The sequence below is a fragment of the Procambarus clarkii genome, chromosome 14 (genome assembly GCF_040958095.1).
Source record: "Procambarus clarkii isolate CNS0578487 chromosome 14, FALCON_Pclarkii_2.0, whole genome shotgun sequence".
Lineage (NCBI taxonomy): Eukaryota > Metazoa > Arthropoda > Malacostraca > Decapoda > Cambaridae > Procambarus > Procambarus clarkii.
Genome location: NC_091163.1, coordinates 40,125,075 through 40,197,163, shown reverse-complemented (window position 1 = coordinate 40,197,163; position 72,089 = coordinate 40,125,075). Strand labels below are relative to the sequence as shown.

General features: G+C 43.1%; 2 protein-coding genes across 2 annotated transcripts in view; one reads left to right on the top strand and one right to left on the bottom strand.

Moving 5' to 3' along the window:
• LOC138364610 (proton-coupled folate transporter-like) overlaps window positions 1-4,060 on the top strand; it is a 13,706-nt gene extending 9,646 nt beyond the window's left edge. The window contains exons 4-6 of the mRNA XM_069324526.1: window positions 1-101; window positions 986-1,142; window positions 2,924-4,060. The exon at window positions 1-101 is cut by the window's left edge and continues 130 nt beyond it. Coding sequence (XP_069180627.1) covers window positions 1-101; window positions 986-1,142; window positions 2,924-3,512 — 847 coding nt within the window. The 3' untranslated portion in view covers window positions 3,513-4,060. The remainder of the gene's footprint in view (window positions 102-985; window positions 1,143-2,923) is intronic.
• A 29,292-nt stretch (window positions 4,061-33,352) lies between these two features.
• Window positions 33,353-64,308, bottom strand: LOC123770886 (proton-coupled folate transporter). Its single transcript, XM_045763073.2, has 7 exons — window positions 61,941-64,308; window positions 52,298-52,450; window positions 42,025-42,607; window positions 41,756-41,851; window positions 37,287-37,517; window positions 34,903-35,059; window positions 33,353-34,115 (listed from the first exon to the last, which is right to left on the bottom strand). The coding sequence occupies exons 1-7, from the start codon at window positions 62,088-62,090 to the stop codon at window positions 33,695-33,697; spliced, it is 1,791 nt and encodes a 596-aa protein (XP_045619029.1). The 5' UTR covers window positions 62,091-64,308; the 3' UTR covers window positions 33,353-33,694.
• Between the last annotated feature and the right edge of the window lie 7,781 nt (window positions 64,309-72,089).

Below are 72,089 nucleotides of genomic sequence, written 5' to 3'. Positions count from 1 at the left end.
ATTCCTCATCTGGCTGGGACCGCCAGCAGGCCTAATCTCTAACGCAATTGTGATCGCATTCAAGTCCATGTCCACCAAACTTGTCACCACCGAGGAGAAAGGTTAGTTCACTTTCGTTCAGATTACAGCCAGTCTTCCTAAGGGTTCCCAAGGGTTGGTATCCTGGTCGGGGAAGATTGACTGGGCGCCAATCTTTAACTGTTGCCTCTGTTCACCCAGCAGTGAATGGGTACCTGGTTGTTAACGATTTGGAGAATGGTATTCTAGGGGGGAATTAGGATTAAGGACCCGAAACGATATGTGTGCTAATGGCTATACAAGAATAAAAGAACTCTTGTATATAAATAAATAAAAATAAATATATTTATTTTAGTATATGGGATACGACCTCTGGCTGGAAGAATACGACCCACAGCCTCGGAGAAAAGCACACACAAAGCATTAGAGGAGATTTTTAGGTCCCCTCGAAGGCAGTTTCCATGTTCTTTTTGTTCTACCAATCACCTTCCCATTTTAGTATACTCTTGTATACTCTATTTAAGTCTGCCCTAAATTACAGTTGGAGATCAAAGAGATTATGAACAGACTCTTCCATCGCATTTTCAAAACCTGATATGCAAAATATATGAATATAATCTATACAAAATTTGCTATTGTGAAAAGATTTTCTCTTATTTGAAAACAACTAACCCAATTATTATTTTTAAAATATTTAAATATTCACACACACTGTAGAATACACCAATAGCAAGAACTTTCCAAGGTATGACATAGTTGGTCAATATCGGACCTAATCTAAGCTAACCTTGCCAATGTAACCTTGTACATTTGTGTAGTAGTTCCCAAACCAAAGACTAGACAAATTCAACTAAAAAGAATGTGTATTATGTGGTACTTGCCTTCGTTATCTATACTAGCATTTAAACGCGTACTAACTAGGCAGATCCTCTTGTAAATATTTCAATTGATGATTGATGTTGATCAGGTCGCATCAACGCGGTGATGGCGGCCCTCAACGGTCTGATGCCCATGATGGGCTACGCCGTCTACTCTCCTCTCTACTACAACACTGTCGACACCTTCCCCGCTGCCCAGTTCTTCTTTGCTGCCAGTCTCAACGTCATCATCATGGTCACTTTCATGTAAGTCAATATTGTTGTCACTGTCGAGTATGTAAACCTTTATTGTCACTGTCGAGTATGTAAACCTTTATTGTCACTGTCGAGTATGTAAACCTTTTTGTCACTTTCATGTAAGTCATTATTGTTGTCACTGTCGAGTATGTAAACCTTTTTGTCACTTTCATGTAAGTCAATATTGTTGTCACTGTCGAGTATTTAAACCTTTTTGTCACTGTCGAGTATGTAAACCTTTATTGTCACTGTCGAGTATGTAAACCTTTATTGTCACTGTCGAGTATGTAAACCTTTATTGTCACTTTCATGTAAGTCAATATTGTTGTCACTGTCGTGTAAGTATATCCTTATAGTCACTCTTGTTTAAGTCAAAATTCATGGTCAATTGCATGGAATTCAATTTTCGTAATCACTTTCATCCAAGTCAAATTTCACATTTTATACATCCACTTCCAAACATTAATCTACCTCTAATATAAAACTTAACCCTTGGTTTGGTGTTGGGTTTAGGGCCTATCAACCTCTGGAGGGTTATTAAGACCACCACAACACCTTACTGACCAACCAGCAAGTATACTTTAGTCCTATCAACCTCTGGAGGGTTATTAAGACCACCACAACACCTTACTGACCAACCAGCAAGTATACTTCAGTCCTATCAACCTCTGGAGGGTTATTAAGGCCACCACAACACCTTACTGACCAACCAGCAAGTATACTTTAGTCCTATCAACCTCTGGAGGGTTATTAAGGCCACCACAACACCTTACTGACCAACCAGCAAGTATACTTTAGTCCTATCAACCTCTGGAGGGTTATTAAGGCCACCACAACACCTTACTGACCAACCAGCAAGTATACTTTAGTCCTACCAACCTCTGGAGGGTTATTAAGACCACCACAACACCTTACTGACCAACCAGCAAGTATACTTTAGTCCTATCAACCTCTGGAGGGTTATTAAGACCACCACAACACCTTACTGACCAACCAGCAAGTATACTTTAGTCCTATCAACCTCTGGAGGGTTATTAAGACCACCACAACACCTTACTGACCAACCAGCAAGTATACTTTAGTCCTATCAACCTCTGGAGGGTTATTAAGACCACCACAACACCTTACTGACCAACCAGCAAGTATACTTTAGTCCTGTATATAATCCAGGACAAAAAGTAACCTCAGTATATACTCACTTTATATAGTCCTTGTGTATGTCATAACCTTTAGATAACGGCTTAAATCATAACATTTGTCACTGTTGAGACTAATAAGAACTGAGCAATGATTATGGAACCCTATAACCCTCAAGATGAGGCATATCTCTGGCCATTGTTACCAGATAAAGAGATTATCCTGATATTGTGCAACATTAATTACTTGTAAAGAATGTTGGGGCATGTTGCAAGGTTGTGCACAAGTATATTTATACAATTAATTCCGTTTTCATTTATTTTTGATTGTTGTGTGAATACTCTGAGTTTACTTTTGTCTTGGACAATGTTGAGGACTAAAGTATGCTCGCTGGTTGGTCAGTAAACAATTGTGGTGACGTTAACCTACCAGTGGTTAATTGGCTCGTTAATTTGCCTAACACCACGCTAACACACAGATACGCACCTTGCTGGACCAACTGTGTCCATGAAGTTTTACGTCCACTTGTTGACTATTAGTCAATATGACTATCTCTGTCTATCTCTATCTGTCTGTCTCTATCTGTCTCTATCTCTATCTCTCTATCTCATATCTCTCTATGATATGAGTATGACTATCTCTCATTTTTTCAGCGTGGTGGAAGTGGTGCGTCATACGTCTTCCCACGACGCAGAGGACCTGGAAGCCGGAAGTAAGACGCATGGAGTTTGGATCACAGAGCTCTTCAAGAAGAGGCCGTCTGCCACTGTCAGTTCCGTTGCTAGAACTCTGAACAGTGTGAGAAAAAGACGCACATCCCAGAAATGCGAAGAGACGTCTACCCCAATCCCACGAGAGACGTCTACCTCATCCCCACAAGAGACGTCTACCTCAACCCCACAAGAGACGTCTACCTCGAGCCAACAGGAGACGACTCTTACTAACCTCCAATCATCCACCAGCCCCCTGGAGACATCCTCCGCGCTCCACGCCTCCATCGATGAAAACACTGAGGCAGCTGTTGCTTCAGGTGACAACAGGCCGCCAACAGTGGGAAGCAAGAGTCTGAAAAGTGAGGCAAATGAGGCAAGAGATACCACAAAGAAGCAAGAAGCACCCGGGTGCTACGCAAGCGGATTAAGCGACGCAGAGATCACAGCGTCGGAAAGGTTACCAGCGGAGAATATCGCCGAGAACGAGGCCGTTCGAGACTCATCACACAATAAACACAAAACCCAGTGACAAGCGAGCACAAACACACCAAAATGAGCAGCAGTATTTTTTTCCGTTGATTTAAGCAGGTACTTGTGCAAACAGTGGTTAGCAGAGGCGATTCATAACAGAATAGACCCGAGTTCGATTCCCGGGCAGGACGAGACATCTGCGCATATTTCCTTTGTTCACCTAGCAGTAAATACACATGAATTAGACAACTGTTGTGACTTATATCCTGAAGATAGTAAGTCCTTGGCCTAGGGGTACCTTACACCTGATGCCTTTGTTCACCTAGCAGTAAAAACAGGTACCCGGGAGTTAGTCAACTGTTGTGGATTGCATCTTCCTCTCCCCTGACAATGGGCAACTATACAGAGTTGGCCCATTTTGGTGAGTTACCCCTACATACAGTTCTCTTACCGTGACCAACACGGACCAGCCTCCAGGGGACTGAGGACAAATATTTATATCCTGTAGCTCATATGTAATTACAGTACATTATATATTTTATTTATTTTCTATTGTGTGACTAACTCTAACACACATTTGTATATATTTTATCAAAGATATTTTCCAAAGAAGCTGTCGAGTATTTTTTCTTCCTTATATTTTGGTGTTAATATATATATATATATATATATATATATATATATATATATATATATATATATATATAAGCCTATACTTGCATAAACCACAAGTGAAGATTAAATAATCTTTGGACAACACCCACCAGTGGGACTCGAACCCAGAAAGCACAACTACCTTCCAGTAGCAGGCATAACTAGTATGCTTTAACCCACTACACCATCAGACCTTTCAAAAGAAGTAGATAGTTCGAGATATATATATCTCAAACATCTCTACTTCCCGAAGGCACCAGATGAGTGTGGGGTCAGTCTGCATTTTCCATCAAGCCACTGTCAATGTGAGACACGAGTTCTCTCACATTGACAGTGGCTTGATGGAAAATGCAGACTGACCCCACACTCATCTGGTGCCTTCGGGAAGTAGAGATGTTTGAGATATATATATCTCGAACTATCTACTTCTTTTGAAAGGTCTGATGGTGTAGTGGGTTAAAGCATACTAGTTATGCCTGCTACTGGAAGGTAGTTGTGCTTTCTGGGTTCGAGTCCCACTGGTGGGTGTTGTCCAAAGATTATATATATATATATATATATATATATATATATATATATATATATATATATATATATATATATATATATATATATATATATATATATATATATATATATATATATATATTGCGTGTATAGGGACCCTCGGCTTTGAAGAAAACGATATGCAGCATCCGGGGGAGCTTTGTGGGGCACCACGCATATATTTTGAATACAATATATAATTAAAATAAAATAAAGCACATCGGGGCTGGAAGAGAACAGTCACTGGAAGCGTCACGAGTGGGAGCTACGGTAAAAAAAACCCACCAAACCCAAGCAATAGTAAGACGCAACTTTGATTTCAAGGAAAAGAAAGTAGTTATAGAACTACATAAATCTCTGGTGCGGCCCACTTGGCTTTTTGTATCCAGGCATGAAGACCTCATCTTCAGGAGGATAGCTGGTCTGGAGAAGGTGCAACACCGGGCAACAAAAGTCCTTCCAGGGCTAAGTCAGCTCTCGTATCAGGAACAGTTGAGGGGCCACAGCACTAACAACATTACAAACCAGACACGACAAGGCGGATCTCACAGAAACTTGAAATACTGAACAATTTGGATGATGTTGATCTAGACCTCTTCTTCATGAGGTCAGATGTAACACAAACAAGGAACAACAGTGACAAGCTCAACAAGCCACAATGTAACACAAACAAGGAACAACAGTGACAAGCTCAACAAGCCACAATGTAACACAAACAAGGAACAACAGTGACAAGCTCAACAAGCCACAATGTAACACAAACAAGGAACAACAGTGACAAGCTCAACAAGCCACAATGTAACACAAACAAGGAACAACAGTGACAAGCTCAACAAGCCACAATGTAACACAAACAAGGAACAACAGTGACAAGCTCAACAAGCCACAATGTAACACAAACAAGGAACAACAGTGACAAGCTCAACAAGCCACAATGTAACACAAACAAGGAACAACAGTGACAAGCTCAACAAGCCACAATGTAACACAAACAAGGAACAACAGTGACAAGCTCAACAAGCCACAATGTAACACAAACAAGGAACAACAGTGACAAGCTCAACAAGCCACAATGTAACACAAACAAGGAACAACAGTGTCAAGATCAACAAGCCACAATGTAACACAAACAAGGGACAACAGTGACAAGCTCAACAAGCCACAATGTAACACAAACAAGGAACAACAGTGACAAGCCACAATGTAACACAAACAAGGAACAACAGTGACAAGCCACAATGTAACACAAACAAGGAACAACAGTGACAAGCCACAATGTAACACAAACAAGGAACAACAGTGACAAGCTCAACAAGCCACAATGTAACACAAACAAGGAACAACAGTGACAAGCTCAACAAGCCACAATGTAACACAAACAAGGAACAACAGTGACAAGCTCAACAAGCCACAATGTAACACAAACAAGGAACAACAGTGACAAGCTCAACAAGCCACAATGTAACACAAACAAGGAACAACAGTGACAAGCTCAACAAGCCACAATGTAACACAAACAAGGAACAACAGTGACAAGCTCAACAAGCCACAATGTAACACAAACAAGGAACAACAGTGACAAGCTCAACAAGCCACAATGTAACACAAACAAGGAACAACAGTGACAAGCTCAACAAGCCACAATGTAACACAAACAAGGAACAACAGTGACAAGCTCAACAAGCCACAATGTAACACAAACAAGGAACAACAGTGACAAGCTCAACAAGCCACAATGTAACACAAACAAGGAACAACAGTGACAAGCTCAACAAGCCACAATGTAACACAAACAAGGAACAACAGTGACAAGCTCAACAAGCCACAATGTAACACAAACAAGGAACATTTATGTAAAAATAATTAATAATAAACAAAATACATATTTAATTATGTATTAATTATTATAAATTCAAAATATAAAATTAAAAGAGACTAGAAGAAGCAAAAATATTGATAAACGTATAAGTTTTAAGCCTTATTCAAAGCTAATGAAAGAGGAGAAACACCAGAGAAAACCAACCCACACCGTTGAGTTGAATAGAAGTAAAACCTATTTAGAAAATATGAAGAGATTCTATTAATCTAACGTCAAAGATACTAGTACAACTATTCACAATACTGAAGTCTAAACCTTGAATCAGGTTAAATATGGTAAGGAATAAATGTGTATATTTATTAGCCTAGATGTAAAATATATTCTTATGGGCTAAAGTAAACGGTATAATAAACTTTACATACAAGAGTTTTTACATTCTTGTAAAGCCACTATTACGCGTAGCGTTTCGGGCAAGGTCCTTAACCCTAATTTCCCCGGAATACGACCCCGCCGAATCGTTTAACAACCAGGTACCCATTCACTGCTGGGTGAACAGAGGCTACAGTTAAGGATTGGCGCCCGGTCAATCCTCCCCGGCCAGGATTCGAACCCAAGGCAAGGCGCTTGCGAAACGCCAGGCGAGTGTCTTACCACTGCGCCACGGGGACTGTTGACTCAACTCAAGAGTATATACAGTATACACCTAAAGTCCACTACGGGCCCGTGCTACTTGAAACTTCTGTTCCGAGTAGGTGAATCTATACAACAACAACGACAACAGCTTCCTAGATTATAGTTCAAGACTAAGGTATGCTTGCCGGATGGTCAGTAAGGTGTTGTGGTGGCCTTAATAACCCTCCAGAGGTTGATAGGACTAAAGTATACTCGCTGGTTGGTCAGTAAGGTGTTGTGGTGGTCTTAATAACCCTCCAGAGGTTGATAGGACTAAAGTATACTTGCTGGTTGGTCAGTAAGGTGTTGTGGTGGCCTTAATAACCCTCCAGAGGTTGATAGGACTAAAGTATACTTGCTGGTTGGTCAGTAAGGTGTTGTGGTGGCCTTAATAACCCTCCAGAGGTTGATAGGACTAAAGTATACTTGCTGGGTGGTCAGTAAGGTGTTGTGGTGGCCTTAATAACCCTCCAGAGGTTGATAGGACTAAAGTATACTTGCTGGTTGGTCAGTAAGGTGTTGTGGTGGTCTTAATAACCCTCCAGAGGTTGATAGGACTAAAGTATACTTGCTGGTTGGTCAGTAAGGTGTTGTGGTGGCCTTAATAACCCTCCAGAGGTTGATAGGACTACAGTATACTCGCTGGTTGGTCAGTAAGGTGTTGTGGTGGTCTTAATAACCCTCCAGAGGTTGATAGGACTAAAGTATACTTGCTGGTTGGTCAGTAAGGTGTTGTGGTGGCATTAATAACCCTCCAGAGGTTGATAGGACTAAAGTATACTTGCTGGTTGGTCAGTAAGGTGTTGTGGTGGTCTTAATAACCCTCCAGAGGTTGATAGGACTAAAGTATACTTGCTGGTGGGTCAGTAAGGTGTTGTGGTGGTCTTAATAACCCTCCAGGGGTTGATAGGACTAAAGTATACTTGCTGGTTGGTCAGTAAGGTGTTGTGGTGGTCTTAATAGCCCTCCAGAGGTTGATAGTACTAAAGTATACTTGCTGGTTGGTCAGTAAGGTGTTGTGGTGGTCTTAATAACCCTCCAGAGGTTGATAGGACTAAAGTATACTTGCTGGTTGGTCAGTAAGGTGTTGTGGTGGTCTTAATAACCCTCCAGAGGTTGATAGGACTAAAGTATACTTGCTGGTTGGTCAGTAAGGTGTTGTGGTGGTCTTAATAACCCTCCAGAGGTTGATAGGACTAAAGTATACTTGCTGGTGGGTCAGTAAAGTGTTGTGGTGGTCTTAATAACCCTCCAGAGGTTGATAGGACTAAAGTATACTTGCTGGTTGGTCAGTAAGGTGTTGTGGTGGTCTTAATAACCCTTCAGAGGTTGATAGGACTAAAGTTTACTTGCTGGTTGGTCAGTAAGGTGTTGTGGTGGTCTTAATAACCCTCCAGAGGTTGATAGGACTAAAGTATACTTGCTGGTTGGTCAGTAAGGTGTTGTGGTGGTCTTAATAACCCTCCAGAGGTTGATAGGACTAAAGTATACTTGGTGGTTGGTCAGTAAGGTGTTGTGGTGGTCTTAATAACCCTCCAGAGGTTGATAGGACTAAAGTATACTTGCTGGTTGGTCAGTAAGGTGTTGTGGTGGTCTTAATAATCCTCCAGAGATTGATAGGACTAAAGTATACTTGCTGGTTGGTCAGTAAGGTGTTGTGGTGGTCTTAATAACCCTCCAGGGGTTGATAGGACTAAAGTATACTTGCTGGTTGGTCAGTAAGATGTTGTGGTGGTCTTAATAACCCTCCAGAGGTTGATAGGACTAAAGTATACTTGCTGGTGGGTCAGTAAGGTGTTGTGGTGGTCTTAATAACCCTCCAGGGGTTGATAGAACTAAAGTATACCTGCTGGTTGGTCAGTAAGGTGTTGTGGTGGTCTTAATAGCCCTCCAGAGGTTGATAGGACTAAAGTATACTTGCTGGTTGGTCAGTAAGGTGTTGTGGTGGTCTTAATAACCCTCCAGAGGTTCATAGGACTAAAGTATACTTGCTGGTTGGTCAGTAAGGTGTTGTGGTGGTCTTAATAACCCTCCAGAGGGTGATAGGACTAAAGTATACTTGCTGGCTGGTCAGTAAGGTGTTGTGGTGGCCTTAATAACCCTCCAGAGGTTGATAGGACTAAAGTATACTTGCTGGTTGGTCAGTAAGGTGTTGTGGTGGTCTTAATAACCCTCCAGAGGTTGATAGGACTAAAGTATACTTGCTGGTTGGTCAGTAAGGTGTTGTGGTGGCCTTAATAACTCTCCAGAGGTTGATAGGACTAAAGTATACCTGCTGGTGGGTCAGTAAAGTGTTGTGGTGGTCTTAATAACCCTCCAGAGGTTGATAGGACTAAAGTATACTTGCTGGTTGGTCAGTAAGGTGTTGTGGTTGTCTTAATAACCCTTCAGAGGTTGATAGGACTAAAGTTTACTTGCTGGTTGGGCAGTAAGGTGTTGTGGTGGTCTTAATAACCCTCCAGAGGTTGATAGGACTAAAGTATACTTGCTGGTTGGTCAGTAAGGTGTTGTGGTGGTCTTAATAACCCTCCAGAGATTGATAGGACTAAAGTATACTTGCTGGTTGGTCAGTAAGGTGTTGTGGTGGTCTTAATAACCCTCCAGAGGTTGATAGACTAAAGTATACCTGCTGGTTGGTCAGTAAGGTGTTGTGGTGGTCTTAATAACCCTCCAGAGATTGATAGGACTAAAGTATACTTGCTGGTTGGTCAGTAAGGTGTTGTGGTGGTCTTAATAACCCTCCAGAGGTTGATAGACTAAAGTATACCTGCTGGTTGGTCAGTAAGGTGTTGTGGTGGTCTTAATAGCCCTCCAGAGGTTGATAGGACTAAAGTATACTTGCTGGGTGGTCAGTAAGGTGTTGTGGTGGTCTTAATAACCCTCCAGAGGTTGATAGGACTAAAGTATACTTGCTGGTTGGTCAGTAAGGTGTTGTGGTGGTCTTAATAACCCTCCAGAGGTTCATAGGACTAAAGTATACTTGCTGGTTGGTCAGTAAGGTGTTGTGGTGGTCTTAATAACCCTCCAGAGGGTGATAGGACTAAAGTATACTTGCTGGCTGGTCAGTAAGGTGTTGTGGTGGCCTTAATAACCCTCCAGAGGTTGATAGGACTAAAGTATACCTGCTGGCTGGTCAGTAAGGTGTTGTGGTGGTCTTAATAACCCTCCAGAGGTTGATAGGACTAAAGTATACTTGCTGGTTGGTCAGTAAGGTGTTGTGGTGGTCTTAATAACCCTCCAGAGGTTCATAGGACTAAAGTATACTTGCTGGTTGGTCAGTAAGGTGTTGTGGTGGCCTTAATAACCCTCCAGAGATTGATAGGACTAAAGTATACTTGCTGGTTGGTCAGTAAGGTGTTGTGGTGGTCTTAATAACCCTCCAGAGGTTGATAGGACTAAAGTATACTTGCTGGTTGGTCAGTAAGGTGTTGTGGTGGTCTTAATAACCCTCCAGAGATTGATAGGACTAAAGTATACTTGCTGGTTGGTCAGTAAGGTGTTGTGGTGGTCTTAATAACCCTCCAGAGGTTGATAGGTCTAAAGTATACTTGCTGGTTGGTCAGTAAGGTGTTGTGGTGGTCTTAATAACCCTCCAGAGGTTGATAGGCATTAAGCCCAACATTAAAGCAAGAATCGAACCAAACACCTTAAATTTAGCTTGCCCGTGATAAGGTTGTCGTCTATGTTAGCAATCTGTTTTTCCTGCACCCGCGGATCATTGGCTTTGTGGGACCTGTCATTAAGGGCTGCTCACACCTGCTCAAATAACACTGGTTTGGGATATTACAGCGAGCTACTCTTACGCGCAGACGTGCTTAGCAAAGTTCATAGTTTTTGCTTCGGACGGTCTGCTGAAGTATCCAGCCCATCCTTCGAATAGACAGTACATTTTAATACTAAATGTTATAAGTACAATCCTAACTATCGGCATAGTACATAAATACACTTAATCGCCATCATTGCACCAAAAAATTGTGAATATTAGAGTTTACCTGAAAAGCCATATAGAAAACCATGATCTAATCTAACCTTGCGAGTGAAGGAGAACAGGTATGTTAATCGCATTTATTGCTTCTTAACTACAATTAGTACTTAACCTATAGCTATATTAATATTACAATTTTATAAAACTAATAAAACAAAATTAAAATCTTTCAATAAATTGTAAAGTATCTTAGAATATTTTCAAATTTTGTATAAAATCTCTTTTGCCTAATAAAATTATAAAAGAAAATTTTTATATTTTAAAACTTCAATCTTTAGTTTAGAACAATGATTCCTGTTAATTATTCTAATGTACACCATACAGCATCTTTCAACTACACCAATCGACGAGAAGACATTAAAGATCGGCTCTTCTTATAATCTCATGACTGTGAGGAACTCAACTTTCTTGGGATCCTATTTCAAAACTTTCGTAGGTATACACCAAGGGAAAACCCTGATATTATACTGACTAATGTTGGATGCAATATCTTTCACAGTAGGTGTTGACCAGACCACACACTAGAAAGTGAAGGGACGATGACGTTGCGGACCGTCCTGGACCATTCTCAAGTTGATTGTGATGAGGGAAAGAGGCAAAGGAAGTTAAATATGCAAGAGAGAGGTGAGAAGAAATATTAGAAGAAGAAAAAGCAAGGCAAAAGGTAAGGTGTGATAAAGGTGATAGTAATAGGAATAAGAACATAAGAACAAAGGCATCCGCACCATCATCTTGAGGTTTTCTTGAGATGATTTCGGGGCTTTAGTGTCCCCGCGGCCCGGTCCTCGACCAGGCCAGACCCCCAGGAAGCAGCCCGTGACAGCTGACTAACTCCCAGGTACCTATTTACTGCTAGGTAACAGGGGCATTCAGGGTGAAAGAAACTTTGCCCATTTGTTTCTGCCTCGTGCGGGAATCGAACCCGCGCCACACAATTACGAGTCCTGCGCGCTATCCACCAGGCTACGAGGCCCATTGGCCCATATCATTGGTCCATACGAGGCAGCTCCTATTTATAACCTAGGTAGAATTCCCCCAAGTAATGATGTGGGTTCAGATCACATACCAGTTATTCTCCACCTCCAAACATCTCCCTTTAGAATTCTGGGACGCCCCAGACCGAATCTAAACACGCTTCAACTTCACTCATGTATGGAGTTCCTAGACAGTGATCCAACCTCTGATCTTGACAATCAACCGGTCCAGGACATTGACGCAGTAATTGCCACCATACATGCTCGCATCACTGAAGCATCTCTGGTCACTTGTGACCTAACTAACACTAGCATAATTCAGCATTATTATTAGATCAAGGATAAAATGAGGTATACAGTCCCGACCAGAGAGATCAAGGATAAAATGAGGCATTACCAACAAGAATGTGTGAGGCGCCTACACACAGGCCAGACATCCCTCCAAATCATTCAGACGTGAAGTCTTAGGCCTCATGCTCCTACTCAAACGTCATATTTGGTTTACACTAGTCAACCAAGCGAACCAGTACAAGAGAGAACCCTGCCAGAGTCTGGGGAAAGATCAGACAACTCCTAGGATCGTCAAAGACACCGCTGTCGCACCTCAGCTATACATATACTGATGACAACAACGAGGTACTAACCACCAGAGTGGAAGATGCACACCTGCAGGCTAATCTTATGGGATTAGTTTGGGAGGAAATCATTACAGAAAACAACAGCCAAATCAACAATGACAACCACCCTACTGTCGATCAATGGGTTGCTGAAAATGTGGAGAACCTGTCTAGCAGCAGGCCCCTAGTGGACACCGTACTCCCCGACCCGGACCACCTATCACCCGACCCGTCACCTTATGGCAGCTGATAGAAGTATTAAAGAAAACGAGGAACAAAGCGCCATGTTTGTCAGGAATAACAGTCAACCAACTGAAGTATCTACCTTTCAACTCCCTGCAGTCCCTGCTCAATGTCTTCAACGCCATCCTCGTTTCAGGCCATTTCCCGCAGGTATTTAAAACTGCTAAAGTGATCTTTATCCCGAAGCCAGTCAAAAGCAGACATGTCCCTGGAAACTATAGGCCTTTCTCCCTGTTGGAGTCGACAGGAAAAATTTTTGAGAAAATACTCTCAAATCGTATTCACTACTACATGGAGTACCTCCACCTGTATACTGAAAAACAGTTTGGTTTTAGGAACCACAGATCAATGCAACATGTCATCAATATTATTTATGATGCAGCAGACAGTATCAGGAAACAGCGCCAGACAACATTAATAGCAACCAGAGATGTCAACAAGGCCTTTGACAGTTTGTGATATAATGTCTGCTCTTCAAGCTGCAGTCCATTCCACACCACAACTGGACTCTCCTAAGACTAGTAACAAATTTCTTAGCAATAAAACAATAATTCCAATGTTTAACAACAAAGAAGCTGAAGCCTTTACCCCGACAGCAGGAGTTCCTCAGGGATCGTGCATCAGCCCACTCCTCTTTAATCTCTTTGTAAACAATTAACCACGCCCTATTTATAACACAATTATCACTCAATTCGCGGACGTTGTCATTCATGTAGTGTCCCCGATGCCTGCTGGCCGAGGAACTAAACACGATTCAGTCATAAGGAAGACCAAAGAGGAACTAGCAGCTACAGCAAGTTGAGAACAAGACTGGAAAATCGTGACAAACCCCAACACGCAACAATTGTGTTCGGTGGGCTGCTGGGCGAGTACACTCGGGGGCCATCAACATCGGTGGTACGTTAATACAGGTTCAGAACTCCACTACAATTCTGGGCTACGTAATATCGTTACTTTTGAATTCCACTGAGCATCTCAATAAGAAAATAGCCTTAGCCAAAGCACAACTAGCTCGGCTGTACCGATTCAGGCAAGCTCCACAACATGTGAAGCTACACCTTCACAGAATGCTTATTCGACCTATCCTGGAATACCCCATATACACTCCGCTTGCTCTTACTAAACAATCAAATATGTGGAAACTTCACAGGGTTCAAAATAGAGCACTCACCTTTGTAGCAGGAGTGACACTTGCCGACAAAGTTCGGACTGACAGCCGCCACACCCGATTAAAGATAGAACTGTTGAACAGACGCCTCCACAACCTCTTAGCAAAGCAGTTATACAAAATGAAGAACACCTACTCACCAAATCGTGACGATTCTTTAGGGTATATAACACTACCAACAATGAGATACAAGAACAGCCCCACAGAACAAGAAGGATTTCACTACAACAATAAGTCAGGCGGGACATCCACAACAGGAATTACCCACGACCCAGGACACTTAGTAACCTACCACGTGATGAAGAATACGATCCTCCTGATCCATTATACACTTAGCATGCACGAACTATCAACTAACAGGTCAACTTCTGACACCATTAATTCTACCAACCATGACAAAATCATTGTGTACATCAACTACAAGCTTCTCTAAAATCTACACATCTGTAAGTCACCACAGCGCTGCTCTCCCGGGGCGGCAGCAAGACTGGAACCCTGTCCTTGCATGGCAACTTCTCTCCTCCGGGGCGGCAGCAAGACTGGAACCCTGTCCTTGCATGGCAACTTCTCTCCTCCGGGGGTGCAGCAAGACTGGAACCCTGTCCTTGCATGGCAACTTCTCTCCTCCGGGGCGGCAGCAAGACTGGAACCCTGTCCTTGCATGGCAACTTCTCTCCTCCGGGGGTGCAGCAAGACTGGAACCCTGTCCTTGCATGGCAACTTCTCTCCTCCGGGGCGGCAGCAAGACTGGAACCCTGTCCTTGCATGGCAACTTCTCTCCTCCGGTGGTGCAGCAGCTACAGCTTCCAACTTCTCTCCTCCGGTGGTGCAGCAGCTACAGCTTCCAAAAACTCACCAACATCTTTGAGTGCAGTCTTGCCTCGCCATCAATTCATATATCAACTCATATCACTCCATAATCACTCACAAAGCCAAAGTGGTTGGGCCACTACCCTGTCCTCCCCACTCACCACCCAATCTCCTAATCCTCCTTCATGGTTTCCTAAATCCTTCCCTTGCCTCTTCCATCCCCTGCTTGCCCGCTCTTTGGACATTTTCAAGTTTCAAGAATTGAACACGAGAACTTCAACCTTAAAATTTTGAGTGTATTAACAGAAAATGAGGAGAATACATGGGGGGAGGAAAATGTAACAGCACAATTAAATATATTTATGTACTATGCAGACAGTCAGGAATGTACTTATTACATTTAGTATTAAAGGGTACTGTCTATACGGAGGAAGGGTTGCGGTGTCGGATAACCAGCTTGCCCTGGCGGTCGACGGCTGTGTGACTGGGTCACGGTGAGGATAGTCCTCTATCCCTGATGCTTCGTCGCTGCAACACGGGTGGATTGAAGTTTACAAGCGAGCCTTACTACGTCGTCGTCTCTGTAGAATGTTTCGCCGGAATCCTGTCCCCTCCGATGTTGGGCTAGTCGATGATGTGGTTGTGTGTAGAGTTATTTCCGTGCTGGGTGGTGATGGGGGAGGGTGAGTGTCCAGGACCTGGGGGCAGATTCACGAAGCAGTTACAGACGTACGTAGGAACATTTTTCTTCTTAGCATTTTCGTGGCGACTACGTCGGGATTCAGGTAGGCATTTTAGAACGAAAATCTTCTTAAGTGCACTGCCTTGTGCTACGACAACTCCAGACCAGTCGTAGCTTCACGTAAACGGGATATAACTCACTTTTTCTCTACTACACAAACCGGAGGATCAATTTTGATATAAACAAACAATTTTGCTGGCGAGTCTCATCAAGAAGGAGTCCTTAATATATATATATATACATATACATTCTCTGTATATATATATATATATATATATATATATATATATATATATATATATATATATATATATATATAATATATATATATATATATATATATATATATATATATATATATATATATATATATATATATATATATATTCTCTGCTTGAAACATGTAGTAAATATGTATTTTTTATATTATAGTTACATTTATAATAACAAGATATTATTCCAGTAGCTATTACGTAAATAAACACTGGTGAACTTGTGATATAAGAATAGGTGATGACAGGAATGCTTGGAAGCATTTACTATCACCTAATGCCTCTGTTCACCTAGCAGTAAGTACAGCTATTCAGGAGTTAGTCAGCTAGTTGTGGGGCTGCATCCTGTAGGGGGAGGGGGGGGGGGGGACCTCGTAACAGGTCTAACATGTATATAATTAATAATAATTCATTGTGTCGGGGACAGACAGCCATAGTGTATATATCCATGTTAGGGTTATATCAAGGTCCTCCCCTCTCAAAGGTCATATTACTGACCCTCCCAAGGATGGAACTCCACAACAAGCTGCCTAACCCTTGGGTTCCTACTTACTGCTAGGTGAACAGGTGTATTAGGTGATAAAAAATGCACCCAACCATTTCTGTTCTGTTTCGAACCCGGAATTCACAATTGTGAGTCAAGAACGAACCCGACTCAATGTCAAGTACTAACCTATCCCAACTCATCCCAAACATCCCAGCCAAACCGTACCCATCCCAACCTAGCCCAACTCATCCCAAACATCCCAGCCAAACCGTACCCATCCCAACCTAGCCCAACTCATCCCAAACATCCCAGCCAAACCGTACCCATCCCAACCTAGCCCAACTCAACCCAAACATCCCAGCCAAACCGTACCCATCCCAACCTAGCCCAACTCAACCCAAACATCCCAGCCAAACCGTACCCATCCCAACCTAGCCCAACTCATTCCAAACATCCCAGCCAAACCGTACCCATCCCAACCTAGCCCAACTCATCCCAAACATCCCAGCCAAACCGTACCCATCCCAACCTAGCCCAACTCATCCCAAACATCCCAGCCAAACCGTACCCATCCCAACCTAGCCCAACTCATCCTAACCTAACCCAACCGAGCCCAATACAGCCAAACCTAAGCTGCTGCAGCCTAGCATAATAATATATAAATACAATTTTAGAAAACAGAAAACAAGCTTCATCAAGTCGTCTTGTGTCCGAAACGCCTCAGTCAGGCACCTTAAAATTTATACGCCTTCATATTCCATTAATTACAAAAGTTTGTTCAGTTATTATTCAATTTTAACTAGGGACAAACCCTTACCTAACATAATTTTCCTGCAATTTTTACTCAACACTTATAGTGCTGCATGTCCTACAGTACTGTTTTGTTATCTGTATGCACACTACATACTGAAGATCGTAAGTCAATCTTCAGTATGTAGTGTGCATCCAGCTTCAAAGAAGAAAGAAGACTTCAGCTTCAAAGAAGAAAGAAGACTTCAACTCCTAAGAAGAAAGAAAACTCCACACATCATGAGGAAAGAAGACCTCACACCGCCGCCCCTCCCTCGGGACCCTGCCCGCCAAGCCTAAGCCGACCAGGTGTTCAAGTAGCCTCATATTCAGCCGCGCAGCTGGGTCTAGCCCTGGCTCTATCTCTACAACTCCGACGCTTCCTCTCACCCAAGCTATTCTTCACCTATACCCACTTCAAAGCTCACCCGAAGGGTATCTTGTCCTATATTTAATTCGATTCGATTCGACTGAAGATCCTTCTTCCTATAATTAATCATGGCCTAACAACGATGGTTTAAATTGATCATTATGTGATGAGTTAGATCGCTCGGCTGAGTCCTCGACATGTACCAGTGAACACATTCGTGTCCAAGACCTCTTCCTCTGTTACAAAATTTGGCTGTGTAACAACTAACCCAAAAAAGTAAGTGCACCTGTGAGTAAAATAAATCCTGCCAGCTGTAAAAGTATTGATGCAGTTATTTAAATCTATATACATAAAAATGTAAATGTTCGTTTGTTCAAAATCGCTAATCTCCGAAAGTTCTCCGCCGCTTGCTTTGAAATTTTGACACAACGTTCCATTTCTATACAAGCGTGATTTTACATACCTACTATGCCACACCTGTGACAGGTAAAAACATGTTTTTTTTTTAAACGGCGCTATCTGTTCCACGTAAAAGTAACACACGCTATACTAAATATGTTATGATTCCATTTCAATGTTTCCGATTGCATTGATAAATTGAGTTTGCATAGATTTCGATTTATTTTCATTTTGATTTATTTATTTTGTGTGACATTGTGTTGGAATTGAGCTGTGTTGTTTACTATAGCGTTCATTTCGTGAGAATAGTTTATTTATTTATTTTTTCATTGATTTTCATTTAGATTTTTTAAATGTGCTGTTTATTGTTCAGTGATGGCAACCTCAGATCATTTACTGTTGCCATTTTTCTGATGGGAACATCAGATCATTTGGGAATGCATTGGACGAGGGAGTGGGGAGGATGGTGGGGGGGACGAGGGGGATGAGGGAGGGGTAATGCAGGGGGAGGACGAGGGGATGAGGGGAGTAGGGGATGGTGGGAAGGACGAGGGGATGGGGAGTGAAGAATGGTGGGGAAGACAAGGGGACAGGGGAAGTGGGGGATGGTGGGGAGGACGAGGGGATAGGGGATGGTGGGGAGGACGAGGGGAACAGGGGAGGGTTGCTGTGGCTGAGCAAGGCGTTGGTGAGCCACAGCAACGCGTGGCCGGGTACAGATAGTAAAATATGTACAATCACAGATATACTGTTGGAGAGTATGTCCTTTCAAATAGGAATGAAAACAGATTTTGTTCACCCAGAGGGTTATACACCCATGAAACCGCCTACCCGCTGAAGCGGTAAATGCTAAAATCCAGCTAAAAAATGTCATTACGACAAGAAAATGTCATTAGGACAATTGGCTGGACCTGTAACAAGCCGCCGACTTTCTGTTCTCGTCGAGGCCACCAGATAGTTAGTGGCCCTTGGGTAAATTTAGGTAAATATATATGTAAATAAATAGTATCACTTCTCACTCTTCAGAGCGACAAGGAAAGCCACATAGTATCTAAGAATTACGAAGGTAAACAAAATGTAACATATTTGTTTACTACAATGTCGGTGCTGGCTGTACAAGTTGAAAAAAGAAAAGTTTTACTTCGAAATATACTAATTTTATAAGAAAATTCGACGTAAATAGGTGGCAAGTGACCACGAATGAGCTCGAATATGCTAGCGTCGTGATTGGCTACAGCTGTATGATGAAAAATGTTACCTTCTCTCTGATTGGCCAAACGATCAGCCCTAGTGACATCTAGCGAGACTTGAGTGAAGTTGCTAAAATCTTCGCAATAACATCTTCCTGAATCGTACGTAGGAACTTTCTTAGGGAATACTTTAGAACCTTCGTAGCACGCCTACTAACTAAGAAATACATGGAGCTTCGTGGATCTAGGTCCTGGTGTGGACAGCACCAGTGCTCCTGGGGTCCATGGACATGAGGTTCGTGGTGGCGGGGCATGATGTCGTAGCCCTGGAAACACAAACCGAAACTGTCTCTATTTTCCGCTTGTTACAACTTGTAATAAAGTTGTTACATCTTGGCTTAACGTGTTTATGATGTATTAGAACGTTGTTACAACTTGCTATATTGGTTGTTATAACTGGTTAGGTGGTGTTAAAACTTGTTCGAACGTTGTAGTAACGTTGTAGTTTCGGTGTGTGTGTTTGGCGCGAGCTCTTACAAAGAACTTCGCTTTTCGCTCATACGCATTACATAAGGTCAAAAAATTGTCGTATTAGAAAAATGGAAGCGGCTGGCGAAAGTGACGTACTGTTCCCATTTTCTGTTTTGGGTCCTCTGGTAGGTTAGGAGAGACCACTTTAAATTGACCGATTTCTTGACGTTGGGGTATCGGACTTGTCCTCTTAAAAAGAACGTCGCTTTTGGCCGTTTGCCCGTATGGCCGAATATGGACGTAATTTGAAAATTAAAATAAATTGAAAATAAATTTGGGATTTTTTTTTTCAACAAGAGTAAGTTAAGGGTCCTCTGATAGGTTAGGTGGGCAGGAAATTCTCATAAATTTTCAAAACGTTATGAAAAACGTAAATTGAAAGTTCCTCTTCTAAGATGTCCGAGTAAGCCGGACGACTCAAACAGAAAACGGAACTGTACGTCACTTTTGTGAGTCGATTTCATTTCAAATTACGTCCAAATTTGGCCATAGTGCGCATACGAGCTAAAAGTGACGTTATTTTTAAGAGGACGGGTTGAGGAGGACGGACTGGGGTGGTAAGAAGTATGGACGTTGAATGTGATGCTGCGGTAGAACGGGAATTTTTTTTTCTACCAGTGACGTGGCCAGACATTTACAATGCTAACCAGCATATATACATTTTCTTCTGTCCTCCATGGACAGGGTGAGAGATCTGTTAAACATATAGTTCAGGGATTTATTGAACAATCAACCACAGAAGGTGATTGTAGTGCTTTTAACATGCTAATCTAACCTACATACATAAATACACACACTTACGTCGGTCCTACATAAACAGTGTTCGAGGTGTCTTTTTACATAGTGTTATTAATGTGCGTTTACAAAGGTGAAGCGCACTTCTGATCAGCTTCCACATATCCTGTATACACACACACATACATACATACAGACACAAACATACATATACATATATACACACACTTATATATAGATATATACACATACATTTATGTCTCTTACTTTGACATGATAAGATAGCTGCTACAGAAACTAGTGTGTTATTAAGCACTTAATCACTGAAGGTGATTAAGATGCTTTTGAAACTGCAGTAACAACAGACTCAGGTTATAGAAACATCACAAACATTGTATAACTGATGCATTACTTAGCCAATCTCGGGTACAAGTCCAATACATCATCAAGTGTTCCAGTATTCATTCAGTATTTACAGAGTTCAGCATATCTCAGCCCAGGAGGGCGAAAGTCAGTCAATATGGGACTTTCTACAATATAATGTTCAAGGGAGTGCATGTTTTCTCTTTCAAAAGGTTGACACATGGTGAATTCGACACTTTCACAAAGTTGACACATGGTGAATTCGACACTTTCACAAAGTTGACACATGGTGAATTCGACACTTTCACAAAGTTGACACATTGTGTACTCGACATTTGGGTTTTGAGAGAGCTGCCAGATACGTCTATATCCCAGGCGTATTCTGGCCACTATAACACCACATTGCCGTGTTCTTGCTCTATTAGTTCCATTTATGAATGTATTTTTACGATCACAGGCTATGGTGACACTTAATGGCGGTGGACCTTTCTCAGGAGAATTCTCGTAGTGCGTGTCCAACTTGTTTCGTTTTCCTGCGTACTAGTTAGGTGAACAGGCCCATCAGGTTGAAAGAAACTCTGCCTATTTGTTTCCGCCATCGCCGGGGATCGATCCCCGGATCCTTTTTACTTCGAATCCCGAGCGCTGTCCATTCAGCCGTCAGGCCCTTGTGTGTGTGTGTGAATTCACCTAGTTGTGCTTGCGGGGGTTGAGCCCTGCTCTTTTGGTCCGTCTCTCAACTGTCAATCAACTGTTACTACTAATATTTTTTTCCACACCACACACACACACCCCAGGAAGCAGTCCGTGACAGCTGACTAACTCCCAGGTACTTATTTACTGCTAGGAAACAGGTGCATCAGGGTGAAAGAAACTCTGCCCATTGTTTCTCGCCGGCGCCCGGAATCGAACCCGGGACCACAGGATCACGTGTCTAACGTGCGTCCGCTCAGCCACCGGCCCCTGTGTATGTGTGTGTGTTTCAACTCTTTGTTTTATATAATTCTGTATTTTCTTGTCATGCTCTCGTGTCTTATCGTTCATTCCTGTATATTCAGTGTTATGTTAATGGTGTGCTTGTTGTGTGTTAATGGTGTGCTTGTTGTGTGTTAATGGTGTGCTTGTTGTGTGTCAAGGGTGTGCTTGTTGTGTGTTAATGGTGTGCTTGTTGTGTGTTAATGGTGTGCTTGTTGTGTGTTAATGGTGTGCTTGTTGTGTGTTAATGGTGTGCTTGTTGTGTGTTAATGGTGTGCTTGTTGTGTGTTAGTGGTGTGCTTGTTGTGTGTTAATGGTGTGCTTGTTGTGTGTTAATGGTGTGCTTGTTGTGTGTTAATGGTGTGCTTGTTGTGTGTTAGTGGTGTGCTTGTTGTGTGTTAATGGTGTGCTTGTTGTGTGTTAATGGTGTGCTTGTTGTGTGTTAATGGTGTGCTTGTTGTGTGTTAATGGTGTGCTTGCTGTGTGTTAATGGTGTGCTTCCTGAGTGTTAATGGTGTGCTTGCTGTGTGTTAATGGTGTGCTTCCTGTGTGTTAATGGTGTGCTTGTTGTGTGTTAATGGTGTGCTTGTTGTGTGTTAATGGTGTGCTTGTTGTGTGTTAATGGTGTGCTTGCTGTGTGTTAATGGTGTGCTTGCTGTGTGTTAATGGTGTGCTTGCTGTGTGTTAATGGTGTGCTTGCTGTGTGTTAGTGGTGTGCTTGTTGTGTGTTAATGGTGTGCTTGTTGTGTGTTAATGGTGTGCTTGCTGTGTGTTAGTGGTGTGCTTGTTGTGTGTTAATGGTGTGCTTGTTGTGTGTTAATGGTGTGCTTGTTGTGTGTTAATGGTGTGCTTGTTGTGTGTTAATGGTGTGCTTGTTGTGTGTTAATGGTGTGCTTGTTGTGTGTTAATGGTGTGCTTGCTGTGTGTTAATGGTGTGCTTGCTGTATGTTAAGGGTGTGCTTGCTGTGTGTTAATGGTGTGCTTGCTGTGTGTTAATGGTGTGCTTGCTGTATGTTAAGGGTGTGCTTGTTGTGTGTCAAGGGTGTGCTTGCTGTGTGTCAAGGGTGTGCTTGCTGGGTGTTAAGGGTGTGCTTGCTGTATGTCAAGGGTGTGCTTGCTGTATGTCAAGGGTGTGCTTGCTGTATGTCAAGGGTGTGCTTGCTGTATGTCAAGGGTGTGCTTGCTGTATGTCAAGGGTGTGCTTGCTGTATGTCAAGGGTGTGCTTGCTGTATGTTAAGGGTGTGCTTGCTGTATGTCAAGGGTGTGCTTGCTGTGTGTCAAGGGTGTGCTTGTTGTGTGTCAAGGGTGTGCTTGCTGTATGTCAAGGGTGTGCTTGCTGTGTGTCAAGGGTGTGCTTGCTGTATGTCAAGGGGTGTGCTTGCTGTATGTCAAGGGTGTGCTTGCTGTATGTCAAGGGTGTGCTTGCTGTATGTCAAGGGTGTGCTTGCTGTATGTCAAGGGTGTGCTTGTTGTGTGTCAAGGGTGTGCTTGCTTATGTCAAGGGTGTGCTTGCTGTATGTCAAGGGTGTGCTTGCTGTGTGTCAAGGGTGTGCTTGTTGTGTGTCAAGGGTGTGCTTGCTGTATGTCAAGGGTGTGCTTGCTGTGTGTCAAGGGTGTGCTTGTTGTGTGTCAAGGGTGTGCTTGCTGTATGTCAAGGGTGTGCTTGCTGTATGTCAAGGGTGTGCTTGCTGTATGTCAAGGGTGTGCTTGCTGTGTGTCAAGGGTGTGCTTGTTGTGTGTCAAGGGTGTGCTTGCTGTATGTTAAGGGTGTGCTTGCTGTATGTCAAGGGTGTGCTTGCTGTGTGTCAAGGGTGTGCTTGTTGTGTGTCAAGGGTGTGCTTGCTGTATGTCAAGGGTGTGCTTGCTGTATGTCAAGGGTGTGCTTGCTGTGTGTCAAGGGTGTGCTTGTTGTGTTAATGGTGTGCTTGCTGTATGTCAAGGGTGTGCTTGCTGTATGTCAAGGGTGTGCTTGCTGTATGTCAAGGGTGTGCTTGCTGTATGTTCGTTTCTGGATTCCTCTGTTTTCTGTGTCAAGTTGACTTGATCCTTTCTATTTCCTTATCGTACATATATTACTTGATCAATAAGGAGAACAAATATAATATTGTTATCCACAGCCAGGAACCTGTTATCGTCTCCGACATATAAGGCATTTATTGTAAAATTTGGCAGATTTACCACAGGGGCCACTAACCCTTGTGGCCTCGACGAGGACAGGAAGCCGGTGGCTTGTCCAAGGTCTCCACATTTGCCTCGATGATCTTTTCCAAACAACCCATAGATTGCAACTTGCCGAACCATTGTAACTTAAGCAGGTTTTTTTTTTTTGAGATATATACAAGAGTTGTTACATTCTTGTACAGCCACTAGTACGCGTAGCGATTCGGGCAGGTCCTTAATCCTATGGTCCCTGGAATACGATCCCCTGCCGCGAAGAATCGTTGTTACAACCAAGTACACATTTTACTGTTGCGTTAAACAGAGGCTACAGTTAAGGATTTGCGCCCAGTAAATCCTCCCCGGCCAGGATACGAACCCATGACATGGGTTTATAATTGTTTTATGGAATTGTCTACATTGTTCTAGGCTCCATGGTGGTCCCCCCCATGGGTAGGGAAGACCCATTGCCCAGGGAAATTCTAACTCACCTTTGACCTCCTCCAACTGGGGGAGGGGGGGGGGGGAGATTACGACCCTTGAAACAGGGTGGTCTTGTTTAAGCCTGACAGCTGAAAGTGGAGCTGACATTGGCGCCTGACAGCTGAATGGACAGTGCTTCGGATTTGTAGTCCTGAGATTCCGGGTTCAATCCCCGGTGGAGGTGGAGACCAATGGGCAAAAAGTATCTTTCACCCTGATGCCCCTGTTACCTAGCAGTAAATAGGTACCTGGGGGTTAGACAGCTGTTACGGACTGCTTCTTGGTGGATGTGTAACAAAAAATGAGGCTTGGTCGATGACCGGGCCGCGGGGACGCTAAGCCCCGGAAGCACCTCAAGGTTGGTCGAGGACCGAGCCGCGGGGACGCAAAGCCCCGAAATCATCTCAAGATAACTTCCAGATAACGCCACATCTGTTTCCCCCTTAAAGCGACTGGTTCGATGGTTCCCTCAATCCCATGTTGATAAAGTTATTGACTGATTTTGTGGTCGTGTTGATAAGGTTTAGGAAGATGCTGTTGGCCCTCTTGTTAAGACTGGCATCTGTTCTTAGGTCCAGGAGTTGTGGAAACAACGTAGGTTCCGTTGTTATGATGTTAATGCCTCTATATTGGTAACTATGAATTCCTGTTGTCTCTGGTTCTGGCCACCAGAACCAACGTGGTTCTGGTGGTCACAACCAAAGAACCAGAGCAAACGTGTTTGTGGGGCGCTTCAGACAGCTGTTTTAATAATAATAATAATAATTTTTATTTAGGTAAAGGTACATACATAAAGAGATTTTACAAAGTTTGTTGGCTTTATAGATAAGAGCTAGTACATACAATGCCTAAAGCCACTATTACGCAAAGCGTTTCGGGCAGTATTACGCAAAGCGTTTCGGGCAGTATTACGCAAAGCGTTTCGGGCAGTATTACGCAAAGCGTTTCGGGCAGTATTACGCAAAGCGTTTCGGGCAGTATTACGCAAAGCGTTTCGGGCAGTATTACGCAAAGCGTTTCGGGCATTCAGTTTTCCAAACAAATGAGTTGGCTTGCGTGACCCCTGCCCCCCCCCCCCCGCCTGTGACTCACTGCATGTCAACAGGGAGGGATATGTGCAACATGTCCTCATCAACAAAGATCAATTGCAACCAATCACCAAACCTTCTGTTTATGAATGGCAAACAATCTGTTGACGACTCACGTCTGTTGACATAATTGAGTTTACCTGAAAGCCACTAACACTAGTGGCCTCGACGATGACAGGAGGCCGGCGGCTTGTCGAAGGTCCCCCTATTTGCTTCGATAATCTTTTTAGGCGGTACTTAAAAAAGTTAACAGAGATATAACATTTAGGGCTTCGGCGAGTAGGCGGTTCCATGGGCTTGTAACCCTGTGGGTGAAAAAGTATCTCCTGTTTTCAGTCCCACATTGTGGCTTGTTGAGCTTGTCACTGTTGTTCCTTGTTTGTGTTACATTGTGGCTTGTTGAGCTTGTCACTGTTGTTCCTTGTTTGTGTTACATTGTGGCTTGTTGAGCTTGTCACTGTTGTTCCTTGTTTGTGTTACATTGTGGCTTGTTGAGCTTGTCACTGTTGTTCCTTGTTTGTGTTACATTGTGGCTTGTTGAGCTTGTCACTGTTGTTCCTTGTTTGTGTTACATTGTGGCTTGTTGAGCTTGTCACTGTTGTTCCTTGTTTGTGTTACATTGTGGCTTGTTGAGCTTGTCACTGTTGTTCCTTGTTTGTGTTACATTGTGGCTTGTTGAGCTTGTCACTGTTGTTCCTTGTTTGTGTTACATTGTGGCTTGTTGAGCTTGTCACTGTTGTTCCTTGTTTGTGTTACATTGTGGCTTGTTGAGCTTGTCACTGTTGTTCCTTGTTTGTGTTACATTGTGGCTTGTTGAGCTTGACACTGTTGTTCCTTGTTTGTGTTACATTGTGGCTTGTTGAGCTTGTCACTGTTGTTCCTTGTTTGTGTTACATTGTGGCTTGTTGAGCTTGTCACTGTTGTTCCTTGTTTGTGTTACATTGTGGCTTGTTGAGCTTGTCACTGTTGTTCCTTGTTTGTGTTACATTGTGGCTTGTTGAGCTTGTCACTGTTGCTCCTTGTTTGTGTTACATTGTTGCTTGTTGAGCTTGTCACTGTTGTTCCTTGTTTGTGTTACATTGTGGCTTGTTGAGCTTGTCACTGTTGTTCCTTGTTTGTGTTACATTGTGGCTTGTTGAGCTTGTCACTGTTGTTCCTTGTTTGTGTTACATTGTGGCTTGTTGAGCTTGTCACTGTTGTTCCTTGTTTGTGTTACATTGTGGCTTGTTGAGCTTGTCACTGTTGTTCCTTGTTTGTGTTACATTGTGGCTTGTTGAGCTTGTCACTGTTGTTCCTTGTTTGTGTTACATTGTGGCTTGTTGAGCTTGTCACTGTTGTTCCTTGTTTGTGTTACATTGTGGCTTGTTGAGCTTGTCACTGTTGTTCCTTGTTTGTGTTACATTGTGGCTTGTTGAGCTTGTCACTGTTGCTCCTTGTTTGTGTTACATTGTGGCTTGTTGAGCTTGTCACAGTTGTTCCTTGTTTGTGTTACATTGTGGCTTGTTGAGCTTGTCACTGTTGTTCCTTGTTTGTGTTACATTGTGGCTTGTTGAGCTTGTCACTGTTGTTCCTTGTTTGTGTTACATTGTGGCTTGTTGAGCTTGTCACTGTTGTTCCTTGTTTGTGTTACATTGTGGCTTGTTGAGCTTGTCACTGTTGTTCCTTGTTTGTGTTACATTGTGGCTTGTTGAGCTTGTCACTGTTGTTCCTTGTTTGTGTTACATTGTGGCTTGTTGAGCTTGTCACTGTTGTTCCTTGTTTGTGTTACATTGTGGCTTGTTGAGCTTGTCACTGTTGCTCCTTGTTTGTGTTACATTGTTGCTTGTTGAGCTTGTCACTGTTGTTCCTTGTTTGTGTTACATTGTGGCTTGTTGAGCTTGTCACTGTTGTTCCTTGCTTGTGTTACATTGTGGCTTGTTGAGCTTGTCACTGTTGTTCCTTGTTTGTGTTACATTGTGGCTTGTTGAGCTTGTCACTGTTGTTCCTTGTTTGTGTTACATTGTGGCTTGTTGAGCTTGTCACTGTTGTTCCTTGTTTGTGTTACATTGTGGCTTGTTGAGCTTGTCACTGTTGTTCCTTGTTTGTGTTACATTGTGGCTTGTTGAGCTTGTCACTGTTGTTCCTTGTTTGTGTTACATTGTGGCTTGTTGAGCTTGTCACTGTTGTTCCTTGTTTGTGTTACATTGTGGCTTGTTGAGCTTGTCACTGTTGCTCCTTGTTTGTGTTACATTGTGGCTTGTTGAGCTTGTCACTGTTGTTCCTTGTTTGTGTTACATTGTGGCTTGTTGAGCTTGTCACTGTTGTTTGTGTTACATTGTGGCTTGTTGAGCTTGTCACTGTTGTTCCTTGTTTGTGTTACATTGTGGCTTGTTGATCTTGACATAAGTAGCTTTCTTAATCAGTGTTTCATTCACGTTCTCAGCTTGGAGACCACCTTTCTTAATGCTTCCCTCACGCACTGCAAATACTAATAATGGCGAACAGAACCTAAGTTAGGTCTAACTATTCAACATGTTCTATTATGTAATACTATTACTCAAAATTTGAGAAAATACCTTGATTAATGCATCTTTTGGTTTGGCCGCTGCCTGGGCGAGTCCCGCCAGGAGACAGGTAGGGTGGTGATACAAGAACCTGTCCTCTTACAACGTCGCTTTTGCTCATATTTGCTCATACTTAAGGCCAAAAATTGTCTTACTAGAAAATGGAAGCGGCTCGCGAATGTGCCGTATTGTCCCGTTTTCTGTTTTAGGTCCTCTGGTAGGTTAGGAGAGACCACTTTAAATTGACGGTTTTCTTGACGTTGGGGGTATCTTTAGGAGAACAGGCTTGATACAGACCCTCCTCTCGGCAAGGTCTGGTCCGTAATAGACTAAATAGAGAGCAATCCGACACCTCCTAGCCCTCTCCTGGTGGAACCACCATCGACTCCCCTATGGACACAATACCTTCACCAGGAGGGAATTGACTGTGTAAAGAGTCAATTCGGCTAATTTCATCCAGATTCTCAATTTCGTAAGGCTGTGGCCGACCTGCAGCCCTGACTTGAGTAGCCTCTTAATCAGGTTATTACAACTTCTTAGCAGTGAATGAACGTCTTCTTGCAGTAAAATCCTATAAAGACAAGAGCCCCGGAGCTGTCGGTGTGACTTATGATATGTTAAACGATCGTAGTCGATCAAATCTGGCTTACTTACTGTGGGTGCTTAGTGAGCCTTGGACGACTGGTTCGTCCCCTTGGACGACTGGTTCGTCCCCTTGGACGACCTCCCTCACAAAAGCCCACCAGATCATTTTGTGAATCTGGAACATGAAATAAAGCAAGTCTTGAGCCCCCAAGACTCACTTCTTCTTACATCATTCGTTTGCTTAATGAAAGTATCTACCAAATTATTTTTTTGTTTAAGGACAGAACCTTCTATGTCCTTCATTGTCTGCCTAATGTCTCCTTGGGCGCACTTGTCCTGGAAAAATGGGGTGCTACAGGGAGCGTTTTGAGCCCAACTTTGTTTCTCGTTATCGTCACTGATATTCTGTTTCCGATTGATTGACTGATGGATGAAGATTAAACCAACACAAGAGGTGAGACGGGCATGAGCAGGCCGAAGGTGGTTGATGTTTGGAGTGAATGTGGTCTTTGGTCGTGTAACATCTTGGTGTGTCTTTGGGCCGCTCTGCGGAGTCTTGGTTGTCGACATGACAGTATGGTCTCATCATTATCAGAGAGACGTCCAAGGGTCGTTCTGATCTCATATTACCTTTCGACGAGACCAATCAGCTAAACTGCTCCCTGTGCATTAGTACTTTATAACCTTAAATAAACACATATTTGTGTACATTTGGAGTTTGCATCAACACATTTCAAACACTGCCTTCCCAAACAATTCGAAATACACAAGTTACCCCAAAGTTCCATATTAGTTAGGCAACTTCACAAATAAATATTTGATGGTGAGAACCCTGGAAAGGACTATATATATAACGCTGAAAAATGCTATATAGCATTCCCCCTAGCTTATTACGGGCTCACCATAGCCCGTGCTACATGGAACTTTGTTCCAGGTAGCGAATCTTTAACAACAACAACAACAACTCCTAGCTTTGCGGGGGCTTTCACGACTAATGTGATGCAGGAGACAGTCGAAGCTGATTAATAACGATACCTCACAGTTGGATCCTTGATTTCCGGGAAAGCGGAGATGGTGTTCCAACAGACACGTCCTCATCTGATTCATTAGATGAAAAAAGAGCAAAGGTAGTGGATCGCGGAGGTAGAGTTCTTGAAGGTTGAGTAGCAGCAGTAGGTACTGCAGCAGGAGAGTCTTCATAGTCTAGAGGGTCAGACCAAGGGTTAATTGCAGCTGAATTACTACCTACCTCTGGGTCAGGTGAAGGGCCAGCAACAGCTGGAGAAACGGGTGGAGCAGGAGCTGACAGTAGGTCTGAAATCGTGGCCGCGTTCACAGTGATGTCACGGCTAACAACTGGAGCAGTAGCAGAAGTGGAGGGTCTTAGGAGCCAGAGTCTTGTTAGCTGAAAGTACTAGAACAAGAGCGGAAGTCTGCATTGAAATGGCAGAATCGTCGTCGGGTGAAGAGTCGGCATCCTCTACAGGGTCAGTTGCTGGAGTTGAACCTGGAGCGTTGTAGACTTTACCAGGAACATTGAAGGTAGGGAGACCGTTCGCTTTGTAAAGAATTTTCAGAATTCTCACAAATTCTCGGGGGTTAGTGCCAGCAGTCATTCTGGCCGTCGATGTCAAAGTTTCACTGTGCGTTTTACAGTGATTGGTCGGGATGGGGTGGAGCCGGCGACGGTTGACTCGATGAGTGGCTGGTTGGTTTGGAGCTGGGCCCCCAATGGCTAGTGGTAGCAGTAGCAGTGGTTTGTCCTCCCTGAAGCACCGGGAAAATGGCGGCTTGAACGTTGTAATGTGAAGTTGAGGTGGTCACTGATTGGTTTGTTGCATCAGAGGTACTGGCTCCGGTGGAAGATGTGGTTTTTCCATGTTCTTAATGACTTCTCGTCTATGAGGAAAACGAATGGAGATTGCAAGATGATCGCCATTGCAAAGTAAACAGCATAGTGTTTCTGACGTGAAGATAGAATAATGGTGATCAGCTGAGCTGAAGCTACACGTCTGAATTCGCTGGTTACATTTGTTTGTGGAGTGGGTGTACTCGTAGCACCGGAGGCACTGGTTGACCATGTGGAAACGTTCCATCTTCACACGGAATGGAGGAATGTGGATACAGAAGCTGTAAACACCGTTTCTGGTAGCCAGAGTAGCCGAAGCTACGGTCTTGAAGGTCAGCTTCAGGGAGCGATTTCTGTTGAAGAAGTGAGCTTCGTGAAGCCCTAAGCCCGGGTTGGATTCCTTGAAGTCGTGCATGAATGTTTTTTCATTTGCTTCATCTTGTTCCACGACCCATTGACTGAGATCATGAATAATGACAGAGTGTGCAGTCAGGTACTGATGTGGGAAGTTGAGATGAAGGAAAATGGGCGCTACAGAGCAGAAGTTTGTCGACTTCCTCCTCACTATAAAAGAAGATGGCCGTGCCTCCCTGTCTGATGTCGTTAGGTGTCACTCCCGCAACGTCTTTAAATAGCTTCAGGAGGATGTCTTGGAGAACGGGTGCTCATCACGGGGCGTTCCCCGGATCTTCTAGCATTTTTGGCGCATGGTGAACTTCCTGGTGGCCGATGGATCTCTCTCAAAGACTACACGTCACTGGAGATGGCCTCCCGTCTCTACGCAAGTTAGGAGTGCAATCTAACAATCTAGAGTGATGCAAGTCTTGCTGCCTATTATTTACCGTCGCTACAGTGCTAGGTGCGAGTGTGTGCTGGAGCAACGGGAATGTTTACACACAAATTTGAAATATAATAAATTTCTTTTTCAGTTTCATTAAACAATAGAGATGTTATGCAAAACTTGAAAATTTCCTGAGTTATTTTATAATTTATTGAAAGAATTTAGTTTTGTTTTATTAGTTTTATAAAATTGTAATATCAATATAGCTATAGATTAAGTACTAATTGTAATTAAGAAGCAATAAATGCTATTTACATGCTTGTCCGCCTACACTCACAAGGTCGTCTGTGGTCGTAGTTTTCTATACAGATTTTCAGGCAAACTCTAATATTCACAATATTTTGGTGCGCTGCTGGCGATTAAGTGTATTTATGTATTATGCCGATGGTCAGCAATGTACTTATTACATTTAGTATTAAAACGTACTGTCTATTCGGAGGATGGGCTGTGCCCATCTCGCAGCTCATCTTAAGCCTTACCTTGCTAATTTGCCTTGAAACACGACCAGGCAATTGGTGAATAACGGTGATCAATTGAAGACTGTGTCCTGTACACTCTTCGAATATATTATGGGATTTGTGAAATTTAAAGTTTTATTAAATGGATTTGAGGCCAACATCTATATAAGTAAAAATGGAAATGTTCGTTTGTTCAAAATCGCTAATCTCCGAAAGTTCTTTACCGATTGCTTTGAAATTTTCACACAATGTTCCATTCGCATCCGAGCGGGTTTATATATGTATAATATATTGATATCACGTGTGTGACGGAAAAAAACATGCTTTTTTTAAAAAATGTGTTTTTTCACGTGGGAGATATCTTCGAAACCTCTTTACCGATTGCTTTGAAATTTTGACACAACGTTGCATTTGAATAGGCGCATCTTTTTATATATTTCCTATATACATGCCTCACCTGTGACAGGAAAAACATGCTTTTTTATAATAAGCGCCATCTGTTGGACATAAGAGCAACACACGCTGTAATATACCAAATTTCTTCCCTGATTGCTTTGAAATTCTGACACAACGTTCCATTCGAATATGTGCGTGTTTTTATATGCCTACTTTATAGATGCCACAACTGTCATAGGTAAAAACATAATTTAAAAAAAACAGCGCCATCTGTTGAACGTATTTGCAACACACACGCTATACTTAATATGTTATGAATTCCATTTCACTGTTTCCGATTGCATTAATAAATTGAATTTTCATATATTTCGATTTATTTTAATTTTGATTTAATTATTTTGTGTGATATGTTGTAGGAATTGAGCTGTGTTGCTTACCACACCGTTCATTTCGTAAGTATAGGTATAGATACCACACACCTGTGACAGGTAAAAACATGCTTTTTATGAAAAACAGCGCCATCTGTTGCACGTAAGAGCAACTCACGCTATACTAAATATGTTACGATCCCATTTCAATGTTTCCAATTTCATTGATAAAATGAATTTTCATAGATTTCAAATTATTTTCAATTTGATTTAATTATTTTGTGTGACTTTGCATTGGAATTGAGCTGTGTTGTTTACCAAACCTTTCATTTCGTGAGTATAGTCCTTTTTTTATTTCTTCAATTTTTTCATTTCGATTTTTAATTGTTTTTCCTTATATTTCAGTGATGAGAACATCAGATCATTTGGGCATGCATTGGACGAGGGAGTGGAAAATGGCGGGGAGGATGAGGGGACGGGGGAGTGGGGAATGGTTAGGAGGACGAGGGGACGGTGGAGTGCGGGGACGGTGGAGAGGACAGAGGGATGGGGGAGGGAGGAAATGGTGGGAAGGACGAGGGGACGGGGGAGTGAGGAATAGTTGGGAGGACGAGGGGACGGGGGAGTGAGGAATAGTTGGGAGGACGAGGGGACGGGGGAGTGAGGAATAGTTGGGAGGACGAAGGGACGGTGTGGAGGACTGGGCGACAAGGGAAAGGTTGCTGAGCCACAGCAACGCGTGACCGGGTACAGCTAGTTATTAATATAAAGGGGTTATGATAAGCCAATATTACGAATTGTTTATTTGTCAAAAACATATGTAAAATAAATATTTCAGATGGGCCTTGCGTTCTTGGCGGCTTGTAGCCTAGTAGTCTGAGTGTAGGGCGTGACGTCACTACATATAAACTCAAATAAATATATACCGGGGTACCATATGTAGTTAGTTTTGCGAGTACCTTTCGCCTTTGGGAAGATAAAAAAATATATATCACCCTGGAGAGCCTCACAAGGCTCTCCAGTGTACATTTATATGTTGTTTTCTCTTATTTATGTATATAAATAATAATAATTTACTTGAGAAGTCAAATGATCTTTACAAACACTTTAAATATTGCTAGCAGTGCTTTTCATCCGCTGGTCTCTGAAGCAGTGATCTGATTATCACTCATTCCACTTGAGTAGCACCTCACCTGACCTTCTCTCCTATCTCTTTCCTTGCTCTTGGGCCTCACCGATATTTGATTGCACATGTTTGAAACTGTCGATTTCCCATTACAATTTATTCCAAGAGATAATCCGCTTTTACCATTTGGAAGAAAACTTGAAACTGGTATTTGTTCAGAGGTTATTTTACCACCGGTTTGTTGAGGTGGGTACTTTTGTGTGATGCTAATTACTTCCGGACTGCTAACTATCTGCGCTATGGACTTGAGGGTGACAGGGGCACGTTTCTTAAGGAACCTCTTAATACCTTTTTCATTTTTCTTAGTTTTAGCCTCAAGGTCCTCAGTGCTGTACGACGAGGAGTGACTCATCAGTTCCACCAGACTTGAAAAGAAAATAGAAGAGATTATTAAATAAGAATGAATGACGCAATAAGTGAAATAGAATATTTTATGTATTAAACCTAATCTGATCTTATTAATATTTGTAAAAATTATATTTGTAAAGTTAGGGTTGAGCTGAACTTCTATGTAAGTTATTCTCTCGAAAAAAATTAACATAGAAGGACCATACTGGTCCCTGGTGTTTGGTGAATGTAGATTGGCCTGCATTCCCAGGAGGTGAAGGTAGCTCAGCCTGCATTTCTAGGAAAGGTAGAGGGAGCATCACCCTGTGCCTCTGCAGGGAATGCAGAGGCACAGGTCGATGGAAGAAACGATTGAAGTCTTTAAGTGGATGAGGGTGTTGAATAGGAGTGACATGAACACGGTCTTGAAACTTATCAGACAAACTCTCAGAACCCACAGGAATGCCAATAAGCTAGAACAGCTCAGATTCAGGAAAGATTTGAGGAAGTATTGGTTAAGCAACAGGGTGATAAATGAGCACAATAGGTTGCTGGCTATTACACAAAAGAGGTACATGGTATAGCTAGCTTTAACAATAGACCTGATAGACCAGGGAAGAGATTAGATCTTATAGTAGTTCCCACCCAAAATCGGTCAACAGCCTCGCAGTGTGTTTCCTACTTGTAATGATTTATAATGAACACTGACTTTCAAAAAAGTGACTTTGAAGTTTGACTTCCAGTAAAGTGATCATTATGTATAACTTAAATGAAAGTAACCACAAAGATTGACTTACAAAAAAGTGATTATGAATAATGACTTACATGAAAGTGACCATGATGATGACGTTGAGACCGGCACCAAAGAAGAACTGGGCAGCGGGGAAGGTGTCGACAGTGTTGTAGTAGAGAGGAGAGTAGGCAGCGTAGCCCATCATGGGCATCAGTCCGTTGAGGGCCGCCATCACCGCGTTGATGCGACCTGATCAACATCAATCATAAGTTATGCTATCGACGTATTATAGGAACCTGTCCTCAGAAAGACGGTACCCTGGAGGTAATCACTTCAAAACCACTGTGTAACTAATACTATTATCTATTTCCTGTCCATGGTTAGTTACGGTTAGATTAGGTTCCGTTATGTTTGGTTATATTAAAAGTGTATTATTCTGAAATATGCGAAATATGAAATTCGAAAACTATTTTAGAGTATCCCCTAGAATTTGACTTAAAAAATCCATATTCTTCAGATCGTTTCAAAGAAGACGAGTTCAGCAAATACTTTTTTATATTTTAAACTAACGAGTTATGATAAAATAAAGTTATAACTTGAGAATATTTGTTAAGGACAAAGGTTCGCTTGCCAGTTTACAAGCAGACCATTATTCGAACTGTATTATGCCTACAGGCCATCACAAATATCAAGATAACTATAAATGTGGAAATTTCCATCAACTATATCAATATTATAATCAAAGAAATGGCTTATTTCAATATTATACATCATATCAACATCCTAAATTTATTGATCTATTAAATCCTGCAGTCTAAATCCTACATGTTACGTCCACCATTGTGCCTCATGGATACCAACGCGACTTTGTTCGTGTAACTTCAAGGATCTAGAAGCTTAGACAAGAAGCTATCTTAATTAAAAAAACAATTGGAACATAATTTGACTTCCGGTGATGGTTATTTCAAATCCATAATAAAGAATCAATTTGTACTATAAATACTACCTATAATCATTAAATCCAATATATATTTATCTTATAATCCCACTTTATCATAAGATAATCGTCTAGATGAGAAACATTTAATCAATATATCATGGCCGGTCAACCGCCAACAGAGAGCACGGGATCGGCGGCTGGGACAGTAAGCGCCCACCACCGCCCGGAAGCTCAGATCCATTGTTTACATAAAGAGTGAACGCACGTGACAGTGCTTGAAACTTTCAACAAGATTACAGCGCACAAACTAATGTTAATCCCCAGTGATTACTCCCTAAGATACACAGGGAGTTCCTGAACTATAATCTAATCTAGAAATCAATCATAAGAACTCAGTTCAAGGTGGATTGTCAGATGAGTTAACAACCCAATGTGGAGTGCCAGGTGTGTTAGCAGCACAATGTGGAGTGCCAGGTGTGTTAGCAGCACAATGTGGAGTGCCAGGTGTGTTAGCAGCACAATGTGGAGTGCCAGGTGTGTTAGCAGCACAATGTGGAGTGCCAGGTGTGTTAGCAGCACAATGTGGAGTGCCAGGTGTGTTAGCAGCACAATGTGGAGTGTCAGGTGTGTTAGCAGCACAATGTGGAGTGCCAGGTGTGTTAGCCGCACAATGTGGAGTGTCAGGTGTGTTAGAAGCACAATGTGGAGTGCCAGGTGTGTTAGCAGCACAATGTGGAGTGCCAGGTGTGTTAGAAGCACAATGTGGAGTGCCAGGTGTGTTAGAAGCACAATGTGGAGTGCCAGGTGTGTTAGCAGCACAATGTGGAGTGCCAGGTGTGTTAGCAGCACAATGTGGAGTGCCAGGTGTGTTAGAAGCACAATGTGGAGTGCCAGGTGTGTTAGCAGCACAATGTGGAGTGCCAGGTGTGTTAGAAGCACAATGTGGAGTGCCAGGTGTGTTAGCAGCACAATGAGGAGTGCCAGGTGTGTTAGCAGCACAATGTGGAGTGCCAGGTGTGTTAGCAGCACAATGTGGAGTGCCAGGTGTGTTAGCCGCACAATGTGGAGTGTCAGGTGTGTTAGCAGCACAATGTGGAGTGCCAGGTGTGTTAGCAGCACAATGTGGAGTGCCAGGTGTGTTAGCAGCACAATGTGGAGTGCCAGGTGTGTTAGCAGCACAATGTGGAGTGCCAGGTGTGTTAGCAGCACAATGTGGAGTGCCAGGTGTGTTAGCAGCACAATGTGGAGTGTCAGGTGTGTTAGCAGCACAATGTGGAGTGCCAGGTGTGTTAGCCGCACAATGTGGAGTGTCAGGTGTGTTAGAAGCACAATGTGGAGTGCCAGGTGTGTTAGCAGCACAATGTGGAGTGCCAGGTGTGTTAGAAGCACAATGTGGAGTGCCAGGTGTGTTAGAAGCACAATGTGGAGTGCCAGGTGTGTTAGCAGCACAATGTGGAGTGCCAGGTGTGTTAGCAGCACAATGTGGAGTGCCAGGTGTGTTAGAAGCACAAGGAAATTCAGTGCCAATCAGCTCACCTTTTTCCTTGCCAGTGACGAGTTTGGTGGACATAGACTTGAAGGAGATGACCATGGCATTAGAGATGAGGCTTGCAAGGGGCCCCAGCCACATGAGGAAGGCTTGAGGGGGCCCGCTGACCAGCCCATAACACACGTACTCTCCGATCATAGACAGCGTCCCCACCACCACCAGGGAAGCGTCAGTGAACGACAGCAGCCGCGTCAGGAACGGCACCAGGAACAGCGAACCTGGAGGTGGCCCCAGCCTCAGGTTAGGTAAGGAACAGGTAACCTTATCATTCACATACCACTAAATTGACACAATTATACATATGATGGTAGCATATAAGAGGTGGGGTCAGCAGTGGAAGACTTACAATTAACTTGAGACAATTATATATTGTCATGATTATCCGTAGCATAGCCGAGACTGCCTTTAGATGGGAGCCGTTTCCATCCTTTGCCTTCCATGTTTGTATATTTGCTAGTACGTGATGAATAGACGAAAATTGGTAGGTATCTTCTTGAGATTATCTTGAGATGATTTCGGGTTTAGCGTTCCCGCGGCCCGGGAAACTAGGCCCCGGAGCTGACCTCACTGGCGACCACGTGTTGCCTTCACTCCCCAGTTAAGACTGGACTACGAACATTTGACGGAACATTTAGTATAAACGTGATATTTGTGTGTAGTAGAGATACCTTGACTCTGGCAGGGTTATACTAGTGTGATGTCGATGGAGCTTGATGAGACGATCCTGTGGACACCCCACAAGCCAATATCAGGTGTTATGATTCCAGGTAGCTGGAAAACGAGTCTACCCTCTGTGAGAGTTATTTAGCAAACCTGACCCAACTAAGCGGTCAAAGGAAAGATAGACATGGAATATATATTAAGGACTTGGCTAATATTGATGAATAGTTTAAAAGCATGGGCAGAGAATAAATATGTAAATGAATGACTTGACATGAGAAGTCGAGAGTTTGTTGAGAAGGTGTGAGGCTCACTGGCCACTTGAGCAGCAGAAATCGTGAGGGAAGGTCGCGCTCCGTTGAGCCCTTGCTATAGAAGGACCCCTAATTGATATACTTTCAAGAGGAAGGAAGTGTGCAGACGTTTTGGTTGTGGAATCAGCCGGAGAACGTGAGGACTTAAGTCGTGGACTGCAGGAAGAGTTGTGAACAGTCCTGAAACGTTTTGGGGTGGGCAGCCTATGAGCGCTCTGACGAGTGTCAACAATGAGCGCCCTCAAGTCAGATATTTTGTGGTAAGCCCTTTTTAACCAGTTACTAGTGTTTGCCTGTAGTTGATTGTGTGCCCAGAGATCGTAGCAAGTGTCCATGAATATATTGGGCATATTTTATTAAGGCAGAAAGATTAAATAAGAGAGCAAAGATGAGACAACCAGCTGGAGGCAACGCGTCTGTCCTCTCCAGGCGCCCGTGGGTGACTGAAGCTGGCTGCCTCGCAGGGTCGCCAAGCAAAGGCGGAGCATGGATACGTCCGAAAGGGGGAGTCCCCCTCGCGGCGACCGGGAATTTAAAGAGATGTCGAGTGAAGACACTTAGTGTGTGTGAATATATTTTAGTTATATGTTAGTAGAGAAATATTTTTATTGGCTTGTCAATGGGAATTAAAGGTTTGTGTGGGGGAGGAGTTGATGGGAGAACTTCGAAGCCAGGGAAGGAGTTAGTGGATGGAACTCCAAGGCTGTAAAAGGAGTACTGAACTCTGTGGAAGAGCAGACCCCCATAGTGAGGAGTTGAACCTCATGCTTTGTGAAGCAACAGGAAGTGGAGTTGCACGTGTCTGTCGGGTGAGTGGTGGAGCATCACTGTTGTTCAAGGGAAACTTCATGGTGTAGCAGTCTGGGAGAGCTGCAGAAGACCCTTGTAGACAGTTCTAGGAGAACTTAGAAATATACAGGGTAGTGAGCCTCTAGATGCAGAGCGGAAGTTCATGGTGACTACATATAATGTATTTGGGAGAGTGCTTGAATGTCATTGGCGTGTAAGACGCAGCGGAAGGTGGGTGATGGACCATTTTTGTGTTGTGGAATTTCTATGCAGGTGTTTCTAGTGTTACAGCCATAGGCTGAGAGAGATGTATATACATTCTAGGGTTGACTGTGCAATATTATTATTATGAGATTTAACCCACTTGGTGAGGGTGGTTAAATATGTGGCAAGCCAGGAGTTGGGTCTACCACTTGATATAGTCAGCTGGTGAAGCCACGGTATTGGACTACAACCAGGTTGTAGTGGCTTGAAGTGTCTTATGTTACTATTCTTATTTTCTTTATGTAAGTGTTCTGTATATGTTCTTTGTTATTAAATGTGTATAGTTCACAGTTGTTTGCCCTTGTCCTGGTGAGGCTTACCTGAAAGCAGACGAGAGAGAGAGAGAGAGAGAAAGGATTACATCTGCAGATAGGGTGGTAAGAAACACTAATTCAGAAAAGGGGGGATTGAGGAGATCATTCCAAACAAGGAGAGAGTGGGGGTCATGGCGGCTCAAGTAGGGGGTGTGCACAGGACAACAAGGCCAGTGTTGGAGCCGCTCCCCCTGATATGTGACGCTGAACCCCTCTCCAAGATCAAGAGGTGTACAGGGTGATCTGAGAAAACTTCAAGCACTCTTGAGTTCGTTGTTGGTCGACCGACGGTAACAAGAGTGTGGCTGCCGAGGTCGGTTGTCTGTTCCGGCAGAGAGTGGTTGGGGGACGTTGTCTACCTGTACGCGAGGAATGGTCTGGTGTAGTAACCAGAGCTCTTTGGAGGTTTAAGCTCCATAAGCCCCAACCCCACTCAGGAGGTTCGGGACAGGGCACAGGATAATTAGTTAACGAAATAGGAGGTGGGCTGATAGTCCCAGGCTACTGGAAATGTCACAGGAATAATTTGACTCATTCAGATAATTACTTTTTGTATGAATGTAGTTGTGTTCACTTCTACAGATGAGATTAAGAAGTTGAGAATGACGGAGTACGGTACGGTACGAGATATAAGGAAAATATTCACTTCCATATATGATGTATTGGTCCAGAGAGAGTGGATGGCTTGAGCAGGGAAGAGGCTACAAATATGTTAGTGATACTTATTATTTCATTGACATTATTATCTAATTGATATTAATGTGTTGTTGAACTGAAATATTAATACTTATGTTGTCAGTAAAAGTATTATTTGAGTGCTGTTCATGTGTTAATATATGTCTATTTGATTGTAATGAAATTATATTTTTTATTGACCGAGGAGAGGCTTTATGGATAATTTATAGTGAAAAGGTCAAAGTGAAATTGTGTAAAATCCTTGCAGGCGAAGCTAACAAGTCCGTTACCTAATGCCCAACAACTCTGATGAGCCTGTCGGTTGCCCAGACGGGATCACGGTGAACCCCTGGAAGAATGATCCAGTTGGTGTGGGACTACACTTTCGTTTCAACTTTGGCCAGCACCTATGTTGACTTCAGTGCTGCACAGGCAGGAGGTGCTGCTATTCACCGGGAAGCAGCCAAGTCGTGTAAATACAGAGATCTTGATCACAACTACAATTTTGGCCTCATTGCCTCAGAGACACTTGGCGCCTGGGGTAAAAGTACTGCTAGTTTTTTTAAGGAGTTGGATTCCAAGCTAACTGAAATAACTAGAGGCCCTACAGCCACTAGTTTCCTCTTTCAGCACCTTAGTGTGGCAATCCAGAGAGGAAATGCTCACTGCATTCATGGTTCCTGCCCGCCATCTTAGGAGCTGGAGGAACTCCACAATCTGTGACAAGTATGTATGTATATATATATATATATATATATATAATAAATTTTGTGATTAGATGATAGTGTTATATAAGCAATCTTTCTAGTAAGTGTTAAGAAACTAGATTAAACTATCATTGCACCTTGCTTTGATGACCTTGGGTTGAGATCAGCTGAACAGAGTGTGTCTGCATACTTTGACTAGTCTGAATAAGAGATCAGATTTATTTAATAGAGGTAATCGTGGGAGTGAGTGAATTACATGGGAGTGGAGACATTGACCAATTACAGTGAATGAAGGAAACAGTAGGGCAAAGCCAACAGACAGTGTGTGTATACCTGACACACGCCATTGGCAGAGATCTCCTACACCTTGATTAGTGTTGTTTCCCTGGGAATAGCTTCCAGGAGAAAGGATAGCTGTCTCCCTCCCAAAGTTTGTTCGTTTATCTTTTTAATATGACATTTAGGGCTTTGTGTGATTTCCAGAAGAGACATCATTGTTACTTTTGGAGGGCCCCTCCATGATAAAGAGATAATATTATTGTTACATTTGGGGGCCTGTCCGTGAGAAGAGAGCACCTCATCATTACATTATATGATGGAAGCATCTAAGAGGTAGGATTAATAGTGGAAGACTTACCACTAACTTGAGACAATTATATGATGGGAGCATATAAGAAGTGGGGTTAGTAGTGGAAGACTAAACACTAATTTGAGACAATAGTGGAAGACTTACCAAGAGCAGCCAGCAGGTTGCGGTAAGTGATCCAGTAGCCGTAGTAAGTAGCGTCCCAGTGAAGGGCCCGACGCACAAACATGTACATGAAGAACCCTGAAACACCACACATAAGTCATCACCAGTTTGTCACGCTTCATACTTCTTCCTATGCTATTGTTGAAAGACAAATAAACAAATAAAATGGATTTTATATATATCCTAATGATCTGAGAAAGCTGCCTGTTAGGTTTCTGCATGAAATTAAACGAAGTAGAACATGTTTGTACCTCTTGCCATGCGTCGGATCATATTGCCAGCCATCACAGCCATGAGGACTGCCCTGGCATTGCCCTCACGCTTCTTAAACGCTGTCTTGAAGGACTCCACTACGCGCCTCCAGTTGAAGAAGTCGACCACCATAGTTGTGACTGTCACGTCATTCTTCTGTAAACTACAATCATCCTTACTGGAAGTTTGACCCTGCTCTTCCCTCCTGGCGAAGGGTCCGTGACTCTCCTTGATGAAGACCACCACGTAAAGAGCTGTGAGGAAGTAGGCAATCAGGACGAGGCCCAGCGCCAAGTCATAGCCGCTGTACTTGATGACCAGAGCGCCAATCAGAGTGCCAATAGGGCCACCCAAGAACCACATGGAGTTGGCAGTGCCGATGCGAGACGTTCGCTGATCTTCCTTGCTGATGTCACTGATGTAGCTGAGGGTGGAAGTCAGGAGTCCGGCATTAGCGCCTCCGAGGGCTTCCAGTAGAGTCATCAAGTAGATCACCTCCACCGGCCAGCTGGTCTGCCAGTTGGCCAGCAGGTAGCCCCCAGCATATATCACGTGACCCACCAGCGTCATCAACAAAGGAATCTGTTCAGTGAAATTATATTCCTATTACAGTGGTAGCGCTTGTGCTATCTTCAGTGTTATGAGAAAATAAACATTACCTTTAGTACAAATATAATACAATAGAAGTTAATAGATAAGAATAGAGAAACGAGATAGAACTTCACTTTTTGTAGTCTGTTTTGGAGGGAACATTTTGTGATGGATTATGTACACAAAGGGAACTGAACCCTTAACATGCTACCGTCAGTCACTGCAGAAATATCTTGAGAATTTGGAAGCACTATTTAATTCCTATAATTCCCAAGATTTGACATTTATCTAATAAATTGAGAACATTATTATTACTATTATCATTTACAAAAGCCATTAATTTAGGTGTGGATATACCACATAAGAACACCTAAGATTGTATGGATAGCACCACACACAGGTGTTGTCTAGTATGATGCCTCAGAAGGGAGCTAAAACTGCATGTGATAGGCCTGACATTGATTTACCTGAGGGCCATTAACCCTAGAGGCCACGACGAGGACAGGAAGCCGGCGGCTTCACAAAGATCCCCCTCCATTTGCCTTGATGATCTTTTACAGGTATATTTAAAACTCGACTCATGTTGTTGTTTTAGATTCATCTACTGGGAACAAAATGTCCAAGTAGAACGGACTATGGTGAGCCCGGACAGTTACGGCTTCGGCGGGTAGGCCGTTCCATGGGTTAAAACATTGAGTGAGATATCTCCGTGACAGTCTCCGTGGTGTAGTGGTAAGACACTCGCCTGGCGTTCTGCGAGCGCTTTGTCATGGGTTCGTATCCTGGCCGGGGAGGATTTACTGGGCGCAAATCCTTAACTGTAGCCTCTGTTTAACGCAACAGTAAAATGTGTACTTGGTTGTAACAACGATTCTTCGCGGCGGGGATCGTATTCCAGGGACCTGCCCGAAACGCTACGCGTACTAGTGGCTGTACAAGAATGTAACAACTCTTGTATATATCTCAAAAAAAAAAAAAAAAAAAAAAATATGGGCATGCCTATCTCTGCTGTAAAAGCTACAGTATTTTAGGAAATTAGGGATTACGGGAGAACAGTTAATGACACACAAAGGCCAGAAAGCACGAGTGTAAAGAGCTATGACATGTTTACATGCGATAATTATATGTTCGGGCAGCATAAAACATCCACTAGACAGTGTGACATTGTAATTGCCAGAGTTAGGCTGGGATATCTGATATATATCTCAGGCGACTGCACTAAACGAGTCCCCCAATGATGAACATTGCAGTTGTAAACTATGTGAACAAGAGCTGGGACATACTCTCCAATATCTGTGATATCCCTGTTATCAGCGATTTCAGACGAAATGGTATGAGGTACTTTGAGCTCTGTAATTACTTCATACACTCAGGAATATTGGAAGATATTCTTGTGCTGAATTTTTTTTTTTTTTTTTTTTTTTTGAGATATATACAAGAGTTGTTACATTCTTGTAGAGCCACTAGTACGCATAGCGTTACGGGCAGGTCCCTGGAATACGATCCCCGCCGCGAAGAATCGTTGTTACAACCAAGTACACATTTTACTGTTGCGTTAAACAGAGGCTACAGTTAAGGATTTGCGCCCAGTAAATCCTCCCCGGCCAGGATACGAACCCATGACAAAGCGCTCGCGGAACGCCAGGCGAGTGTCTTACCACTACACCACGGAGACTGAGTATGAATGTTCTTTAGGCTTCAACTAGCAGAGTTTGCTAGTCGAGACTAATAGATCAGCCTTATAATTTGTTCTCACATGATTTTTTTAGTCAGAGTTGATTTGTTTTTGTATTCAAGCGGCTATTTTCTCCTCTGATTTTATATTTGACTAACCATCCTGTGAGATGTGAAATGTAGATGTACTTATAGCTAGTTTTTAATCTAAAGTGTGTAATCTTTCACTTAGAATAGGGGCAGCAGCACTTTGTTGTGTATACCTAAGCTTGTTAATACTGATAAAAAAGGTATATCAGGTAAAAAATTACGCGTAATGTACAAGATCTTGAATTTTTTCTTCAGTCAGCCAAATTTTCTTCCGTTTTCCGTTTAATTCTTATACAAAATTATGGGTAACATATCTAAAAGCGGCAGGACTCTATACCAATTTTAGTTGAATTAATGTTCAATTCAGCATATTCAAACATATTTTTAACATTATCTTAAGATTTGATTTTATATTTTTATATTTATAAAAAAAAATTAAAGAAAGTTTTGTACTACAATAAAATTATATTTATCAATATATAAATATTCATTATTTATTTATATATATTTGCATTAATATTTAATATATTTATTATGATTATTATAATTTTTATGGTGAAAATTTACATAAATGTATATCTAGAGGTTAATTCCATTACTCAGTATGTATACACTAGAAGTATATTTAAGTCTTGAACAATGGCCAGGACTAAAGTATACTTGCTGGTTGGTCAGTAAGGTGTTGTGGTGGTCTTAATAACCCTCCAGAGGTTGATAGGACTAAAGTATACTTGCTGGTTGGTCAGTAAGGTGTTGTGGTGGTCTTAATAACCGTCCAGAGGTTGATAGGACTAAAGTATACTTGCTGGTTGGTCAGTAAGGTGTTGTGGTGGTCTTAATAACCCTCCAGGGGTTGATAGGACTAAAGTATACTTGCTGGTTGGTCAGTAAGGTGTTGTGGTGGTCTTAATAACCCTCCAGAGGTTGATAGGACTAAAGTATACTTGCTGGTTGGTCAGTAAGGTGTTGTGGTGGTCTTAATAACCCTCCTGAGGTTGATAGGACTAAAGTATACTTGCTGGTTGGTCAGTAAGGTGTTGTGGTGGTCTTAATAACCCTCCAGAGGTTGATAGGACTAAAGTATACTTGCTGGTTGGTCAGTAAGGTGTTGTGGTGGTCTTAATAACCCTCCAGAGGATGATAGGACTAAAGTATACTTGCTGGTTGGTCAGTAAGGTGTTGTGGTGGCCTTAATAACCCTCCTGAGGTTGATAGGACTAAAGTATACTCGCTGGTTGGTCAGTAAGGTGTTGTGGTGGTCTTAATAACCCTCCAGAGGTTGATAGGACTAAAGTATACTTGCTGGTTGGTCAGTAAGGTGTTGTGGTGGTCTTAATAACCCTCCAGAGGTTGATAGGACTAAAGTATACTTGCTGGTTGGTCAGTAAGGTGTTGTGGTGGTCTTAATAACCCTCCAGAGGTTGATAGGACTAAAGTATACTTGCTGGTTGGTCAGTAAGGTGTTGTGGTAGCCTTAATAACCCTCCAGAGGTTGATAGGACTAAAGTATACTTGCTGGTTGGTCAGTAAGGTGTTGTGGTGGCCTTAATAACCCTCCAGAGGTTGATAGGACTAAAGTATACTTGCTGGTTGGTCAGTAAGGTGTTGTGGTGGTCTTAATAACCCTCCAGAGGTTGATAGGACTAAAGTATACTTGCTGGTTGGTCAGTAAGGTGTTGTGGTGGCCTTAATAACCCTCCAGAGGTTGATAGGACTAAAGTATACTTGCTGGTTGGTCAGTAAGGTGTTGTGGTGGTCTTAATAACCCTCCAGAGGTTGATAGGACTAAAGTATACTTGCTGGTTGGTCAGTAAGGTGTTGTGGTGGCCTTAATAACCCTCCAGAGGTTGATAGGACTAAAGTATACTTGCTGGTTGGTCAGTAAGGTGTTGTGGTGGCCTTAATAACCCTCCAGAGGTTGATAGGACTAAAGTATACTTGCTGGTTGGTCAGTAAGGTGTTGTGGTGGTCTTAATAACCCTCCAGAGGTTGATAGGACTAAAGTATACTTGCTGGTTGGTCAGTAAGGTGTTGTGGTGGCCTTAATAACCCTCCAGAGGTTGATAGGACTAAAGTATACTTGCTGGTTGGTCAGTAAGGTGTTGTGGTGGTCTTAATAACCCTCCTGAGGTTGATAGGACTAAAGTATACTTGCCGGTTGGTCAGTAAGGTGTTGTGGTGGTCTTAATAACCCTCCAGAGGTTGATAGGACTAAAGTATACTTGCTGGTTGGTCAGTAAGGTGTTGTGGTGGTCTTAATAACCCTCCAGAGGTTGATAGGACTAAAGTATACTTGCTGGTTGATCAGTAAGGTGTTGTGGTGGTCTTAATAACCCTCCAGAGGTTGATAGGACTAAAGTATACTTGCTGGTTGGTCAGTAAGGTGTTGTGGTGGTCTTAATAACCCTCCAGAGGTTGATAGGACTAAAGTATACTTGCTGGTTGGTCAGTAAGGTGTTGTGGTGGTCTTAATAACCCTCCAGAGGTTGATAGGACTAAAGTATACTTGCTGGTTGGTCAGTAAGGTGTTGTGGTGGTCTTAATAACCCTCCAGAGGTTGATAGGACTAAAGTATACTTGCTGGTTGGTCAGTAAGGTGTTGTGGTGGTCTTAATAACCCTCCAGAGGTTGATAGGACTAAAGTATACTTGCTGGTTGGTCAGTAAGGTGTTGTGGTGGTCTTAATAACCCTCCAGAGGTTGATAGGACTAAAGTATACTCGCTGGTTGGTCAGTAAGGTGTTGTGGTGGTCTTAATAACCCTCCAGAGGTTGATAGGACTAAAGTATACTCGCTGGTTGGTCAGTAAGGTGTTGTGGTGGTCTTAATAACCCTCCAGAGGTTGATAGGACTAAAGTATACTTGCTGGTTGGTCAGTAAGGTGTTGTGGTGGTCTTAATAACCCTCCAGAGGTTGATAGGACTAAAGTATACTTGCTGGTTGGTCAGTAAGGTGTTGTGGTGGCCTTAATAACCCTCCAGGGGTTGATAGGACTAAAGTATACTTGCTGGTTGGTCAGTAAGGTGTTGTGGTGGTCTTAATAACCCTCCAGAGGTTGATAGGACTAAAGTATACTTGCTGGTTGGTCAGTAAGGTGTTGTGGTGGTCTTAATAACCCTCCAGAGGTTGATAGGACTAAAGTATACTTGCTGGTTGGTCAGTAAGGTGTTGTGGTGGTCTTAATAACCCTCCAGAGGTTGGTAGGACTAAAGTATACTTGCTGGTTGGTCAGTAAGGTGTTGTGGTGGCCTTAATAACCCTCCAGAGGTTGATAGGGCTAAAGTATACTTGCTGGTTGGTCAGTAAGGTGTTGTGGTGGTCTTAATAACCCTCCAGGGGTTGATAGGACTAAAGTATACTTGCTGGTTGGTCAGTAAGGTGTTGTGGTGGTCTTAATAACCCTCCAGAGGTTGATAGGGCTAAAGTATACTTGCTGGTTGGTCAGTAAGGTGTTGTGGTGGTCTTAATAACCCTCCAGAGGTTGATAGGACTAAAGTATACTTGCTGGTTGGTCAGTAAGGTGTTGTGGTGGCCTTAATAACCCTCCAGAGGTTGATAGGACTAAAGTATACTTGTTGGTTGGTCAGTAAGGTGTTGTGGTGGTCTTAATAACCCTCCAGAGGTTGATAGGACTAAAGTATACTTGCTGGTTGGTCAGTAAGGTGTTGTGGTGGCCTTAATAACCCTCCAGAGGTTGATAGGACTAAAGTATACTTGCTGGTTGGTCAGTAAGGTGTTGTGGTGGTCTTAATAACCCTCCAGGGGTTGATAGGACTAAAGTATACTTGCTGGTTGGTCAGTAAGGTGTTGTGGTGGTCTTAATAACCCTCCAGAGGTTGATAGGACTAAAGTATACTTGCTGGTTGGTCAGTAAGGTGTTGTGGTGGCCTTAATAACCCTCCAGAGGTTGATAGGACTAAAGTATACTTGCTGGTTGGTCAGTAAGGTGTTGTGGTGGCCTTAATAACCCTCCAGAGGTTGATAGGACTAAAGTATACTTGCTGGTTGGTCAGTAAGGTGTTGTGGTGGCCTTAATAACCCTCCAGAGGTTGATAGGACTAAAGTATACTTGCTGGTTGGTCAGTAAGGTGTTGTGGTGGCCTTAATAACCCTCCAGAGGTTGATAGGACTAAAGTATACTTGCTGGTTGGTCAGTAAGGTGTTGTGGTGGCCTTAATAACCCTCCAGAGGTTGATAGGACTAAAGTATACTTGCTGGTTGGTCAGTAAGGTGTTGTGGTGGTCTTAATAACCCTCCAGAGGTTGATAGGACTAAAGTATACTTGCTGGTTGGTCAGTAAGGTGTTGTGGTGGCCTTAATAACCCTCCAGAGGTTGATAGGACTAAAGTATACTTGCTGGTTGGTCAATAAGGTGTTGTGGTGGTCTTAATAACCCTCCAGAGGTTGATAGGACTAAAGTATACTTGCTGGTTGGTCAGTAAGGTGTTGTGGTGGTCTTAATAACCCTCCAGAGGTTGATAGGGCTAAAGTATACTTGCTGGTTGGTCAGTAAGGTGTTGTGGTGGTCTTAATAACCCTCCAGGGGTTGATAGGACTAAAGTATACTTGCTGGTTGGTCAGTAAGGTGTTGTGGTGGTCTTAATAACCCTCCAGAGGTTGATAGGACTAAAGTATACTTGCTGGTTGGTCAGTAAGGTGTTGTGGTGGTCTTAATAACCCTCCAGAGGTTGATAGGACTAAAGTATACTTGTTGGTTGGTCAGTAAGGTGTTGTGGTGGTCTTAATAACCCTCCAGAGGTTGATAGGGCTAAAGTATACTTGCTGGTTGGTCAGTAAGGTGTTGTGGTGGTCTTAATAACCCTCCAGAGGTTGATAGGACTAAAGTATACTTGCTGGTTGGTCAGTAAGGTGTTGTGGTGGTCTTAATAACCCTCCTGAGGTAATAGGACTAAAGTATACTTGCTGGTTGGTCAGTAAGGTGTTGTGGTGGTCTTAATAACCCTCCAGAGGTTGATAGGGCTAAAGTATACTTGCTGGTTGGTCAGTAAGGTGTTGTGGTGGTCTTAATAACCCTCCAGAGGTTGATAGGACTAAAGTATACTTGCTGGTTGGTCAGTAAGGTGTTGTGGTGGTCTTAATAACCCTCCTGAGGTTGATAGGACTAAAGTATACTTGCTGGTTGGTCAGTAAGGTGTTGTGGTGGTCTTAATAACCCTCCAGAGGTTGATAGGACTAAAGTATACTTGCTGGTTGGTCAGTAAGGTGTTGTGGTGGTCTTAATAACCCTCCAGAGGTTGATAGGACTAAAGTATACTTGCTGGTTGGTCAGTAAGGTGTTGTGGTGGTCTTAATAACCCTCCAGAGGTTGATAGGACTAAAGTATACTTGCTGGTTGGTCAGTAAGGTGTTGTGGTGGTCTTAATAACCCTCCAGAGGATGATAGGACTAAAGTATACTTGCTGGTTGGTCAGTAAGGTGTTGTGGTGGTCTTAATAACCCTCCAGAGGTTGATAGGACTAAAGTATACTTGCTGGTTGGTCAGTAAGGTGTTGTGGTGGTCTTAATAACCCTCCAGGGGTTGATAGGACTAAAGTATACTTGCTGGTTGGTCAGTAAGGTGTTGTGGTGGTCTTAATAACCCTCCAGAGGTTGATAGGACTAAAGTATACTTGCTGGTTGGTCAGTAAGGTGTTGTGGTGGTCTTAATAACCCTCCAGAGGTTGATAGGACTAAAGTATACTTGCTGGTTGGTCAGTAAGGTGTTGTGGTGGTCTTAATAACCCTCCAGAGGTTGATAGGACTAAAGTATACTTGCTGGTTGGTCAGTAAGGTGTTGTGGTGGCCTTAATAACCCTCCAGAGGTTGATAGGACTAAAGTATACTTGCTGGTTGGTCAGTAAGGTGTTGTGGTGGCCTTAATAACCCTCCAGAGGTTGATAGGACTAAAGTATACTTGCTGGTTGGTCAGTAAGGTGTTGTGGTGGCCTTAATAACCCTCCAGAGGTTGATAGGACTAAAGTATACTTGCTGGTTGGTCAGTAAGGTGTTGTGGTGGCCTTAATAACCCTCCAGAGGTTGATAGGACTAAAGTATACTTGCTGGTTGGTCAGTAAGGTGTTGTGGTGGTCTTAATAACCCTCCAGAGGTTGATAGGACTAAAGTATACTTGCTGGTTGGTCAGTAAGGTGTTGTGGTGGTCTTAATAACCCTCCAGGGGTTGATAGGACTAAAGTATACTTGCTGGTTGGTCAGTAAGGTGTTGTGGTGGCCTTAATAACCCTCCAGAGGTTGATAGGACTAAAGTATACTCGCTGGTTGGTCAGTAAGGTGTTGTGGTGGCATTAATAACCCTCCAGAGGTTGATAGGACTAAAGTATACTCGCTGGTTGGTCAGTAAGGTGTTGTGGTGGCCTTAATAACCCTCCAGAGGTTGATAGGACTAAAGTATACTTGCTGGTTGGTCAGTAAGGTGTTGTGGTGGCCTTAATAACCCTCCAGAGGTTGATAGGACTAAAGTATACTTGCTGGTTGGTCAGTAAGGTGTTGTGGTGGCCTTAATAACCCTCCAGAGGTTGATAGGACTAAAGTATACTCGCTGGTTGGTCAGTAAGGTGTTGTGGTGGTCTTAATAACCCTCCAGAGGTTGATAGGACTAAAGTATACTTGTTGGTTGGTCAGTAAGGTGTTGTGGTGGTCTTAATAACCCTCCAGAGGTTGATAGGACTAAAGTATAACACCAATGTCAATATTTTAATATATTTCCTGAGTTTACCTGAGGGCCACCATCTTTCTAGTGGCCTCGACAGGGACAGGAAGCCGGTGACTAGTTAAAGGTTCCCGTATTTACCCTGGGTATTTTTTCCCAACTGGATTTTCAATTGCAGTAATGTCTTGGCATTACTTCAGTGGGTAGGCGGTTCCTTGGTTTATAACCTTATGAGGGAAAAGGCATCTTCTTTTTTCTGTTCTGCATTCTAGCTTGTTGAACTTGAAGTTGATTCCTCGTGAATGTGCAACGTTTGACCGTTCAAAGAAGTTCAAAGATCAAAATCCTTCAAATTGTTCAGTTTTGTATAAGTTTCGATGAGATCCGCCCTGTCATGCCTGGTTCGCAGTGTTGTTAGCCTTGTTAACCTGGGGCATCACATGGTATTACCTCACGTCCACAGGTGTGGAGGAGAGAGAGAGACGTCAACTAGACGTCCACAGGTGTGGAGGAGAGAGGGAGACCTCAACAAGACGTCCACAGGTGTGGAGGAGAGAGAGAGAGACGTCAACAAGACGTCCACAGGTGTGGAGGAGAGAGAGAGAGAGTGAGAGAGAGAGAGAGAGAGACAGAGAGATAGAGAGACAGAGAGAGAGAGAGAGAGAGAGAGAGAGAGAGAGAGAGAGAGAGAGAGAGAGAGAGAGAGAGAGAGAGAGAGAGAGAGAGAGAGAGAGAGAGAGACAGAGAGATAGAGATAGACAGAGAGAGAGAGAGAGAGAGAGAGAGAGAGAGAGAGAGAGAGAGAGAGAGAGAGAGAGAGAGAGAGAGAGAGAGAGAGAGAGAGAGAGACATCAAGAAGACGTCCACAGGTGTGGAGGAGAGAGAGAGAGACATCAACAAGACGTCCACAGGTGTGGAGGAGAGAGAGAGAGAGACATCCAAAGGTGTGGAGGAGAGAGAGAGAGACATCCACAGGTGTGGAAGAGAGAGAGAGACGTCAACAAGACGTCCACAGGTGTGGAGGAGAGAGAGAGACGTCAACTAGACGTCCACAGGTGTGGAGGAGAGAGAGAGACGTCAACTAGACGTCCACAGGTGTGGAGGAGAGAGAGAGACGTCAACTAGACATCCACAGGTGTGGAGGAGAGAGAGAGAGACATCCACAGGTGTGGAGGAGAGAGAGAGACGTCAACAAGACATCCACAGGTGTGGAGGAGAGAGAGAGACGTCAACTAGACGTCCAAAACTGACCTTCCGTCCATACTTGTCACTCCAGGCTCCCATGAAGAGGACAAAGACGAGAGGCAACACAGACAAGATGATGCTGTTGTAGAAGGTGAAGACTGAGAACTCTCGCTGGACGCGCACACTCTCCTCCGGATGAGCCGACAAGTTGGCGCATACCTGAGGGCATCACATGGTATTACCTCACACACCTGGGGCATCACATGGTCATATCTCACACACCTGGGGCATCACATGGTCATATCTCACACACCTGGGGCATCACATGGTATTATCTCACACATCTGGGGCATCACATGGTCATATCTCACACACCTGGGGCATCACATGGTATTACCTCACACACCTGGGGCATCACATGGTATTACCTCACACACCTGGGGCATCACATGGTCATATCTCACACACCTGGGGCATCACATGGTATTATCTCACACACCTGGGGCATCACATGGTATTATCTCACACACCTGGGGCATCACATGGTCATATCTCACACACCTGGGACATAACATGGCCATATCTCACACACCTGGGGCATCACATGGTCATATCTAACACACCTGGGGCATCACATGGTCATATCTCACACACCTGGGGCATCACATGGTATTATCTCACACACCTGGGGCATCACATGGTCATATCTCACACACCTGGGGCATCACATGGTCATATCTCACACACCTGGGACATAACATGGTCATATCTCACACACCTGGGGCATCACATGGTCATATCTAACACACCTGGGGCATCACATGGTCATATCTAACACACCTGGGGCATCACATGGTCATATCTCACACACCTGGGGCATCACATGGTATTATCTCACACACCTGGGGCATCACATGGTCATATCTCACACACCTGGGGCATCACATGGTCATATCTCACACACCTGGGACATAACATGGTCATATCTCACACACCTGGGGCATCACATGGTCATATCTAACACACCTGGGGCATCACATGGTCATATCTAACACACCTGGGGCATCACATGGTCATATCTCACACACCTGGGGCATCACATGGTCATATCTCACACACCTGGGACATAACATGGTCATATCTCACACACCTGGGGCATAACATGGCCATATCTCACACACCTGGGGCATAACATGGCCATATCTCACACACCTGGGGCATCACATGGTATTATCTCACACACCTGGGGCATCACATGGCTATATCTCACACACCTGGGACATAACATGGCCATATCTCACACACCTGGGGCATCACATGGTCATATCTAACACACCTGGGGGCATCACATGGTATTACCTCACACACCTGGGGCATCACATGGTCATATCTCACACACCTGGGACATAACATGGTCATATCTCACACACCTGGGGCATCACATGGTCATATCTAACACACCTGGGGCATCACATGGTCATATCTCACACACCTAGGACATAACATGGTCATATCTCACACACCTGGGGCATAACATGGCCATATCTAACACACCTGGGGCATCACATGGTCATATCTCACACACCTGGGACATAACATGGTCATATCTCACACACCTGGGGCATCACATGGCCATATCTAACACACCTGGGGCATCACATGGTCATATCTCACACACCTGGGGCATCACATGGTCATATCTAACACACCTGGGGCATCACATGGTATTATCTAACACACCTGGGGCATAATTTATAAAAAAATCACTACCAGATATGCAAACAAATTTGTGATCGGTTCTTTGTTTGCCTAAAAATAAACTGTTTACTTTTAATGATTATTTTGTATTTTGTTCCCTGTTTTCCTTCTCTTTGCCTATGGTGCTATCTCGGTTGTATCCAAGTATAGATCCAAGTAACAGTGACAATTGATCTAAGTCTATGTAACAGTGACAATAGATCCAAGTCTATGTAACAGTGACAATAGATCCAAGTCTATGTAACAGTGACAATTGATCTAAGTCTATGTAACAGTGACAATAGATCCAAGTCTATGTAACAGTGGCAATAGATCCAGGTCTATGTAACAGTGACAATAGATCCAAGTCTATGTAACAGTGGCAATAGATCCAGGTCTATGTAACAGTGACAATAGATCCAAGTCTATGTAACAGTGGCAATAGATCCAGGTCTATGTAACAAAGGCAATAGATCCAAGTCTATGTAACAGAGGCAATAGATCCAGGTCTATGTAACAAAGGCAATAGATCCAAGTCTATGTAACAGAGGCAATAGATCCAAGTCTATGTAACAGTGGCAATAGATCCAGGTCTATGTAACAAAGGCAATAGATCCAAGTCTATGTAACAGTGGCAATAGATCCAAGTCTATGTAACAGAGGCAATAGATCCAAGTCTATGTAACAGTGGCAATAGATCCAAGTCTATGTAACAAAGGCAATAGATCCAAGTCTATGTAACAGTGGCAATAGATCCAGGTCTATGTAACAGAGGCAATAGATCCAAGTCTATGTAACAGTGGCAATAGATCCAGGTCTATGTAACAAAGGCAATAGATCCAAGTCTATGTAACAGTGGCAATAGATCCAAGTCTATGTAACAGAGGCAATAGATCCAAGTCTATGTAACAGTGGCAATAGATCCAGGTCTATGTAACAAAGGCAATAGATCCAAGTCTATGTAACAGAGGCAATAGATCCAAGTCTATGTAACAGTGGCAATAGATCCAGGTCTATGTAACAAAGGCAATAGATCCAAGTCTATGTAACAGTGGCAATAGATCCAAGTCTATGTAACAGTGGCCATAGATCCAGGTCTATGTAACAGTGGCCATAGATCCAAGTCTATGTAACAGTGACAATAGATCCAAGTCTATGTAACAGTGACAATAGATCCAAGTCTATGTAACAGTGACAATAGATCCAGGTCTATGTAACAGTGACAATAGATCCAGGTCTATGTAACAGTGGCAATAGATCCAGGTCTATGTAACAGTGGCCATAGATCCAAGTCTATGTAACAGTGACAATAGATCCAAGTCTATGTAGCAGTGACAATAGATCAAAGTCTTTCAATCAGTGGCACTTGATACAAGGACAAAGCCAAGCTCGAGTAACAGAACATTGTCCATATTTCCTAGACCAGAATTAGACAGAAAATGAACCTTACAACCCAGGAAGAAAGACGTAATTGCTACAGGGTAACCGACGGAGATTTGCATGCGGCCGGTTTCTCCAGGAAAACCGGTTCTTTGGCCTTGCATCCGGCGCAAGACTGGCTGAGGGTATGTCGCGGTTTTTTCTCCACTGTGGTGTCCTTGACTACGGCGCTCCAGTGAGGGAATTTCCTGGGAACCACTTGATCGTGATACATAACACTGTGTTATCTTACACCTGGGAGGGCATAACATGGTGTTATCTTACACCTGAGGGGCATAACACTGTGTTATCTTACACCTGGGGGCATAACATGGTGTTATCTTACACCTGAGCGGCATAACACTGTGTTATCTTACATCTGGGGGCATAATATGGGGTTATGTTACACCTTGGGGCATAACACTGTGTTATCTTACACCTGGGGGGGCATAACATGGTGTTCTCTTACACCTGGGGGCATAACATGGTGTTATCTTACACCTGGGGGGCATAACATGGTGTTATCATACACCTGGGGGCATAACATGGTGTTATATTATACCTGGGGACATAACATGGTGTTATCTTACATCTGGGGGCATAACATGGTGTTATCTTACATCTGGCGGCATAACACTGTGTTATCTTACACCTGGGGGGCATAACATGGGGTTATGTTACACCTTGGGGCATAACATGGTGTTATCTTATACCTGGGTGGCATAACATGGTGTTCTCTTACATCTGGGGGCATTACATTGTGTTATCTTACATCTGGCGGCATAACATGGTGTTATCTTACACCTGGGGGGCATAACACGGTGTTATCTTACACTTGGGGGGCATAACATGGTGTTATCTTACACCTGGGGGCATAACATGGTGTTATCTTACACCTGGGGGCATAACATGCTGTTATCTTACAACTGGGGGGCATAACATGGTGTTATCTTACACCTGGGGGCATAACATGGTGTTATCTTACACCTGGGGTGCATAACATGCTGTTATCTTACACCTGGGGGCATAACATGCTGTTATCTTACACCTGGTGTATAACATTGTGTTATCTTACACCTATGGGCATAACATTGAGTTATCTTACGCCTGGGGCCATAAAATTGTGTTATCTTACACCTGGGGGACATTACATGGTGTTATCGCGTACACCTGGAGCATAACATCGAGTTATCTTATACCTAGGGGAAATAACATGGTGTTATCTTACACCTGGGAGTATAATATTGAGTTATCTTACACCTGGGGGCATAACATGGTGTTATCTTACACCTGAAGGGCATAACATGGTGTTATCTTACACCTGGGGGCATAACATGGTGTTATCTTACACCTGGGGAGCATAACATGGTGTTATCTTACACCTGGAGGCATAACATTGTGTTATGTTGCACCTGGGGGCATAACATGGTGTTATCGTACACCTGGGGGCATAACATTGAGTTATCTTACACCTAGGGGGGCATAATATGGTGTTATCTTACACCTGGGGCATAACATGGTGTTATCTTGCACCTGGGGGCATAACATGGTGTTATCTTACACCTGGGGGCAAAGCACAGTGTTATCTTTCACCTGGGGGGTTAACATGGTATTATCTTTCACCTGGGGGGTTAACATGGTGTTATCTTACACCTGGGGGCAGAACATGGTGTTATCATACACCTAGGGGCATAACATGGTGTTATCTTACACTTGGGGCAAAACATGGTGTTATCTTACACCTAGGGGCATAAATTGGTGTTATCTTACACCTGAGGGAATACCATTGTGTTATTTTACGCTTTGGTCCATAACATTGTTATCTTACACACGTGGGCATAACATTGAGTTATCTTACATCTGTTTGCATAATAGTTTGTTATCTTACAATGTTATGGGGGGGGCATAACATTGTATTTTCATACAATGTTTTTAGGGCATGACATTGTGTTATCTTACACCGGGGGCATAACATTGTGTTAACTTACACGTGGGGGCATAATATTGTGTTATCTTACACCTGGGGGCATAACATTGTGTTATCTTACCCCTGGGCTAAAATATTGTGTTTTCTTTCACCTGGAGATCCAAGTCTATCCTGAGGATCCAAGTTATCTTACACCTCGGGGCATAACATTGTTTTATCTTACAGCTGGGGGCATAACATGGTGATATTTTACACCTGGGGGCATAATATTGTGGTATCTTACACTTGGGGGCATAACATTATGGTATCTTACACCTTTTGGACATAACATGGGATGGGATGATAACATGGGCCACCTTTGGGATGAAATATCTAGAGCATCTAAGTCTAGAAGTATTTGTGTCATGGGTGACTTTAATTTTAGTGGAATAAACTGGATTAACAGAACAGGGAATAATGAAGCAGATTTTCTAGAATTAATTGACGATTGCTTTCTTACGCAACACATTAAGGAACCAACACGGGGAAATAATGTTTAAGATTTAGTGTTAACTAACAGGGAAACACAAATTAATGACATCGAAATAGGGAGTGAGCTAGGGAACAGTGATCACAAAGAAATCAGATTTAGCATAGAATGGAATCGATCTGTAGGAGAAAAATCTGTTAAAGTGCCAGATTTTCGAAAAGCTGATTTCAATTGCCTAAGAATTTTTTGTGGTCAAATAGATTGGAAAGTCTTTGGCAGGGGGTGGGCCGGTCTTGGAGCGAGACGTGAACCCAGCGATAGGTGACGCAAAAATGGATTTCGATGTGGATTCATATATATAACTTATTTAAGTATATTCTAACCAAAGCACAGGAACGTAGTATACCATACAAATTGAATAGATCGAATACTAATGACCCAAAGTGGATAACGAAGGATCTGAAGAACCTTATAGGTAAAAAGAGAGTTTGGTACAAAATGATTAAGAATGGGGAAGTCAGTTTAGAACAAGAATTCGTATAACTGGTTATAAATGTTAAAAAAGAGATAAGGAAAGCAAAAAGAAACTATGAAGTTCGATTAGCAGGGCAAGCAAAGACAAATCATAAAGTTTTTGTCAGTTTTATCGAACGAAGATTAGGGAAAGGATAGGTCCATTAAAATCTGAGACAGGTCAGATAACTGATAATGACGAGATGAGTAGTATTTTTAATAAATATTTTATATCTGTATTTACTAAAGAGGAACTTAACACTATGCCTTCAGCCGAACAAGTCTATGTGGGTGGGGACGAGGACAGGTTGACTAGTTTAGCAGTTACCAGGGAGGATGTAATTAAACAAATAGTAAAACTCAAACCAAACAAATCCCCAGGGCCGGATGAAGTGTTTGCCAGGGTGCTTAAAGAATGCAAAGAGGAGCTTTGCGAGCCACTGTCTATCATATTTAATAAATCAATAGAATCAGGCAGAGTGCCAGAGTCATGGAAGGTAGCTAATGTGGTACCAATTTTCAAGAAAGGAGATAGATCACATGCGTCAAACTATCGGCCAATTAGCCTAACGTCTATTGTGGGAAAGTTACTTGAATCGATAATTACAAATACAATTCGTCTTCATCTTGAAAAACATAAATTAATAAATGAGTCGCAACATGGTTTTACGAATGGCCGTTCATGTTTAACAAATTTGCTATAGTTTTATTCCAGTATGGTTGAGGCAGTTGATAGTGGTAAGGATTGCGATGTTGTGTACCTTGACTTTAGCGAAGCTTTTGATACAGTGCCACATGAAAGACAGATTAAAAAGATAGAGGCTCATGGTATTGGGGGTGCTATATTAAGCTGGATTAGGGCATGGCTATACCAAAGAAAACAGAGAGTTAATAAAAATGGGGTCAAGTCGGAGTGGGAAAATGTTGTAAGTGGAGTGCCTCAAGGCTCTGTCCTGGGACCTCTGTTGTTTATAATATATATAAATGATTTAGATTCAGGTTTGAGTAGCAACATTTGCAAATTTGCCGATGATACAAAAATCGGCAGGGAAATTATCACGGAAGAAGACTCACTATCACTTCAAGTTGATCTAAATTGGGTTTTGAAATGGTCAAAAGATTGGCAGATGCAGTTTAATGCTGATAAATGTAAAGTTCTGAGGCTAGGTAATGATGATAGAGTTACAAGATACGAGCTAGATGGTGTTGAGATTGTGAAGTCGGATTGCGAAAGGGCTCTGGGAGTAATGATTAGTAAGAATTTAAATCCAAAGGATCAATGCATGAATGTTCGTAATAAGGCAAATAGGACTCTGGGATTTATTAATCGAAGCATTAGTAGCAAGACACCTGGTGTTGTTCTTCGGCTATATCTTGCTCTGGTTAGGCCCCATTTAGATTATGCAGTTCAGTTTTGGTCGCCGTACTATAGAATGGATATAAATTCACTTGAACATGTCCAGTGTAGGCTGACAAAGTTAATTCCCCAAATTAGAAATCTTTCATATGAAGAAAGATTAACAAAGCTTAAATGGCATTCACTGGAAAGGCGAAGAGTTAGGGTTGACATGATGGAGGTTTACAAGTGGATGAATGGACATAACAAAGGGGGCTCTAAAAGTATCAACACAAGACAGAACACGAAACAATAGGTATAAATTGGATAAGTTTAGATTTAGGAAAGACTTTGGAAAATACTGGTTGGTAATAGGGTTATATCTTGAGGTTATCTTGAGATGATTTCGGGGCTTTTTTAGTGTCCCCGCGGCCCGGTCCTCGACCAGGCCTCCATACCCAGGAAGCAGCCCGTGACAGCTGACTAACACCCAGGTACCTATTTTACTGCTAGGTAACAGGAGCATAGGGTGAAAGAAACTCTGCCCATTGTTTCTCGCCGGCACCCGGGATCGAACCCGGGACCACAAGATCACAAGAGCAGCGTGCTGTCCGCTCGGCCGACCGGCTCCCTAGGGTTGTTGATTTGTGGAACCAATTACCGCGTAACGTGGTGGAGGTGGTCTCCCTCGATTGTTTCAAGCGCGGGTTGGACATGTATATTAGTGGGATTGGGTGGCTATAAATAGGAGCTACCTCGTATGGGCCAATAGGCTATTTGCAGTTACCTTTGTTCTTATGTTCTTAACATGGTGTTATCTTACACGTGGCGGAATAACATTGTTTTATCTTACACTTGGGAACATCACATTGTGTTAAATTACACCTGGGGGAGCATAACTCTGTGTTATCTTGCACCTATTGGCATAACATTGTGTTATCTTACGCCTGGGGGCATAACACTGTGTTATCTTACACCTGGGGGCATAACATTGTGTTATCTTACGCCTGGGGGCATAACATTGTGTTATCTTACACCTGGGGGCATAACATTGTGTTATCTTACACCTGGTGGCATAACATTGTGTTATCTTAAACCTATGGACATAACATTGTGCTATATTAGACCTATGGGCATAACGTTGTGTTATCTTACACCTGCGGACATAACATTATGTAATCTTACACCTATGGGCATAACATTGTGCTATCCTAGACCTGGGGCATAACGTTGTGTTATCTTACACCTGGGAGCATATTATGTTATCTTATACCTATGGGCATAAAATTGTGTTATCTTACACCTGGGGCATAACATGGTGTTATCTTACACCCGGGGGCATAACATGGTGTTATCTTACACGTGGCGGAATAACATTGTGTTATCTTACACCTGGGAGCATAACCTTGTGTTATCTTACACCTGGGGGCATAACATTGTGTTATCCTACACACGTGGGCATAACATTGTGTTATCTTACACCTTTGGGCATAATATTTTGTTATCTTACAATGTTATGAGGGTATAACATTGTGTTATTTTACAATGTTATGGGGGCATAGCATTGTGTTATCTTACACCTGAGGGAAAACATGGTGTTATCTTACACTAGAGGCATAACTTGGTGTTATCCTACACCTGAGGGCATAACATTGTGTTATCTTACACCTAGGTCCAAAATATTGTGTTTTCTTACACCTAGGAGCATAACGTGGTGTTATCTTACACCAGAGGGCATAACATTGTGCTATCGTACACCTGGGGGGGCGTAACATTGTGTTATCGTACACCTGAGAGCATAACCTTGTGTTATCTTACACCAGGGGGCACACCATTGTTTTATCTGACACCTGGGGGCATAACATGGTGTTATCTTACAAGTGGGGACATAACATGGTGTTATCTTACTCCTGGGGGGCATAACATTGTGTTATCTTACACCTGGGGGCATAATATTGTGTTATCTTCCACCTATGGGCATAACTTTATATTATCATACACCCATAGGCATAACATTGCGTTATCTTGCACCCTTTGGCATGATATTGAGTTGTCCTACACCAATGACACGATATGGAATCATACACATATGGGTATCTCATTAATCGATCTTACATATGTGGTTATATAATATTATATAATCTCTCCCACCCACTTTTACCATCGGGTATCGAACGCCGTCCCTGCAAGAAGCAAGGTCCTTGCTCTACCTACCATGTCAAGAGATTGCGTTTATTGTGTAATAAATGATTTTTTGCAGTGAAAACTTTATTTTCCCCCAAATTCACGCATAAAGTTGAACACTTACATGTGGGGGGAGCCCGAAGTTGACGGAGCATATCTTGTTCAACTGAACATTCTCGATGAAGAGGAGCATGGCCTCTTTGCACGCTCCGTCGACGAGCATGACAGGTTCCACAGTAATGGCCCTCAGTGCCGTCATTATAGTTCCGGCCATCCTGCTGTGTTGGTCTTGCTCCTTCACAGCACTCGCTAGTTACTGCTGGGTCAGCTGTCTCCCTCCACCAACACTCACTAGTTACTGCTGGGTCAGCTGTCTCCCTCCACCAACACTCGCTAGTTACTGCTGGGTCAGCTGTCTCCCTCCACCAACACTCGCTAGTTACTGCTGGGGCAGCTGTCTCCCTCCACCAACACTCGCTAGTTACTGCTGGGGCAGCTGTCTCCCTCCACCAACACTCACTAGTTACTGCTGGGTCAGCTGTCTCCCTCCACTAACACTCGCTAGTTACTGCTGGGGCAGCTGTCTCCCTCCACCAACACTCACTAGTTACTGCTGGGTCAGCTGTCTCCCTCCACCAACACTCGCTAGTTACTGCTGGGGCAGCTGTCTCCCTCCACCAACACTCGCTAGTTACTGGTGGGTCAGCTGTCTCCCTCCACCAACACTCGCTAGTTACTGCTGGGGCAGCTGTCTCCCTCCACCAACACTCGCTAGTTACTGCTGGGTCAGCTGCCTCCCTCCACCAACACTCGCTAGTTACTGCTGGGGTCAGCTGTCTCCCTCCACCAACACCCGCTAGTTACTGCTGGGTCAGCTGTCTCCCTCCACCAACACTCGCTAGTTACTGCTGGGCCAGCTGTCTCCCTCCACCAACACTCGCTAGTTACTGCTGGGTCAGCTGTCTCCCTCCACCAACACTCGCTAGTTACTGCTGGGTCAGCTGTCTCCCTCCACCACCCTTCAAATTTTCCAGGTCACATTCAACTGATTCCATTAATATGTTCAAGTTCCCCTAGAGCTTAGAGTTCCACATGAGTTTCTCCAGTCTCCCTTGAGGTTAAAGTCCCTTTTGAGATTCTCCAAGTCCCCCTTGAGGTTATGCAAGTCACCCTTGAACTTAAGACTCAGGGCCACATTGCAGTAAGGCGGGGATTCTCCCTGTTACCTTCAATACCTGTCTTGGGTTACCTGAGGCCCAGGGAAGATAGGATACGCCCCCTGAACCAGGGGAGGAGGGGAACGGGGCCTTCCCCTCAGATACGTCTTGCTGAGGGAGGATGCTGAGACAGGATCCTGAGGGAGGATGTTGAGGGAGGATGCTGAAGGATGCGTGAGAGATGCTGAATAAAGAACGCTAGAAATGCTGACGAACAAAGCCAGAGAACGCTGACTAAGAATCCATAATGACGCTGACGAAGACGAAGCGGGTCGCGTCACGACGTTTTGAGTCGTCAAAAGATCTCCTCTTTCTCTCTCTCATCTCAAGACATTGTTGACACGAAGAATTACACTCCAACTGTTGTTTCGATTCACAATTATGTCCTCATAAAACGTTTTCTTCAAGATCGGACACACCAGCAAACTTTACTATCAAAAAAATATATATTTGTTTAGTCTACGGCTTACAAGACTATTTTAAATAGGTGTAAAATTTAATACTCCAAATCTTAATAAAAAATCAAATACTAGATATTTTCTTTTATTTAAAACGTATTAACTGAAGGAAAATTATTTATTTCCTGTGGGTTATTGCAATGGATGAAGGAAATGGTTCTTTCAATAGGGGTATGCCTTCATTTTGTAAACAAATGAAAGCAGTGTTTGTCCAAGAAGATGAAGGCAGCGTCTGTCCTACAAGATGAAGAAGGCAATTTCTGTACCAGAAGATGAAGAAGGTAGATTCTCTCCAAGAAAATGTAGATAGTTTCTGTCCCAGAAATGACTGTGTGCCAGATAGAGACTGCGCCTCCCACACGTCGACCAGGACAAGTCCTCCTACAACGCCTCCCACTGTCGACCAGGACAAGTCCTTCTACAACGCCTCCCTCACGTCGACCAGGACGACCCTTCCTACAACGCCTCCCACACGTCGACCAGGAGAAGTCCTCCTACAACGTCTCCCACTGTCGACCAGGACAAGTCCTTCTACAACGCCTCCCTCACGTCGACCAGGACGACCCTTCCTACAACGTCTCCCACCGTCGACCAGGACGACCCTTTCTACAACGCCTCCCACACGTCGACCAGGAGAAGTCCTCCTACAACGTCTCCCACTGTCGACCAGGACAAGTCCTTCTACAACGCCTCCCTCACGTCGACCAGGACGACCCTTCCTACAACGTCTCCCACCGTCGACCAGGACGACCCTTCCTACAGCGTCTCCCACAACATACTGCGGGCTGTACAGGTGTGTGGTGGTTCGTCTCAACCGATGCAAAGTCAACTGCTTTTTCCCCCCTAGGCTACATCTGCCAGGCAGAATCCGTCTTATGCACCTGTGAAATAGATTTGGTTTTCTTCCTTTCTGCTCATGGAAACTTTACTGTGTTTTTTGGTAATGTATCAACAACGGTAAACTCAGGCGTCGGTAAATATCAAGTGTCTTCAGACGCTTCGCTAAAAAGTAGGAAAGTTGTACAGAATTGATGTACATTACATTACATCAATTGATGTACATTACATCAATATACAGACAGAAATGATGACATTATGATTTATTAATGCGAATGCCCCTAGGAGCTGTGATGCAGATTCGAACCTATGTGGAGGGTGTTCCCAGATGCACGCTCTAAACGACCACACCATGACTTGGTCACCACAGTTTTGTTATGTAAGGCATAACAAACAAACACACTGATGAACTGAACATAGCCGAACACGGGATACAATAACAAGTAGGGGGGGAGATGATTGCGACATGGAAGATCCTAAGGAATGGTAGCAGCACAACGAAGAGGCGTGGATGACAGAGGCACAAGGAAGATATTTCATCAGTGAAAAAGTTGTGCAGAGATTAACGTCAAGAGGAGACATGATTACGTCATGTAAAATCCTTTAAGGCATCGACAAAGTGAACAGTATCGAAATGCACAGCAATAACAGGTCGTGTCTCCTCGCACATAATCTTGAGGTTATCTTGAGATGATTTCGGGGCTTTAGTGTCCCCGCGGCCCGGTCCTCGACCAGGCCTCCACCCCCAGGAAGCAGCCCGTGACATCTGACTAACACCCAGGTACCTATTTACTGCTAGGTAACAGGGGCATTCAGGGTGAAAGAAACTTTGCCCATTTGTTTCTGCCTCGTGCGGGAATCGAACCCGCGCCACAGAATTACGAGTCCTGCGCGCTATCCACTAGGCTACGAGGCCACCTTTGGCCTCGTAGGCCATAATGCACCAATTTTTTTCCGAAATGGACCAATGCGTCTTTTTTTTTAAGATTTTTTAAGATATTTTTTTTTTTTTTTGGGGGGGGGGGGGGAGGGAGGACATTCAAAGGCACCACAATACTGACGCTTTCTGACCATTGTCCACGCGGGACAATGGTCAGAAAGCTAATTACCTTTGATTTCAATATTTATGGCTGTAAAAGCCGTAATTTTTGTATGTTTCGGGTAAGACTAAACCGTTTTATTTTTTGTGTTCCAATCAAGTCCCCCAATTTTTTTTTTTACAGAAAGTTGAATGCAGGTGGAGCCAGTGTGACTAGAGGGTACCGTTGTTACGGTGTACTGGTACTGTTGTTACAGTGTAGTGGTACTGTTGTTACAGTGTAGTGGTACTGTTGTTACGGTGTACTGGTACTGTTGTTACAGTGTAGTGGTACTGTTGTTACGGTGTACTGGTACTGTTGTTACAGTGTAGTGGTACTGTTGTTACAGTGTAGTGGTACTGTTGTTACAGTGTAGTGGTACTGTTGTTACAGTGTACTGGTACTGTTGTTACAGTGTAGTGGTACTGTTGTCACAGTGTAGTGGTACTGTTGTTACAGTGTAGTGGTACTGTTGTTACAGTGTAGTGGTACTGTTGTTACAGTGTAGTGGTACTGTTGTTACGGTGTACTGGTACTGTTGTTACAGTGTAGTGGTACTGTTGTTACAGTGTAGTGGTACTGTTGTTACGGTGTACTGGTACTGTTGTTACAGTGTAGTGGTACTGTTGTTACGGTGTACTGGTACTGTTGTTACAGTGTAGTGGTACTGTTGCTACAGTGTACTGGTACTGTTGTTACAGTGTAGTGGTACTGTTGCTACAGTGTACTGGTACTGTTGCTACAGTGTACTGGTACTGTTACAGTGTAGTGGTATTGTTGTTACAGTGTACTGGTACTGTTGCTACAGTGTACTGGTACTGTTGCTACAGTGTACTGGTACTGTTACAGTGTAGTGGTATTGTTGTTACAGTGTACTGGTACTGTTGCTACAGTGTACTGGTACTGTTACAGTGTAGTGGTATTGTTGTTACAGTGTACTGGTACTGTTGCTACAGTGTACTGGTACTGTTGCTACAGTGTACTGGTACTGTTACAGTGTAGTGGTATTGTTGTTACAGTGTACTGGTACTGTTGCTACAGTGTACTGGTACTGTTACAGTGTAGTGGTATTGTTGTTACAGTGTAGTGGTACTGTTGTTACAGTGTACTGGTACTGTTGTTACAGTGTAGTGGTACTGTTGTTACGGTGTACTGGTACTGTTGCTACAGTGTACTGGTACTGTTGTTACAGTGTAGTGGTACTGTTGTTACAGTGTACTGGTACTGTTGTTACAGTGTGCTGGTACTGTTGTTACAGTGTACTGGTACTGTTGTTACAGTGTACTGGTACTGTTGTTACAGTGTTCTGGTACTGTTGTTACAGTGTACTGCTTGTGATAACTGTTATCATTGAGCTATGAGGAAAGACAGAGAGAAGTGGACCATATCACACAGGAGGGAAAAGAGAGATAGGGTGGGACATGATAACAACATACACGATTCTAAGGGAAATTGACAAAGTAGACAAAGCAGCCAATAACAGCAGAAGGAGGGGTCATAGATGGACACTGGAGACGCAAGTGCGTCACTGAGACGTCAGGAAGAACGTTTACAGTGTCAGAGATGTCAGTTAATGGAACAGGTTAGACGTAAAAGTCATTCAAGGAAACTCGATTCAAAGTTTTAAATGTAAATACCGTAAAAGCGCGAGAAATGTGTCAAATGTGTTAGTTGAAGCCTCTGAGGAAGCAACTAACACAACACTTTACAGGAACTTCTTTTCGACGGCTCACGAAACGGAGGAAAGTGTCCTGAAAGATATTATTAAGAGGAACGTTATCCCCACAGACACAAATCAGAAGATACAATTAACAATTTACTACAAAAACAAGAAGATGGCAAACCTACTTATGAAGAACTCTCCAAACCCCAAACAGATCGCCTTAAAAGAGACCAACGTCGTCTGTACCCACTTGGGGGTCTGTCAGCCCCAAAGATCTCAGTATATAGGCAAGACAACAACGTCTCTCTCTAGGCGATTAACAAAGCACAAGCTAAAGTCAAAACCAGCAATCAACAGCCAATTAACACATAATTACATTCTACCCACTTCTAAACCCCAAACCAACACAGAAACAGGAAAAGGATGAACATGGAACATGTTGATCAAAACCACACACTAAAAAGTGAAGGGACGACGACGTTTCGGTCAATCCTGGACCATTCTTCGTGTTGGGTCGTCGTCGTCCCTTCACTTTCTAGTGTGTGGTTTTGGTCAACATGTTTCAGCCACGTTATTGTGACTCTTCGTCTGAAGATAGAACATACAATGGCCTCTTAAAGCCCATTATGCCAGTGATCAACTTGTTCATCTCAACCTTATGTTCTTGCGGCTTCTTGTTCTTCTAAGGCAGGGTTATTGGATCCTGTCTCTGCGTTCGCTCGGGGTCTTGAAGTGGGTAGGATGTAATTATGTGTTAACTGGTTGTTGATTGCTGCCCTTGACCTTTTGATGTGTAGCGCCTCGCTGATGTCCAGTGTTCTGTTGTCGTTATACCTGTCCATTATTTCAGTGTTGGTTATTAAGATGTCTCTGGTGATGGTCTGGTTGTGTGAGGAGATTATATGCTCCTTGATGGAGCCCTGTTGCTTGTGCATTGTTAATCAATGCTATGCTTGTGCATAGCGCTTTGTCATGGGTTCGTATCCTGGCGTGGGAGGATTTACTGGGAGCAAATCCTTAACTGTAGCCTCTGTTTAACGCAACAGTAAAATGTGTACTTGGATGAAAAAACGATTCTTCGCGGCGGGGATCGTATTCCAGGGACCTGCCCGAAACGCTACGCGTACTAGTGGCTGTACAAGAATGTAACAACTCTTGTATATATCTCAAAAAAAAAAAATCGCCTCGAGACGTCGTGGTCTTGCCTATATACTGAGATCTTTGAGGCTGACAGTCCCCAAGTGGGCATGTAAAGGCATAGACGACACTGGTCTCTTAAGGCGTTCTGCTTGGTGTCTGGAGAGTTCTTCATAAGTAAGTTGGCGGTGTTACTTTACAAAGACCAACGTCGTTTAATACTGCATATATTATTATAATATGTACGACGTGCTTTGCTACGGCCAACTTATCCACTGAGTAAAGTAAAGTTTCCAACTTAAAGTAAACTTATCCAACTTAAAGTAAAGTTTCTGAAACAAGATGTTCAGTATATCCCTGGTTTTTCTATTCATCTTAAAATTAAGATTCCCGAAGGGAACATCGATCATAAATATTTTATTAAAACGATATGGAAGACCTACAGTTACGTTATACAGAAGAATAGAGAAAGTGGATTTCGCAGTTAAGAAGGCTCACTTGGATTTGGAATTTCTACAAACCTGTAAGGCGCATCGTTTGGTCCCAAGATTCATCAGGTTTAAAGTGTATTCCGACAAATTTGCGTTGACAAGTGAATATAATTCTTGGTTATTAAGATTGTTGGACTTAGAAATTTCGGAGAAGCAGAAGCGGGTAAATAAGTTGAAAAGTGAATTGCACGTGTACTTGGAGAAATTCAAGATCTTGGTTTCCTGGGTTGATTTTGCATCCATATATATATATATATATATATATATATATATATATATATAACTGAAAATATATATATATATATATATATATATATATATATATATATATATATATATATATATATATATATATATATATATATTGTGACGATAATCTCCTTCAAGAGATTGAGCCTGCTCTTCCCTTCATAACTACGTCGTCACAATTATATAATACGACTATGGAAGAAATGTCCAACAACGACAACAACACCAGCAAGGCTTGCCAGGGTGAGCAAAACGTATGCAGCCAGCCACCTGTTCGAACTCCAACCACCAAACTACCCGTTGATCGCTACGGCTCCGCTGATTGGTCGCCGGTCTGGCTGCACCTGCACTCGCCCCCCATACTACCTGATGTCTGGGGTCGCCCCAACATCAGTCCTCAGAATGTTCAGTGCTTTCGTGGCCATCACACCTCCCAGCTAGACTCTAGCGTGTACTGAGAGAGGTGGTGGCTTTAAGCCAATATTCCAGCACCTCCCACTTAACTTTGTGTTGCACTTCTTGTTATTTTTGCCTTAACGTAACTTTTCATTGTGTCATTTAAGTATTCTTATTATTTTGATTCATTGATTTTATTATAAGAATTTGTTTGTGCATTTTATTCATGTTTTGATTTATTTAACGTAATTAAAATTTCATTGTTAAAGTTTACTTGTGTTTTGTGTGTCTTCTCCTTACCTTACTACAGACGAAGTTCCAGTTTTTTCTATTTTTTTTTTATAACTATGTGACGAGGCCATACCCCTAGCCTTAAACAGCCGAACACCAACGCGTTACCGTCACAAGTTATATGGGGGCCTGTCCGGGAGCTTCACTCAGGTACTGGTGCCAAGTGGTAATTTATGGTAAGCGTATTTAACTTTGTTAACGTAGCTTTACTATTTTTCATTCAATTTCATTTTTTATAAGGTGCGGTGTATTGTGCATTACGAGAGTAACATATAGTGAAGGTGAGACAACTTTGGATTACGTGGTGACTGTAGGCCTCAGTCATACTCTTAATTGGTCATCTCTCCCTCCATGTTATTACTCGTATTTACCATCTATGTCCCTTGAATATTTCTCATTCTGACAGATCATCATATTGGTACCCTGGTACTGTGGTCTGCCCCGGGTCAAGAGTACCCAATCTTCTGCAATCTGACTGTAGGAGGACAAAGAGGGCCATAGTTCCTCTAGCTCGAACTTTAGTTGCTGAATTGGGACCTCAGCAGCAGTTCTCGTCACCAGTTGACACCTCGCACCCCTACACGTCAGTCAGAGATGATGATACATACAACGGTAGGGAATTAGCTTATTTTTTCAGAGCACAAAAGTTCGCTAATTCTGTAAGTATCATATTAAATTCAGTGGGAAAAACTTGCTTTATGTCCTATAGAGACTTGGCAAGGTATGCCTACATCCTTGGACTACCAATTTTACTTTTGAAGCATTTAACTGTTTCATTTGTTTTCGAAACTCTGTTTCATTTGTTAGTAGGATTTTCTTGCCCTTATTCTCTTACATGAGTACCGGGTACAAGATTTCCTGCGCCCTTGATTTAATTTAATCATTTAATATCTTTCACTTAACGTTAATTGTTAAAGATCACACAGGATAGGTACCAGTTGCCACGTTGTCCTGTTTCTGACATTTCATTATTGAACATTCGTGTACCTTTATTTGCTAATTTCACCATGTTTCGTCTCCAAACTTTCCGTGCAAATCCAGCAGGTGAAATAGGGACTTTAAGTCGTGCCAAGAGGACTGAACTACAAACTCTTGCACATGAGTATCAACTAGAAGTTCCCTACCAAGCCAACAAAAATGACCTACACAACCTGTTGCTGGATTACTATTTAGAGCAAGGTAAGATAGACTCTGAAACTCATGAAACTTACTATATTGCAGATAAAACTGACTTGGCAACGATGAAACTTAAACTAGAGCTGGCTAAGATTGAACGTGAGCAGCAAAGAGAAGCAGCTGCCATACGAAGGGAAGAACACGAACGCGAAGCCGCTTTGAGGAGAGACGAACACGAACGTGAGGTCGCATTACTCCGTGAACGTGAACGAGTACAGCTTGAAACACTCCAGGAGCGGGAACGCTTACAGCTTGAAACCAAACAACGCGAGTTGGAAATACAACGCGAACATGACAAGCAACAAGCAACTCTGGCTCTAGAGTGTCGTCAACGTGAAATCGCCTTGGAAACTTCCCACTTCACTCAACGCCAACAAGCTACTGCCAATCTTCCCGTCAGTTTTAATATATCACATGCAAGTAAGTTAATGCCATCCTTTGTAGAAGCAGAAGTTGATGTGTTCTTTACCACCTTTGAAACCCTTGCTAATCAACTCAGTTGGCCTGTCAACCAATGGGCCACACTTCTCAGAGTCCATCTTACAGGTAGAGCTGCAGTCACACTCAGTACTTTGGCGTCTGAGAATGACTACTACACTCTGAAACAAGCAGTGTTGGACGCCTACCTACTTTCCACCGAAAGTTATAGAAGGAAATTCCGTGACCACCTGAAGGCAAGTACCACTACCTTCCTCGAGTTTGCTAACACGAAACGGAGGTATTTCATGAAATGGCTGGAAGCAGCACATGTCTCTACTTTTACAGAACTCGTCAACCTGATGCTTGTTGAAGAATTCTTGAGACGTGTGCCACCTCCTGTCCGCCTCTACTTAGCAGATAAAGAAGAAACCGACTACCTGAAGTGTGCTAAGTCGGCTGACACTTACAGCCTCATCCACCGGCTGACACCTGAACCATCCTCCAGTAAGAAGTCGTGGTACAGTTACGAGAAGGTGAGCCCCGATCAAGCTGGTTCACAACTGTACTGCAAGTATTGTAGACTCTATGGACATACCATAGACAAGTGTGGTAAGTCTCAATACAAGGGAACCACTGACCAACAACGACCCAAACCAACTCCTCCTAAGTCCGGTAAGCCTGTGATGAATGTTGGTGTTGATGTTAATGATCTTTCTCTTTTCAGTAACCACCTGTATACTGGAACTGTCTCTGCCAACGGTTCAAATCCGGAGGGACGTTTCAAATTGAAGATCTTGAGGGACACAGCGGCTCTACAATCGATCATTTTGAAGTCGGCTGTGCCCAACATCGTCTACAC

Coding starts and splice junctions, on each gene's coding strand:
- LOC123770886 (XM_045763073.2), bottom strand. CDS start 62,090: ATGGCCGGAACTATAATGACGGCACTGAGGGCCATTACTGTGGAACCT. Junction 42,608..52,297: donor GTGACAAGTATGGACGGAAG/GTCAGTTTTGGA, acceptor TTCACTGAACAG/ATTCCTTTGTTGATGACGCT. Junction 41,852..42,024: donor GATCCGACGCATGGCAAGAG/GTACAAACATGT, acceptor GTGGTGTTTCAG/GGTTCTTCATGTACATGTTT.